The 72089-nt window shown below is 33.9% G+C and overlaps 3 protein-coding genes across 3 annotated transcripts; 1 reads left to right on the top strand and 2 right to left on the bottom strand.

The window, feature by feature from the left end:
* Positions 1–41054: 41054 nt before the first annotated feature.
* Positions 41055–43704, bottom strand: LOC141680080 (protein NRT1/ PTR FAMILY 4.5-like). Its single transcript, XM_074486401.1, has 4 exons — positions 43675–43704; positions 43013–43097; positions 42681–42898; positions 41055–42446 (listed from the first exon to the last, which is right to left on the bottom strand). Exons 1-4 carry the CDS (start codon positions 43702–43704, stop codon positions 41055–41057), a joined length of 1725 nt encoding a protein of 574 aa, XP_074342502.1.
* A 955-nt stretch (positions 43705–44659) lies between these two features.
* LOC141678247 (7-deoxyloganetic acid glucosyltransferase-like) lies at positions 44660–46562 on the top strand. The gene is made up of 2 exons (XM_074484512.1): positions 44660–45200; positions 45282–46562. The coding sequence occupies exons 1-2, from the start codon at positions 44672–44674 to the stop codon at positions 46241–46243; spliced, it is 1491 nt and encodes a 496-aa protein (XP_074340613.1). The 5' UTR covers positions 44660–44671; the 3' UTR covers positions 46244–46562.
* Positions 46563–48668, bottom strand: LOC141678248 (early nodulin-like protein 18). Its single transcript, XM_074484513.1, has 2 exons — positions 48369–48668; positions 46563–47248 (listed from the first exon to the last, which is right to left on the bottom strand). The coding sequence occupies exons 1-2, from the start codon at positions 48571–48573 to the stop codon at positions 46734–46736; spliced, it is 720 nt and encodes a 239-aa protein (XP_074340614.1). The 5' UTR covers positions 48574–48668; the 3' UTR covers positions 46563–46733.
* Between the last annotated feature and the right edge of the window lie 23421 nt (positions 48669–72089).

Raw genomic sequence — 72089 nt, 5'->3', positions numbered from 1 at the left:
GTCAGGGAACGGAGACAATTAAGAAGAACAGGAAGACAATACTCACTCAAGAGTATGAACACTTTGACTCAAAGATTAATGAGTCATTGAATGATTTATATGATAGATTTGTCAAACTTTTGAATGATTTGTCATTGGTTGATAAAGAGTATGATCTTGAAGATTCAAACCTTAAGCACTCTTCCTGAATGCTGGGATTTTAAGGCAACAACAATAAGAGACAACTACAATCTTGATGAAACAACTCTTGACGAAATATATGGAATGCTCAAGACTCATGAGCTTGAGATGGAACAAAGAAGCAAGAGGAAAGGAGGAAAGTCAAGGACAGTTGATCTTAAGGCTGAAGAAGAATCCCCCAAAGCAGCTTCCTCAAAGAAAGATAAGGGTAAAGCTCTTTTCATAAAGTCTGATACTGAGTCATCAAGTTCTGAGAGTAATGATGACTCAGATTCTGAAAGCTTTCCTGAGACTGATGCTGATGAGGAGATGATGAAGCTGTGTGCTCTTATGGTGAAAGGAATCACAAAGATTACATACAGGAAGTTCAGGAAGGGAAAGAAGTTTTCCAGGAAAGGCATAAGTTCTGATAAGAAGAATTTCAGAAGATCTGAAGGCAGAGGAGGAAAGTCTGACAGAGGAGATTACACAAATGTTAAATGCTATAACTGTGGTGAGAAAGGCCACATATCTCCTGATTGCAAGAAGGTAAAGGGTGACAAAGGCAAGGCTCTTGTCACAAAGCAGAAAAGCTGGACAGACACCTCAGACTCTGAAAGTGAGGAGAATTATGCATTGATGGCAAATGCTGATAAATCAAGTGCTGAGAGCAGTTCTGAAGCTGCTAAAACAAAGGTACCTCAGACTACTTATGCTTTTCATACTGATGATATTAATGAGTTGAGAAGATATCTTAAAACCATGTTTGTTAGTTATAGAGATCAAACTTTAACATGTGAGAGATTAACTTCTGAAAATCTTGCATTTAAGAAAAGAAATGATTTCTTAGAAAAAGAGTTAGTCATGTTCCATCAAACTCAGAAGGATAGAGATGATGCCTTTTATGTTAGGGATGAAGTGCTAAAAATGAATAAATCTCTAAAAACTGAGTTAGAAAAGGAAAGAGAGATTATCAGGACTTGGACTAACTCTGGCAAAACAACTCAAAATTTGCTAAGTAGTGGAAACTGGAAAGAGGGCTTAGGTTATGGAGAAGATAAGAATGATAAAGGAACTGAAGAAATTAAGCCTGTTGATAAGCAAAATCCAAAGTTAAAACCTGTTAAGTTTGTAACTGAAAAGTCTGAAAATGAGAAATCAGAAGTTATAAAGGAATTAACTTCTGACAAACTAAAACAGGAAAAGACAGCTGAAGTGAACATAGCCTTAATGACAAAGAAGCAGCTTAAACATAAGCTGAAAGATGTTAAGAATGCAAACAAGGTAAAATCTCCTAGGAAAAATAGGAATGGAAAGGAAGGTGTGAATAAAAACAATAATTACAAACCTGTTCCTAATGCTTCTAGGAAAACATGTCATAACTGTGGAAGTTCTAACCATCTGGCTTCTTTTTGCAGGAAGAATAAGAATATTAACTCCTTACATTCAAAATCAAGAGTTAAGAGTCAGTCTGTTAGATACAAACCACAAAATCCTTCTTTTCATTGTGGTAATTTATGGCATTCCATTTATACTTGTAAGGAATATCATAGCTTGTACTATGATTATTATCAAATAAAACCTTCTTTGAAGAAAGTTTCCATTGTTCCTTCTAGTGTAAATTCTGATTCAAAGACTGATAGTGTAAGTTCTGATAAGAAAAATGTTAACATAAACTCTGATGCTAAATCCGCTGCAAATGTTAACAAACTTAAAAAGGCCAAAGGATCCAAGCAAGTCTGGGTCCTTAAAACTAATAATTAGTGGTCTTTGTGATTGCAGGGCAACAGGAAAAATATTCTAGTTCTAGACAGTGGATGTTCAGGACATATGACTGGAAATAAGGCCCTGCTATCAGATTTTGTGGAGAAAGCTGGCCCAAGTGTTTCTTATGGAGATGGCAACATTGGAAAAACATTGGGATATGACAATATCAATCTTGGAAATGTCATAATCAAATATGTAGCTCTGGTCTCAGGACTTAAACATAATCTGCTGAGTATAAGTCAAATCTGTGACAGAGGTTATCATGTTGATTTCTTTGAAGAACACTGTGAAATTGTGAGTAAATCTAAAGGCAAAGTTGTTCTGAAAGGATACATGTGTGGTAACATTTATGAAGCTAAGATTTCAACAAGTACTGATGGTTCTGCAATATGTCTGATGAGTAGAGCATCAATTGAAGAAAGCTGGAATTGGCACAAGAAACTCTCTCATTTAAATTTCAACAATATAAATGAACTGGTCAAGAAAAATCTTGTGAGAGGACTGCCAAAGTCAGTATTTGCTCCTGATGGTCTTTGTGATTCCTGTCAGAAGGCCAAACAAAGAAAATCTTCATTCAAGAGCAAGACTGAATCATCAATTCTTGAGCCTTATCATCTACTACTTGTTGATCTATTTGGTCCAGTAAATGTCATGACTATTGCAAAGAAGAAGTATGCGTTGGTCATAGTGGATGAGTTCACCAGATATACATGGGTATATTTCTTGCACACAAAAAGTGAAACTGCATCTATCTTGATTGATCATGTCAAACATCTGGATAAAATGGTCAAAGATTCTGTGAAAATTTTAATGAATGATAATGGCACTGAATTCAAGAATTTAATAATGGGAGAGTTCTGCAAAAACCATGGAATAAAGCAGGAATTTTCTGCTCCTGGAACTCCACAGCAAAATGGAGTTGTTGAAAGGAAGAATAGATCTCATTGAAGCTGCACGTACAATGCTTGAAGAAGCAAAGCTTCCAACCTATTTCTGGGCTGAAGCTGTGCAGACTGCTTGTTTTACTCAAAATGCAACACTCATTAACAAGCATGGAAAAACACCATATGAGATGGTGAAGAAAAAGAAGCCAAATATGAAATATTTTCATGTATTTGGATGCAAGTGTTTTGTTCTCAAGACTCATCCTGAACAGCTATCAAAGTTTGATCTAAAAGCTGATGAAGAAATCTTTGTTGGATATCCACTTTCCACAAAAGCCTTTAAAGTCTATAATTTGAGAACAAAAGTGGTCATGGAATCTATCAATGTCTCTTTTGATGACAAGAAGATTACTGGTCTTGAAGATTTCATTGACCATGATCAGCTGAGATTTGAAAATGAAGACTCAAATTCTGATACTGCAAATCCTGACTGTCTAAGTTCTGATACTGTAAACTCTGATGGATTAAACTCTGATGTTATTGAAACTGTGGTAACTACGTCAAAGGAAGATGCACCTATGCAGGGGGAGCATACTCAAGATCCTACCTCATCTCAAGAAACATCAGAACATGCATCTGGCTCTTCAAGTTCTGTTTCATCAAGTTCTGATAAGCCAAGTCCTGACAGTGCTGAAAATCTAAATACTGAAGAATCCAACTCAGAGAGCATAGTTTCAGGGGGAGCATCAGAAAATGAACATGATGATAGCATGGATCATGGGGGAGCATCCAGTTCTAGAGACAACCTTCCATCTGCAAGAAAGTGGACAAAATCACATACACCTGATTTGATAATTGGAAATCCTGATGCAGGTGTCAGAACTAGAACAGGTACTTCAAATGAATGTCTCTACAATTCTTTTCTCTCTCAGACTGAGCCAAAGAAAGTTGAAGAAGCTCTTCAAGATGCTGATTAGGTGCAAGCAATGCAGGAAGAGTTAAATGAATTTGAAAGAAACAAAGTCTGGATCCTAGTGCCAAGACCAAAGAATAGATCTGTTGTTGGTACAAAATAGGTATTCAGAAACAAAACTGACAGTGATGGCATAATTACAAGGAATAAGGCAAGACTAGTCGCAAAAGGATATTCTCAACATGTGGGAATTGATTATGATGAAACATTTGCACCAGTTGCTAGGTTAGAAGCCATAAGGATATTTTTGGCTTATGCTGCTCACAAAAAGTTTACTGTCTTTCAAATGGATGTGAAAAGTGTTTTTCTCAATGGAAAATTGGAGGAGGAGGTATATGTTGAACAACCTCCAGGCTTTGTAGATACCAAACATCCAGATTATGTCTACAGGCTTGATAAAGCACTTTATGGACTTAAGCAAGCTCCTAGAGCATGGTATGAGACTTTAGCTCAGTTTCTTCTGGAAAGTGGATTCAACAGAGGAACAATAGACAAAACACTATTCTACCTCAACCATGGAAAGGACTTACTTCTTGTCCAGATTTATGTTGATGATATCATCTTTGGATCTACAAATGACAGACTTTGCAAGAAGTTTGCCAAACTGATGCAGTCAAGATATCAGATGAGTATGATGGGGGAACTTAGCTACTTTCTGGGCCTTCAAGTCAAGCAGAATGAAGAAGGCACTTTCATTTGTCAATCTAAGTACACCAGAAACTTGCTGAAGAAATTTGGAATGCAAGATTGTTCAAGTGCATCCACTCCCATGGCCACTGCAACAAAACTGGATAAGGATACTGGTAAATCAGTAGATATTACTGACTACAGAGGTATGATTGGCTCTCTACTCTATCTAACTGCTAGTAGACCTGATATCATGTATGCTACCTGTCTTTGTGCAAGATTTCAAGCAGATCCAAGAGAACCTCACTTAACAGCTGTGAAAAGAATCTTTAAGTATCTTAAAGGAACAGCAGATCTGGGATTGTGGTATCCTAGAGAATCAGACTTTAAACTAATAGGTTACTCAGATGCAGATTTTGCAGGCTGCAAAATTGACAGGAAAAGCACAAGTGGAAGCTGCCAATTTCTTGGAGGCAGATTGGTTTCTTGGTACATCAAGAAACAAAAGTCAATTTCCACATCAACTGCAGAAGCAGAGTATATTGTTGCAGGAAGCTGTTGTGCACAAATTCTTTGGATGAAGAATTAGTTACTGGATTATGGGTTAACATATTTCAAAATCCCTATTTACTGTGATAATCAAAGTGCTATTGCTATGACAGGTAATCCAGTTCAACACTCTATGACAAAGCACATCAGCATCAGGTACCACTTCATAAGGGAACATGTGGATGAAGGTACAGTGGAATTGCACTTTATTCCAACAGATCAACAACTAGCAGATATCTTCACAAAACCACTATGTGAAGCCACTTTTACAAGATTGGTAAATGAACTTGGAATAGTCTCAGGTTCTTTTTCTAAATCTGTCTAGTTTTGTTCTGATGCATCAGACTTTATGATCAGTATTTACAGAATGTAATCTCCTTGTTTATTCTGTGCTTAATTGAAATACACGTTTAAGTACTGATTGTTGCCTGATATATGTTTCTAAACTCTGATAAGTGATATGTCTGTTCAAGTAACTATTCAATCCTATGAGGATAACTGTGCTAGATACTGATCTAGTAGTCTTCAATAAACAAATGATCACATGCAAGAAGTAATTATTTCAGTGGAAATCTTATGACACTAGAAAATTCTGATAATTGAGCTTAGTTGAGTTTACTTTGTATATCTTATTACTAAGTCACAAATTAGAATAATGTTACTCATCTGTTAAGTTCTGATACTAGTAAAACTGCTGAATGTACTAAGTGCTGATAAACCTCACCTATCAAAAGAAAAAGCAAAAAGATCAAAGAATAAAATCAGGTACTCCTTTGAGATCTAGAGTAAAAATGTGGAAGGGACGACCCAAGTGCATTGCTGGTATTAAGTAAATATGCATTAGAAAAGCAAAATATTTTCTTGGTGACTTTTCACACTCTATGATTACTGGAGAAATACTCTGATAATGGCATAAATTCTGATAAGCAGTCGTGACTCACTTACACTGAGAAGCCACTGTAAAATAGAATTTCAAAAGATGCATAAAATTAGCACAAAACAGTTGAGGTGGACTCAAGCATGAACTCATTCATCAGTAGGTTTCAGGACAATGACAGCTCTTTAGCAAAATTTTAGTTATGCCTTATTTCTAAGATGTACTGAAGTGAATCAGACTTTACTCTTTGTCGGTTATTTAGCTTAATGCACACACTAATCACTCCATCTGAATGATGAAAATTTCTGTGGTGGTCTACGTTATTTTAGATAAACAATCATTGTGTCATTATTGCACAAATTCTGAGGACAAGTTCTAGTTACACGTTCTGATGATTAAGTTCTGAAGTCTATAACTCAGAACTTGAATGAGAATTTACTAAGATGGGAATTCCTTTTTCGAGTTAAGAAATTATGTTCTGATGACTGTTAAGTTCTGGTATAGGTCTAAGTTCTGATTTCTCAGTCTAATCCTTTACTTGGCTTATCTGTGAATAAAATTTGGTAACAGTCTCAGTTCAAACTAGAATATGTTGAAGTGGAAGATTAATAGTCACTATGATGGTGGTAAACATGACACTCCCAGTATTATTTTTGAAGTGGGTGATTCATCTTATGCAGTCACTCCTGGTACAATACGCAAAGCTCTACATCTCCCAGGCAATTGTACTTTTTCAACTCCAGAGGAATCAGCACTTCAGGAGTTAATGGCTGATTTGGGATATGAAAAGAGTTTGGCAAAGCTTGGGCAGTTAAAAAGGGCTAATATCAGAAGAGAATGGAGTTTCTTCTTTGACTGCATCACCAAAGCTTTTGGGAACAAATGTTCGAATTTTGATGATATCCCAATTCTGAGTCAGCACATAGGGTATGCTATTATCCATCAAACTCATTTTGATTTTGCAACTGGAATAATTGGTTCTATTGGGGATAGGATGACAGAGGATAGAAATGTTGTCTATTTTGCTAGATTCTGTCAACTTATATCTACTTTTTGTACTGATGAACCTCAATTCGTCAGTTCCTCAACCCCACCTTTTAGAGTTGCAAAACGATACTTTAATGATCTGGTAAATGCTGATACAAAGAAAATAGTGGTTAGACCATTACAGATTCCTCCGTCTGTAAAACAGATTCTAGTAAATGCTGATCCTGATACTTATAGATCTGTTTACTCTGATGTCCAACCAACCACAAACACCCAAAAACCATCATCTTCAGCACCTACCACTCATACTACTTAACCTACCCTCAGGACTTATCTCAAATCCTATCTCTCTTCTTCACAGACTGTTCAACCCTCATCCTCCAAGCCAAAGAGGACAAAAACTATTCCTCAAACACCTCAAAAGAGGAGGAGGACTGTACTGAGAGATGAATCTGATACTGAGGAACAGGTTCCTTCTTCAGAACCTGTTGTAGGTAAAGCTGAGAAAGTGACTTCTCAGAAGGATTCTGGAATTGGAGGATCTAGGCTTCTCAAACGGCTTAGAAAAATGACAGTTCCTGAAACTCCCAAGGAATCCAAATCAACAACAAGATACAAGAAACAAAGGGCAAAAAGGCCAGTTTCAGATGATGAAGAGGAAGCAGCTAAGGAAGGGGATCAGGAATCTTTGATCTCACAAGACAAGGAATTTGCTCCAGTCATTTCTTCTCCATCAACTCCATCTCAGGAAGCTGTTTCTGAAAAGGCTACCACACCCTCTGTGTCTTCTGTTGATCCAGGCACAAGTGCTGATATTGATGTTCAAAACTTGGTTGTGCCTGCTGTAATTCTCTTAGAAGCTCCAACAACAAAAATTCCTTCCACAACACCTGTTACTGATGCTGTTCAAACTCCAGAGTCATCAACAACACCTTCTCTGCATCAAGATGCTAATGATCAGAATTTAGGTGAGCATCAGGATATGGTTGTTGATCAGAACTTAGAACAAGATCAACAATTAGAGGATGCTGAAGCCTCCATTGCTACTCACACTGTTGTCTTATCAGAAGATACTGATTCTTTAAGTTCTGATGCTGCACATGCTGGAGATACTGGTGATGCTGCTCCAACTGCTCATGTTGTAGATACTGATGCAGCAGGTCCTTCCGGACAGACTCCTCAACAGACTATTCCTAAGTCTGAATTGGTTAAGCAGTTTATTACCGGGGAAGCACCAGTACCTTGGAGTGAAACTCCTGCAGGTCGGGAGTGGACTAAGGAATGGAACTCAGTTTCATGTGTTCCAACTGAAAAACATCTTGCTGAGCACTTGACTAAAGCTGATGCAATGTTAAATTCTGATGATTTTAAAACCCAGCTTAGGGTCACTGCATTGAGTATTAAACATTTACAAGGTCTTCATTCAACTACTCATGCAGAGCTACACAAGATTCAGGAGAACTTTATCAAACAAGAACAAGTTTGGAAAATTAATAAGAAAAAGTTCTTTCAACCTACCATTGACAGGATTGCTTATATTGAGAAGACTCAAGATCATCAACAAGCTCAGATTGATGAAATTCTGACAAATCAAGCTTCTCAGCAATTGCAACTTACTGAAATCCAATCCTCAGTGGAATTACTTATCTCTCTTCTACTACCTGCTGATGCCAAAAAGGGGGAGAAAATGATTAAGTCCAAATGCAAGACTGACAAGACACTGACAGGAAAGGATAATGAAAAAGATGATCAAGGAAGCTCTGGAATGGGTAGAGGTCATAGTCAAGGTAGAGGATTCACGGGTAGAGGTCATAGTCAAGGTAGAGGATTCACATCAAGACAAGCTAGTCACAGGGCAAGTTCTGATACTGGGAAAAGAATAAGTTCTGCTGCTGGTAAGAAGTTAAGTTCTGATGAACTTTTAGATCTTGATGAGGAAATGTCAAGACGGTTATTTCTTCAAGAAAATCCAGGAATGGACTTGGAAAGTTTAAAGGAAGAAGAAGCCAGACTTAAATCAGAGAAATTCACATCCAAATCTGAAGCTTCTAGTAAAAAGTCACTTCCAAAACTCAAGGGAATTGTGATCAAAGAAAGGACACATACTGAAGCAACATTGGCTAGATCATAACCACAGATAGATCCAAGATCCAAGGGTAAAGAAAAGGTTGGTGAACCTATCAAGGTTTATGTACCTCCTGAGGATGAAGAAATTATTGATGAAAAGGATGATCTTGCTCTGACTTCAAGAAAAGTTCTTAAAACAACCTCTGACATGGCTCAAGTTGTTCAGACTCAAGAAATTGTAAGTTCTGATATTCAAAAGAAGCAAGTAACCTCTAACACGGCTCAAGTTAACTTGATATCAGAAGATAGATCAAAGATACTCCTACCAGGATTCACTAAAGCAAAACAGACTCAATCTTTGAAGACTATTGCAAGTGGTTTTGAAGCAAGAATGGTTACTGGAAAGGAAGCAAGAGATAAAACTGGATTGGGAAGTGCTGATGAAAGAAGAGTACACAACACTACCAATGATCCAACTTCCTTGAGTGAACCAGGTATTGGAGTAACTCCTGAGAGATTGAATCAACTGGAATCTGTACAGATGGTTTACCATACCTACTTGAAAGAATACATCATGTTGTATTTCATGACAGATGGTAGGGTTTATCATATAAGACAAAATGCTGTTTCATTGAAGTATTTTGAAGAATTGGAGCATGTACTTTTCTTACTTCAAGTGGATGACAGAATAACAGGGACTGCTGCAAACTACTTAAAAGAACAGATTCAGAGACAGAAAAAGCTTTATTCTGTTAAGTCTGACAGCACATATGTTTCAAAGTACAGAGATCACAATGGTGATATTGTTGATATAAAGCCTAATACTGCACAGATCAGAACATATCTTGGTATTAAGGGACTTGAATTCAATCTGGAGTCTGACAAAGCTTATGTCATAAGACTAGATCAGGAGTTGAGAAAAGCAAAGATCAATGATCTCAGAGCTGCAATCTTTCAAACTGGTGAAGATACTGCAGAGCTTAAAGATGTCAAAAGGAGAATGATTGATGAACTCAGATATGCTGAGAAATGTTTGTTGAAGAACTATCTCAGAACAACTCCTGACATTAGAGATATCAGAAAATGATGAAGCCAAGTTGAAGATCTATAACTGCTTGAATTCTGATATTTGTACAGACTGAAGTTGTTATCAGAAGTTAAATATTGGTAAAGCTTTAAGGACTGTAAGTTGTAGTTATCTAGTCTAATTCTCATGCATTTGTACTTAATGTTTTTGACATCATCAAATATCTGTTAAACTTGTATATTATGCTAATTTACAAGTTGGGGGAGATTGTTAGATATATTTGATAATGTCATGGCTAATATATTTTATGTTTAGCTTTCAGATCTTACTTGAACAGGATAAATCAGTACTTAACTGTTGATTAGTACTTATACTGGAAGTCAGGACTTAAGGATATCAGTACTTATATTATCAGGAGATAATCATCAGAAGTTAGATATCAGAACTTAAGTGCTGAAGGATGATCAGATAAGGACAGTAGCTGATTAAAGGAAAGAAGATCGAGATAAACATAAAAAGAGATATGCATGAAGAAGGAATTCCGTGAAGAATGGAATACTTGGAAGAGAAGATATCTTATTGATATATTTTAGGAAGCAGAATTATATTCCATATCAATTAGCGATTATCTTGTAACTGTGTAGTATATAAACACAGACATAGGGTTTACACTATAAGTGTTATCATATATTCGAGAAGATTATTCATTGTAACCCTAGCAGCTCTCGTGATATTTGTTCATCACTGAGAGGTAACAGTTCCATACTGTAACAGAGTTTATTGTTTCAATAAAGTTTGTTTTCTGTTACTTAAGTTCTTAAGTTCGATTTGAGTGTACTATACACTGTATTCACCCCCTCTACAGTGTGTGTGTGACCTAACACGGGGTCAAGGGATTTGGTCGTCACTATGAAACCTCAATCCAAAATAACCTGTTTAATCAATAAATAAATGTCAGCGGAAGATATTTAGCATAAATGACCCCACACGAATCCAAGATCTTTTAAGTTTACAGTTCTAGAAATAAGAATCCCAAATTTCACAAATAAATTTTTCTCTTTCTTTTAAAACTTTTTTTTCAACAATTCTCAATCTCAACACTTAACCCGCTAGTATAACTTCGAAAAGAAGTATACTAGGCCCAATTATAAAATACACAACTATAATATAATATAATATAAACAACTTTATACAATAAAACTTACACTAGTCCGCAAACCCTGGACCAACCACCTTTCAAAAGCTTCTTATTTGCTTCCTCAAATTACGCGGCTAAACAACGCAAGTTAATCCTCACTGGAGGTTAAATTTGACAACAGGCAAGTATGAGCGAAAGAAATGGTCAGCAAGTTCATTATAACATATAGATGGTCGTTTTGATATAAAACCGACATCTGCATTAGAGCAGAACATTTAAGTCAGAATTGCTGAATCAGAAAATTTATTAAAGAATCGGATAACTGTTTCTCACTGTATTCAAAACTCTTTTTGATATTTTTGAGCGAAATGATTCAGCAATACTTTGAATCTCGACGAGAATAAAACTCGCAAAACAGTGTTTACGAAAATATCGTAAACAACAATAACCAGAAGCAATGATTATAGATTGAATCATAAACTTTATTCAAAACCGAACTCTTGATATTAATACGCATTTTGTTGTCATATCAAATTAGATATCAATATGAACTTTGATGCTCACAACATCCATACTGAAGTCAACATCAATCATCTATACTAATACCACATTTGATATTTAACAACAACCTAAATATCCACATCAAGCAGAAACTGAATCAAAACTGCATTTTACCTTTTATCCAGAACAGAAACAATTGATAAATCATTTATTCAATGAATATCAAAAATGATATGATAATTTAGATTGGGATCATTCTCCGACGGATGTACTATCACATGCTGATCAGCCCGTGTGATAGCACTGGTTCATGATTCGTAGAAACATGTCCCCAAAAACACGAGTACTCAAATAAAAAGGCAATATAAATGCCTGTGGTAAAAATTGTGTCATAATATTTCATATGACACTTAGAAATAGCCCTCCGCTGGACCGTCCGTCCCGGTCACTTACGCAATTTGATCCAATCTTAAAACCTTTTATTGAAAAGGGGTCATAATAATTGACACCCAAAATAATTTTATTCCCCCATTTACTTGGGTAGGAATATTCGCAACCAAATCATCTTTCTCAAAATCCAAAACATTTATAAATCCAGTAATTTGATAAATAAAATCATTTAGCTATTCTGAACATAGAATAACAGGAGAGTACTTGCATATACAGAATCATTTAATTCAGCGATATGTAAAATAATTATCTATTCCGAACTGAGAATAGGGAAAACAATACTTGCATAATGAGATTCAAAATAAATATCACTTGAACAATAAGTGATGATAGGGATACTTGCCTTTGGATTTTAGCAGTTAGTCACACTCGTAAAGACGCATCTATTCTGACATTCTGTCTCAAAACATCACCGTCTTTCTTTTCAACACTTTACTGATATGTTGCTCTCGCGATTGCTAGAAGTCAGATATCCAATACCATTTCATTCCATTCTTTATCCAATGTCTTGTCCTGATCAACTCGAATGATCCGCATCTATAATTAAAAGATATAACTTTAATCGTCTAAGCGATCATTACTTGACGAACTGCGACTCAAAACTCTACCGTCTACCCATACGATAACCCACACATAAAGAAAACAACCAAATACAAGACTTATGACCACGTACGCACGTAATTCACATAGTATGTACACACATAACTCACGTATCACATAATTCATATAACACATGACTTGGTTCGTCAAAATATTTGACTCGACACTTTTAAAACTGAAATCAGGTCAAAAATACGACTTATCGATCAATAATCGACTCAGAATGACTCGTAAAATAAGTGACCTTTCGAAAAAAGAATTTGGGTCTCGAATGTATTTTTAATGAAAGCAAAATATTTTTCTGAGGCTAGTCGTGTTCGTTTCGTATTAAACGGACAAACGGTCTATTTATTATAAATAAAATAAGAATAAATCAAAATAAATTATAAATAATTGAATCAAATTATGAGTTTTGAAAATACTAAAAGATAATAATTTGAAATCGAAATAAATATTTTAGAAAATTTTTCGAAATAACACTTTTATAAAACGGACTTTTCTCGGGATCATAACCCCTCGTAATCAATCCCAAACCAACACAATCCAACTGTACTATAATAAAATCAATAAATTTAAAACACACAATAATTCATATTTGCACGTATAAACACGCCAGAAACGAAAAATACGGCCAAAAGCGACTTCTACAAAAACTTCTAAAAATTATGAAATAAATATATAAACACTAACATGTTATAATATACACAAGTACGAAGACGGAATTTCGGAATTGTTACCCAAAATAAATTCTGATCACCCCGAAGAGAATATCTGATGTCCGGAAAATATCTCCAGAAAAATCCGAAATTAATAGCGATAGATATACACACACTGAGACGCCATGTGGAGTAATCAACACCGTCAAATTCTTTTTCTATGCCCCGGAAATAAATTAAAACGGAAAATATGCTCCGCAAATTTTCTTCTCAAAATCTCGAAATATATATATTTATGTGTAGGTATCGAAGCGCTGATCGTTTATATATACAATAATTGAAATTTGGACGGACGATTAAGAAAATATGAATTTTTGAAAATTAAAAATAAATAAAAATATATAACAGAGAGAAGATCTAGAGAGGAGAGGGAAGTATAGTGTTTGGTAAAGGAAACGAGGAAGGGGTGAAGAAATAAAAGGGGACGGCGCACGTTTTGTTTTTTTTTTTGTTTTTTTTTTATAAATTAAAATCAAAACAACATTTAAACAATTAGTTCAAAATTAATAAATAGCGGGGAATAATATTTAATCAAATAAATATAAAAATAATATCAAAATTTCCCAAAAATTATGAATATTTCAAAAATGCCAAAATATAAAATATTTGGAACTCCCACGATTTTATAAAAATAAAAGTCTGATTTTTGTGGGGTTTTACGTCCGATAGGGGCTAGTCCGATAATTTTAATGAAACCGAAATATTTCTAAAATTCTTGGAATATTTAAAAACTAATAAAATAAAATTTTTATAATTTTTAAAATATTTTTGGATCGCGTATCAGACCCTCATTTTACGATTTAAGGAATAAAAGTGCGGGTAAATATATTCCGAAAAATTTCCGAAATAATTTCAAAATTCTCAAAATATTCAAAACTTAAAAAAATATAAATTTCATGATTTTTGTAATATTCTGAAATTTAATGCTGAATTTAAACTTATATATCGGATCCAAAAATAGATTACTTAACCGCTAAGTAACTATAAAAACGATACAATTTAATACCAGATTTGGATAATTATCAAAATCGAACTTCTTATAAAACACCCTATGAGAAAATAATGTAAAATATCTCGTCTCTCGAGAATACGGGTTTTATTGATCTACCGAAATGATTATCGTATCGAAAATTTTGCGCCGGGACGCGCACAGGTCAAACCGTACTCCGGATTAAAAAAGTAAAAACACGGAAAATGTCCGGAATTACCAGATTAGGTTAAGAAGAAGTTTACAGAAGAGTTTCGGGTTCTAAAAACGTAAAAACAGTTGAAGTTGGACGATTCCCGACTTTATAAAATAATTTTGTAATTACTCGGAAAATAATTAATAAATCTATAAATCCTTATAAAATCATATAACAATCCAAAAATTACCAGAAAAATACCATAATTATCTATACTTTATTCTGGACATATTAAAAATAAAAAATACTTAAGTTTATCGCATATACACACCCAAATATAAATATCAATCATCAGATAATTCACTAAAATTTCTATAATATCACATAATAATTATTTATTGATAAAATTAATTACACAATATTTCCTGGATATTTCAAAACAATTTCAATTTACCGATATCAATAAGATCGGCATTCAAATAACTTTTGAAAATAGTACATTTAAGTAAATATCTTCAGAAATTAACAAGGATCCATATAACACTTAACAACTAGCACATTACCATTTAATAACACTGACTCGTCAAATAGGAATAAAATATCCACCACTTTATTCCTTTTATCCACCACTTTATTCCTTTTAAGTCAAAAAAGCACATATATATTCAAATAATAATTATAATTATTCTAAAAATACGAGATATTACACTTAAAATACGTGTCAAACTATCATCACCAAGTTAAACGTATTGGGGGACATATGGAGTACTATATAGAAAGATATGGACATATATCAAATTATTAAAATATTACAGACTGCCACCATGTTTTTATAATGCTACAAAAAAATTGACATAATACTAATAATCAAATCCGAACCTAACCTTAGTGACTAAAAAATATATAAACCTAACATTAATGAATATAAGAAAAAAAATTATAGTTGAATGGTAAGTTTCTAAAAATACAATAAGTTGGCGACGAAAAATTTTATTTTCCCTAACAAATAATATGTATTTATATTTTGGATAATATACTAGAAACGAACTATTACGCATATATAAATAGAATATCCTTTATTAATTTACATAATTAAGAGCATATTGGTGGCTGAGAATACAGACTTCATTAAATCATTCGTTTATCCTTTAAATACCATGCCATATCATTATGATCATATCATTATAATTATTGTTAATCTTATTCTCATATCATTTATTTTATTTTTATCAATCATTTAAAGGCTCCCACGTATATATATTTGCAATTCTGCATTTTATTTAACTAAGTAATAAAATTGTTTAAATCATATTAAACACATAGATTTGTTTTCTTTTAAAACAATATACTCGAGAAAAGTGATTTTTATTGCTCAATCGTAAAAACTACATTAAAATATAATCTTAAATTATGAGAGCTTTTTGAGCTTTTCTAAATAGAAAGCTTATTTTCTCTCAAAGGTAAATCATACTATATTTTTTGCGGATTTATTTTTAAAGATTATTATCACATGTACATATTATGATTTTAAAATAATATTTTCCAAAATATCTACTTTGATAAACAATAAAACAATTATTCCAACTTGAAGAATTAAAAGCATTATAAAAAGTACTATAGAGATCCGGGATTTTTTTTATTAAAGACTATCATGTGAGAGTTTTTTAAATTAGTGCGTGTTTGTTTAGCATATATTAGCATAAATTAGTGATTAAAAGTGTTATTATAGTAAGACATGATACTATCGATTATAAAAAACAGAAAGCAAATTAAATTAGTGAAATGAGCGGGTGAAAATGAGTTCAACAATTGAAAATGTGTATATCATTAGTTCAAGTATTTCAGTATAAATCAATGATAAAGAGTGTATTTTAAAAAGACGTGATACTATCATTAAATTGTTTTTGTCTGTTAGGTGTTCATATTTTATTAAATATATTAATTTAATATATATATATATACAATTAAAATTTTATATGAAAATTAAAGAATGCTAATTTTTAAAAGTTGAATATTTGTGATATTTTTTTATCATAAGAATCTGCAGCCATTATTATTCGGTGCGTACTGAGTAAACCTCATAAGCTCACGCAATAACCTACAGAATACATGAATAAACCACACTTAAGCGATATTCTCTGAAGTTCAGTAGATGTAATCATAAATTATACTCCCGTGGATTGGATTCGTGACCAAGATGATAATTATCCCTTTTTAATTAACTGAGATATTTTGATTTATTAAATTAATTTTAAGAAAAATTAATAAGCATTAATGAAATAAAAGAATACAGAGTAAGATTGAGAAATGATGATAAAAAAAGAATTAGTGAAAATTGTAATTGCAGGGAGTAAGAAAGAAATAGATGATAAATGAGAATGAGAAAGAATCAATGGGGAATGTAGTTAATAAGAAAAAAAAATAGTGTAATAATTTAGGGGAAAATGATGCCACAAATTGAAAGAGAAACTGATAGTATACTTGTCAATTGCTGATGGCGGCTGTTGTTTTAGTATTAACATAAATATTTGAAAAAAGAGTATACACAATAATAGCTTAAAAAAATTGACAAAAATATTACGCAACCACCTCCTCCTCTTATTTCTTTTAGTGAAAAATCGGTATTTTAATCTTTTTTCTCTGCATAATTGATCTTTTCTTTTTTATTTCAAACATGCTCATACTAAAAATAAATATATTAAATTTCAACTTGGTTGTTTTGTACTCGGAACAAAATTATTCCAATCACTTTGTTTAAACAAAAATAAAAAACTGCATACTTTAAATCCTCTCAATCCGCCGCCTTCCAGAGTTTAATGGGAGAATATAGTGACATGCACGGAAAGCCAATCTTAGATTTGGGTGGTGTCACTTCTAATATCGGAACTCGGCGCTTTTTCTAAATTATACGTCATCGTTTTTAAAAACGTTTTATATTTATGTTAGATACGTTTGCCAATGTATATTTTTTTTTAATTTTATAATAGTATTAAATATAAAAATTTCATTGTATTAAGATACTCATAAATACGAATTCAATGAGATCATTAATGACTATATTTGATTTTATAAATTAGACGTAAATTAATAATCAATCACTTAGCATAAATAGTGTCCGAAATCAATATAAAAAATGTATAAAAGGACGGAGAGAGTACTTAATAATTATTCGGGGTGTCTTGTTTTAACTGACATATTGTCAAATTTTTTAAATTTTGACCATAAATTATATTTAATATTAAATAAAATAAGATTTAAAATTTATATTATTAAAAAATATATTAAATTCTCTTCAAAATTTATTTTTTAATTTTTTATAATAATATATAAATTTGACTTAGTTATCGGTCAATATCTAATCAATTTAACTATATAATAGTAAAATAATAGGACACATAATATTGTAGAGCGAGTAAATTAGAGTATGTCATCTTATCCACTAATTAAAAGCTTTAGATTACAAGGAACAATTCCCCTGATTCCTTACTAATCAAATGCAGCTTGATACATAAATTGCAAAATCTAGATGTAGATTCAGTTATATTACAAATTTAACTTTAATTAAGGTACAGATTCATGGAATTCAACTTAAGGAATATCGCGATAACTAAGTACTATATTATATGCCTGGACTTATCACATATGATTAATATTCGTACCTTGTGCACAGGTGACATCATACAAATCTTAAACTTAATTAATGTTTGTTTATTATTCTCTCGCCTATTTTGTGATACCCATCCATACGTCAAGCTTTACACGTCCGTCTTACTGATATGATATATTGACGTGTACAAATCTTAGTGCATATATTATTAAAATGATGTCTGAATTTTCTCCGATGTTATAAAATTTATGCTACAATAAAATGAGGTTAAATAGAACTTTACAAATTTATTGGGCTAAATTCGATCAAATTCGGTTTAATATACGGTCAACTTGAATGTCTGACTGAGAACGACTAAATACAGCTGTCAGCAGTCGAATTTAAATCCGATTGAAATAGTACGGTTCAATTTAATAATAAATTTGACCGATATTTTATACCTGCGAATTTGACTTTACTAAATTCGCACAGTATTTTTGTACGGTTGAATTTGACCCTGTCAAAAAATGGAAAGAATTGTATTGTCACTATCGAATTTAGTGACAAAATTTGACCTGTACATATGTATGGTCAAGTTTAGCCTTGCGAAGGGAATTCCCCCCAAAAAATTTATTTTACACTCCTAATTTAATCAATGTAGGTCGAATTTAGCCTTTTGAAAATGGCTGGATATTTTTTCATTTTTCTTGTTATGTAACGAAAAAGATATACATGATGAAAGAATTTTGATTTTTTTGTATTTGATAATTTTCTAAAATTTAAATATTTATTTAATTAATTTAAAAATCACTACTAGAAATATGAAATCAGACATCGGTTCAGAATCGATGTTAAAAAAAATCTGAACCGATGTCTTCGCGTGTGATGTTAAATGTCATCAGCCTTTGACATCGGTTAACAGCCGATGTCTATTATAGTGCTATACATCGGTTTTAAGATTAAATGTGATGTCTTTGCAACAAATTTCAGCTTATATTACAGTATTTTTAGGTGAATATGAGTATATTATGAGGTATTTATCCATTAAAACATGAAATCTACAAGCTCTAAAAGCCATTTATTAAAATTCTTTTGAACAAACCGATGTGAAATGTTAGATCAGACATCGGTTGGATTAGTTGCCCGATGTGAAATGTTTGATCAGACATCAGTTATATTAGCCTCCGATGTGAAATGATGGATATGATACGGGTGTTCTTCACGAAACCGATGTTAAATCTTTTTGTTTAACATCAGCCAATTTCTCTAACCGATGTTATTTGACTTAAAATACATTGAGTTTCTTTTCGGAACCGATGTCAAATGACTATTTCACATCGTTTTTTAGTTCTTTTTCGTTTAATATTATTTTACCTGATGTCTTTTGTACATTTTTTACATCGATTTACATTAATCATTATGATGTTAATGTTCTGTAAATTGCATGTCATCCTGGTACTATTTACAACCACAAGGAACCAATTGCATCTACAACAAAAAACAACCAAACAATGCTAACATCCCAACAAAAAATATCCAAAAACATCCAACAGAAACATAAAAATAAATTGATAGCAGATTTCTTAACATTCACTACAACAAACTCAATTCGTACATATATTCAAGTCTAAAATAAACATCCCAACCAAAAATAATAAAATTCAAATTCCCTAGTTATTACATCCGATATTATAAACATCTCTAATGCTTGCAAGTACCACTAATTGCATCATGATGTTGCGTAATTGCCAAAATATCAGCCAAATTCCGTAGCCAATGTGGTAAAAGTTGGCTGCAACTTTATTACTTGACCCTGAAAATATATTGAATAATATATTTCCTTTTACCTTATATATAATGTAGGAAATATATGAAATGGAAAAGCAGTACTGAGGTTCATGAGGGTGAAACATACCCACTCAACCAGACTCTCGTCACCCAGTGGCTGAGATCCATCCACAGGTTTACGCCCAGTGATGAGCTCTAAAAGAACTACTCCGAATGAGAAAACATCATATTTTTCAGTCATCTTGCCACTTGATGCATACTCTGGAGCCATGTATCTGACAAATCACCAGCAAAAATTCATCGGATAAATTGTAAATAAAAAAAAATTGAAGGATAAAACCCTGATGATTGTAGCCACGGAATTATGTTGGACAAAAGAAGATTGAACACTTAAGTAAAACAAGGAAAACCAGGGTGTCATTGTTGCAACAATTTGAGTACCTTTAGGATTTGTCTATATGAAAAGTAAATATAAGGTGTCATGTTGTCCAAAGATTACACGAGTAGTGATGTCCTGCTTATTTGCCAAAATCAATAGTGATGATCCTGATAGCCTCTGTTATAAAGAAAGAAAGAAAAATTATGTATCAAAAAGATAAATAGATATACTTGACGAAACTCTTAAGCTACAGAAAAGATAGCAACAAGTTTACAATATATAGAAAGTTCAATGATACAGTGAATTTCACGTTTATTTAATATTAAAGCTAACCCGTCTTCCTGAAGAAGACTTTCCCAGATAGAATTACAAAAAGCATTGCTTAGAGTGCGAAATAAATCCAACATCGTAGGTTCCCAAACCTTGACATCTGGATTTATGGACCTGACCTGTCAGTAAATAATAGCTAGCACATATAAGATTCCCAACAGGCTCAGATCCAAGAACACTGCCACAGAGTAGAGTTTCTAAAGTTCATTTATAAGCTATGTAGCAGTAAATTCTAGAAAGGAGATAATTGACAGAACATGACCAGCTTAAAGATGTCTAACATACGCAGGAGATTAACACACAAAGATCAGGATTTCAGCGGTAATGGGAATACTACATTACCTATCTCGAAAAAAGGCAGAAAACAAGCACACAAAAAGTTTATAAATTATGCTTTAGTCAACACTTATTAATGACAATGTTATGTTTGCATCATGACTTTCGTAAGCACTCATTAACTCTTAATACAAGAAAAATCTAAGTGTTGGTTAATCTAGGTACTTCACAAATGAAAATACTTTACTCAGCGAAGAGAATACTAGAGGCGGATGTGGACTGGAGTACTGGACAACTATTTTTAATTTTGTAAACGCAAAATATTCAAGTCAAGAGCACAAATAGTTCATACACAAGTAGTTTAGGTAAGGCTGCCTAATAGGTCACTTAGTAACAAGAATCACTAACCCCAACCCAAAAATGATTAGCAAGTCAGAAACAATCTAACTATCCCAGACCAATTGCAAAGCGTAAAGGAACAAAAGACAAGTCAGACACAAGGTAGTTATGTTTTGGCACTTGTCTGTACCTTTGATCTATGAATTCCAAGGTTGCAATGAACACCGGAGCATTCAATGCACATCAGAACACCAAGATTTAAGGACGCCCAATCAGGCTCAAGAGCACCACATTCTGCACATATGTCATTTCCAGGAATTTCTCTAAGGATCCTAGACACATTATCTTCTCGATTCGAACTCTGGTCTGCGCTTTTATCATGTGATCCAGAAGAGGTATTGTTATACTCGTTACCCCCAGATTTCAGCTGCAGAAGATTCATGTTAGTCAGAAACGTAAATATTTAAATGCCAATCTGATTGCTTAATATGAAACAGGACATGCAAAAAATTTACAGAGTTTGACATGTCGCAACTGAGAGTTCAAAAGGGAAGCAATAACACCTTGTATTTTGTTTACCCAATCAATCCTATCTGCTTCTGTTTCAGCCTGCTCAAATCAGAAAACATGCTGTTATACCTCTATAGAAACGTAACTGCATTACAAAGAATACCACTGGATAATTATGTTAAAATAAATACATAGAATACATAGAATTCAAGATGAACCTTATCAAAAACCTCTTGTTTAAACTGCTTAGTACTGCAACATTGCAGGCGACACCGCCGCTTCAGGTTCCTCTTTACCCAATATCAAAACCTAAATATCAGCAAAACAAAGCATTATACCTTCAACTTCATATAATTATTTCCAATAACCATATCACACCCCTATCCCTATTAGACTAAATAAATAACAATTAAGCCCAAACAAATATAAATATACAGAAATAAAAAAACATAACACCTCATTTAGTACTCAATAAAACTAATCATTACCAATTGTCTATGAGAAGACACAAAGATTTTTAATTTCGATAAAATTAGCACCTCACATTCACCAAATTAGAGTAGAAAATATAAGCAGTAGGTAATCCCTAAATATATATAATAGAACTATACTAGCTAAGAATGTACTTTAACATAAATGAATAAACTAAAACACTAACAATAAAAGAGATCGGGAGAGAGACAGGGGAGAGAGAGGGGGGGGGTGGAGAGCGCGAGGGAGAGAGAGAGATGTACACAAGAACTCGATGATATTTTTGGAACGAAACCCATGGCCCTTTCCAAGCTCTAAAGCCACTATTTAGGTCTAACCTTACCAATTTGAAGCTCGATTTGGTTCCTAATCAGGTCCAATTTCAGTGTCGATTATGTACTAGTTTCTAATTAGGGTTTACGAAAGGGAGTGGCAAGAAAAGAAAGAAAGAAAAGAGAGATGAGGAAAAGTCGTGGTGTTTGAGATGAAGTTCAGGTTCGAGAGAGAGAGAGAGTTGCCATCAATGTTTGAGAGAGAGAGAGAGAGTCTGGCCTGCAGGCAAAGAGGGAAAGAGGGGAGATGGTTTTGGAAAGAGGGAAATGAAATGTGTAAAGGGAGAACAATAATTTTGTTAAAATTAAACGGGGGAAAAGTGTACTGGAAAGGGGGGGAAAAGACAAGTAAATTTTTATTTTTTTAAAAAAAGAGCATAGACAACGGTTAACAAAATTAACCGATGTCAAAGTTAAAAGCACATATTTGGCCTTTTTAATTTCTGAACATAGACAACGCCTACTATGTGAAACCGATGTCAGTATTCGTATTCAACATCGCTTTTTTCTAAACCGATGTTAAACATGATTTTAACATCGGGTGCATTACATGCCGATGTCTAAGCACCGATGTCGTATCTACTATTTCTAGTAGTGAATTACGAAAAAAAATCAAAAGTTACACGTCTACGTACTTCATTCACTGTAAGTCTTTCATAAAAGTTATCAATCTAATAATACACTTGTTCCTAAATGGGTACGCATATGTAGTTATAATAGGGTTAGAAATAGATGTTCTAGGGGTTATGTATAAAAGATATAGGATCAGGGTTATAGTTTATAATCTTTTTATAACCTTATTTTGGTCCAAAAGGGTGGGAAATTTATTTCAATTAAAATTGGTTGTATTTATCTAATAACCGTATTCAGTTATTATTAGTAATCAAGCCTAAATCCTAATAATAAATAAATCACATTGCATAATTGTTAGGAATATGTGTATTAGTTTGATGATAAGCAAAATACTTAAGTAGAAATCTAGTGTTTGTAGCCTCAACGGATAAGACCATCTTGGCTATCCGTTGAAGGAGTAGCTTTACTTAGCAATAAGTTTAGTATTGTAGCACATTTTACTCTCTGGTTTCAAGCTGTAATTCTTAGATGTTGTTAGGAAATAATCAGTCATGTTGACTACTAATGGATGTACAAATAGGAGAGCTAATTGTAAATATTTCATGCCTTGTAATTTTGTATAAGTGAAGAAGTGTCAACGGATATTGAAGACCTTCAACGGATAAGAAACAAAACTTCAACGGATGTCTCTATTGCTTCAACGGATAATATCCATCAACGGATAAGTGCTTCAACGGATAAAGACTTCAACTGATAATGCATCAACGGATAAAGCTTCAACGGATAAAGCCTCAACGGATAAGGCATCAACGGATGAAAGCTTCAACGGATGCTTAGTTCATTAGCAGTTGACAGTGACAATTCACAAGCTGACAGAGGCACATGGGTTGACAGAGACACACTGGAATGTGGAAGCCTCTAGGAGGAATCAAGAAAATGCAGCATTTCCATTCTGATGCAAACAAGGAAGTATTCAAAGATTTACAGATTATCCTAGATTGCATTGGATAGAGAAATGAAGAAGAAACATGTGAAGTATCTTTTCAATTGTATTTTACAGTTTGTCTTCACTTGTAAACTTGGTGATATATAAACCAAGTAGCAGCTAGTAATTAGATATGAATTTTCCTTGAGCTGTTTAGAAATATCAAAAGAGAAAATCATCTAGTTTGTACTAGGAAGCAGCTGTGATTTAATTCTTTGAATCACAGATTTTCTGAAATAACACATCTCTGGTGGAACAACAAATCCATCAGAAAAGTTTTTAAGTTCTTTGTGCTCATTACATTTGTGTTTGAATATATATCTGTCTGCATCAGCTTCAAGCAATTCACACACATTTGATCACTCAAACACTTAGCCTTAGAAACTGCTCAAAACTTGGAAAAGTTTTGAGATTTACATTCAACCCCCCTTCTGTAAATCTCATTGTTAGTCCACTGGGAATAACAATTGGTATCAGAGCAAGCTCTTAACATACAAAGAGTTTAAAGATCTATTCTGCTAACATCATGAGTGCACAGAAGAATCCTCCTACTAACATCATGAGTAGGAAGGATATTGGTGTAAAGATCCCAGTCCTGGAAAAAGATAATTATCATCACTGGAAAGTGAAGATGCATTTACATCTTCTTTCTCAAGATGAAAGCTACATCAACTGTATTGAAAATGGTCCTCACATCCCTCACAAAGTAGCCACAGCTGCTACTGCAACAGTTGCTGTTGGACAGTCCATTCCCAAGCCAAAAGCAGAATGGACTATTGAAGACATGGAAGAAATCCGCAAGGATAAGAGAGCCATGAACATTTTGTTTAATGGCTTAGATCAAGATATGTTTGACAATGTCATCAATAGCCAAACTGCAAAGGAAGTTTGGGATACTGTACAAATCATCTGTGAAGGTACTGAGCAGGTCAGAGAGAACAAGATGCAGCTTCTTATTCAACAGTATGAATATTTTCACTTTGAAGAAGGTGAATCATTAAATGATACCTTCAACAGGTTTCAGAAACTGTTGAATGGATTGAAGCTGTATGGTAGAGTGTACCAAGTCAAGGATTCCAACTTAAAATTTCTTAGGTCTCTGCCAAAGGAATGGAAGCCCATGACTGTCTCTTTGAGAAATTCTCAAGATTATAAGAACTTCACACTTGAAAGACTATATGGAATTCTGAAGACTTATGAACTTGAAATGGAGCAGGATGAGCTGTTGGAAAAGGGAAAGAGAAAAGGAGGAACAGTTGCTCTTGTAGCTGACAGTGAGAAGATGGAAGCCAGGAATGAGGAGAAGACAATGCCAAGTCTCAAAATTGGCACAAGCAAATCAGAATCAAGCAAGGGTAAAGAGCAAGTTGCTGAGGATGAAGACAATTCCAGTCAGGATGAATCTGATGATATTGAAGAACATTTGGCCTTTCTGTCCAGGAGGTTTGCAAAAATGAAGTTCAGGAAAAACACAAAGTTCACTAAGCCAAACAAAAACATGGTGGACAAATCAAAGTTCAAATGTTACAACTGTGGCATTAGTGGACACTTTGCAAGTGAGTGTAGGAAGCCAAATTCTGAGAAAAAGAAATTTGAGCAAGTTGATTACAAAAAGATGTATTTTGATTTGCTCAAACAAAAGGAAAGAGCTTTTCTCACTCAAGATGATTAGGCAGCAGATGGGGTAAATGAAGATGATAATGTGGAATATGTCAACCTAGCCCTGATGGCTAATTCTGATGAAAATGAAACTAGTTCATCAAGCAACCAGGTAATTACTACTGATCTCTCTCAGCTTTCTAAACATGAATGCAATAAAGCCATAAATGATATGATCAATGAATTATATCATTTACGTGTTTCCCTTAAATCACTAGCAAAAGAAAACACTAGGATCAAGGAGAATAATGTGTTTTTAAGTGATAGGAATGCTGTGTTAGAGGATCAGGTAATTGAGCTTGAAAAGATAAAACTTAAATGCTTGACTATTGAGAGTGAACTAGCAGAAGCTGTTGAGAAAGTAGAAATTCTTTCTACACAGTTAGAAAGTGAGCAAGAGGTAATCAAGGCCTGGAAAACATCTAGGGATGTTAGTGTTCAGATTGCAAAGGTTCAGGGAATTGAATCATTCTGTGAGGATGCCTGGAAGAAAAACAAAAAGGAGTTAGAATTAATTGATGGATTGTCAACGGATGTGGAATCAACGGATGATGAAAGTTATCCGTTGAAGGAAGAAAAGGAGCATCCGTTAAAGGCTCATCAATTAAAACAGGCAAGTTCTTTTAAAAATAAAAGTCTCAATAAAAAGAATGATTCAACTCTCAAGAACTTTGTCAAAGAAGGAGCTAGCACATCCAGAGATGTCAGTAAGGTGAATATAGGACACATGACTTTAGATCAGCTAAAAGATAGGCTTAAGTTGGTTGAGGATAAGAAGGAAACTAAAAGAAAATCATATAGGGTCTACAATCTAAGAACCAACATTGTCATGGAATCTGTACATGTTGTGTTTGATGATAAAAAGATTGATGGACTAACAGATGAGGGACATCATGAAGGACTCAAATTTGATAACATTGAGATATACTGTGATGATAGTGAAGATGAGAATGATAAAGAAGGCATCTCAAGAAGAATTCAGAATCTGCCTTTGGATAATGCACAGAATGCTGCATCCGTTGAAAGTCATAATTCAGCTTCCGTTGAAAGAAGCAATGCAGCATCTGTTGAAAGACAAAGTGCATCATCCGTTGAAGTTCATAATAAAGCATCCGTTGATCACAGTCTGTCAACGGATAATCAATTCACTTCATCAGTTGATAGAGCTCCCAATTCCTTTCAAAGGATCAGCAACTCAGGGGGAGTTTCAACAAATCAACATTCTATCTCACATCATGACAATACTGAGGAAACCTCATCTAGGGCTAATCTACCACCTCAAAGGAAATGGACCAAGAATCACCCTTTTGAACTGATCATTGGTGATGCTACATCAAAAGTGCAAACTAGAAGGGCTACTCAAGATGAATGTCTGTATAGTAGCTTTCTATCACAGGAGGAACCTAAGCGAGTGGAAGAAGCTCTATTGGATCCAGATTGGATTTTAGCAATGCAAGAGGAGCTAAACCAATTTGAGAGGAATAAAGTATGGAAGCTGGTACCCAAGCCAAAGAACAAGAGTTCTATTGACACAAAATGGGTATTCAGAAACAAGATGGATGAAAATGGCATTGTCATAAGGAATAAAGCCAGATTGGTTGCTAAAGGCTATTCTCAACAAGAGGGAATAGATTTTGATGAAACATTTGCTCCAGTTGCCAGACTTGAAGCCATCAGAATCTTTCTAGCCTATGCAGCTAATGCCAATTTCAAAGTCTATCAGATGGATGTCAAGAGTGCATTTCTAAATGGGGAATTGGAGGAAGAAGTTTATGTAAGCCAACCTCCAGGTTTTGAAGATCCAAATTTTCCAGACCATGTGTATTATCTGTTGAAAGCACTCTATGGACTAAAGCAAGCACCTAGAGCCTGGTATGAGACTTTGTCAAAGTTCCTTCTAGATAATCACTTCACAAGAGGTACTGTTGACAAAACTCTCTTCTTTAGAAATGTTAATGGCTCTAAGATACTTGTACAAATTTATGTAGATGATATTATATTTGGATCTACAGATGATAAGCTTTATAAAAAGTTTGCTAAATTAATGCAAAGTAAATATGAAATGAGCATGATGGGAGAGCTAACTTACTTTCTTGGTTTATAAGTTAAACAAGTTAGTGGTGGAATTTTTATTAGTCAAATTAAATATATTTATGATCTTTTAAAGAAGTTTGACTTAATGGATTGTTCACCTGCAAAAACTCCCATGGCCACTGCCACTAAGCTTGAATTAAACAAGGCTGAAAAGTCTGTGGATATTACAAGTTATAGAGGCATGGTTGGCTCACTTTTATATTTAACTGCTAGTAGACCTGATATAATGTTTTCTACATATCTCTGTGCTAGATTTCAAGCTGACCCTAAAGAATCTCACTTAGTGGCTATTAAAAGAATTTTCAGATATCTCAAGGGGACTCCAAATCTAGGAATTTGGTACCCTAGAGAGTCTGGTTTTGATCTAATTGGCTACTCAGATGCAGATTATGTAGGTTGCAAAATAGACAGGAAAAGCACAACAGGCACCTGTCAATTTCTAGGGAACAAGCTTGTATCATGGTTCATCAAGAAGCAGAATTCTGTTTCCACATCAACAGCTGAAGCTGAGTACATTGCTGCTGGTAGTTGCTGTGCACAGATACTATGGATGAGGAATCAACTATTTGACTATGGTCTGACTGTTGACAAAATTCCAATATTCTGTGACAACACAAGTGCCATTGCCATTACTGAAAATCCAGTGCAGCACTCAAGAACCAAGCACATTGATATCAAGTACCACTTCATTAGGGAACATGTGATGAAAGGTACAGTGGAACTTCATTTTGTTCCAAGTGAAAAGCAGATTGCAGACATATTTACCAAGCCACTTGATGAATCAACATTCACAAGATTAGTAAGTGAGTTAGGTATGCTTAATTATTCATAATCTATGTCATCTACATAATCTGTCTTGAAGCCTGAAATGAAATTTGCTGCAAGAACAAAGTTGGCTTTAATTAAGACTTATCCTATCAACGGATATTCTCTATCAGTTGAAAGCCAAAATTGTTCTATCAACGGATGTTCATTATCCGTTGAAAGACAAATACATTTCTGGTAATTTTATCCTTCAACGGATAAAATGGTGTTGTTCATCAACGGATAACTATTTCCCTTATCCGTTGAAGTGTCACGTCAGTTACTATAAGTGAGTCACAGCCGTTGATTCTTTTACTCAACCGTTGATACAGATATACAGTGTTGTATGTATTTGTATTTAAGGTAGTTTTCAGAATTTTTACAGTTTTATTTATTCTTGAACGGCTGTAACTTACTTAAAAGTATCATTTAATCATTTTATTTACGTTTTAATTCAAGAAAGTATAAAAGCCCAATTGAACTCTTATTCTCACTTTACGCTTTCTTGCAATTCTTATTCTTCTTCTCTCTAGGAGGGCTATCCGTTGGCTATCCGTTGAAGGAGTAGCTTTACTTAGCAATAAGTTTAGTATTGTAGCACATTTCACTCTCTGGTTTCAAGCTGTAATTCTTAGATGTTGTTAGGAAATAATCAGTCATGTTGACTACTAATGGATGTACAAATAGGAGAGCTAATTGTAAATATTTCATGCCTTGTAATTTTGTATAAGTGAAGAAGTGTCAACGGATATTGAAGACCTTCAACGGATAAGAAACAAAGCTTCAACGGATGTCTCTATTGCTTCAACGGATAATATCCATCAACGGATAAGTGCTTCAACGGATAAAGACTTCAACTGATAATGCATCAACGGATAAAGCTTCAACGGATAAAGCCTCAACGGATAAGACATCAACGGATGAAAGCTTCAACGGATGCTTAGTTCATTAGCAGTTGACAGTGACAATTCACAAGCTGACAGAGGCACATGGGTTGACAGAGATACACTGGAATGTGGAAGCCTCTAGGAGGAATCAAGAAAATGCAGCATTTCCATTCTGATGCAAACAAGGAAGTATTCAAAGATTTACAGATTATCCTAGATTGCATTGGATAGAGAAATGAAGAAGAAACATGTGAAGTATCTTTTCAATTGTATTTTACAGTTTGTCTTCACTTGTAAACTTGGTGATATATAAACCAAGTAGCAGCTAGTAATTAGATATGAATTTTCCTTGAGCTGTTTAGAAATATCAAAAGAGAAAATCATCTAGTTTGTACTAGGAAGCAGCTGTGATTTAATTCTTTGAATCACAGATTTTCTGAAATAACACATCTCTGGTGGAACAACAAATCCATCAGAAAAGTTTTTAAGTTCTTTGTGCTCATTACATTTGTGTTTGAATATATATCTGTCTGCATCAGCTTCAAGCAATTCACACACATTTGATCACTCAAACACTTAGCCTTAGAAACTGCTCAAAACTTGGAAAAGTTTTGAGATTTACATTCAACCCCCCTTCTGTAAATCTCATTGTTAGTCCACTGGGAATAACAATAATTATGTTAAGGCAACTTCTAGCCTTCAAAAGTTAGCCATCCTTAGGGATAACCATTGAAGGAGTAGTCCATCAACTGATGAGGTTGTAGCAACAGTTTCTATGGGAAGCCTGTAAACAGATAACAATGCAGTTATTCCTTCAGAAGTCATGTTGACTTAATGAATAATCTAGTGGGTATCTGAGTATAAACTTAATGCCATGTAATTAAGATTAAGTGAACTGATCTATCAATTGCTAAATAAAGGGAAAACATCAAATACTATCTATATCAGCCTATCAACTTCTAATCAAGTTGCATAATTATGTTAAGGCAACTTATAGCCTTCAACAGCTAGTCATCCTAAGGGATAGCCGTTGAAGGAGTAGTCCATCAACTGATGAGGTTAGAGTAACATTTTCTATGAGAAGCCTGTAAACAGATAACAATGCATTTATTCCTTCAGAAGTAATGTTGACTCAATGGATAATCTAGAATAGGGTGCCTAAGTCTAAATTTGATGCCATATAATTTAGATAAGTGAACTGAGCCATCAATTGCTAAATGAAGGGAATCATCAACTGCTATCTATATCAGCCTATCAACTTTTAATCAAGTGATTATTAATGGCTAAGGAAAGCAAGCTGTAGCAAAAGACTTCCAATGGCTAATGAGCTCTATAGCTAATGCATGTCAATGGCTAAGAAGATCTATAACTACTGATAGTGACGCGACAATGGTCAAAACCTAAGACTGTCATAACACATGGACTGATGGGAATCTCAGGAAAGAAAATGAGAAGATAAAATAAATTTTGCATGTGATCTTGGATTCTAAAGAAGAAGAAACATTTAATTTCCATGCATGACAAATTGGATGGATATTTAAAGAAATATATCAAGATACAATCTAGCCTCATTTCTCAAGCCTCACGGGAAAGATAATAAAGAAGCAAGTTTGCTGGACCTCGAAGACTGTATTACGTATTGTCTAGCAAGCATTGTAACTTGGTGGTTTATTAATCAAGTAGTAGCAGATGTTTTACCCAAGAAATAGGTTTTATATTTTCAGGGATCTTGAGAGAGATATCCTACTCTGAGTGGAACACTGTAAAATGTAGTTGTGAGATTACATTTGTAATTGTAACAGATTATTTATTCAAATAAACCTCAGGTGGCAAGTCGAAAATCAAACCACCTGAAAATTTAAAACATTTGTGTTCATGTTTCATCTCCCAAGTACAGATTAACTTGAAAATTTTAATGTGTATTCAACCCCCCTTCTACAAATTAACCTAAGTTGATTCAATCACTCATGGTGAAGAAGAAAGTAGAAGCCTAGATTCCATATTTTAACAAAGAATTTCTAGATATGACTCTCATGAAAAAAGATAATGATTCTGAGGTATCCTCAAGCAGCAGTCAGTTAATTACAATTGATCTCTCTAAGTTAAATAATGGTGAATGTCAAGAAACTGTCAATGACGTGTCTTATAAATTGTACAACTTGCATGTCACTTTGAAGTTTCTTAAAAAGGAAAATACTAGGATTAAAAATGATAATTCCTTGTTACTTAAGAGAGACAACTTATTAGAGACTCAGTTGCTTAAATATGAGAATGCTTAGAAAGGTTGCCTAGCTGCTAAAGATGATTTGTCGGGATATTAAAGAGAGGGGAAATTTAAAAAAGGCAATTAACTCTTGAAAAATAGGTAATTGCTAAATGGAAGAAATCTAGGGATGTAGCAAGTAAATTCACAGATCTTGAAAGTGTTGAGTCTTTCTGTGAAGATGCTTGGAAAAGGGATCCAAAGAAATTTGAACAAGATAGTTCTAATGATAACTATTCATCAGCAAATGTTAGGTCCCAATATATTTGTAGAAGGGGGGGTTGAATACAAACTCTACCGTTTAATAGAATTTAATGCGGAATAAAAATGTGAAACAAAATTCAAGTTAAATAAAACTATTATTAAACTTGAAAGGTGTTACAACAACGGTATCGTTTACAAGGGATTAATCTCAAATAAATTATCACAAATTTAGAATAAATTTGACATGAACTTTTTCTATTTTTGCAATAAAAAGATCAAATGCTAGAAGTAATTTGAGATTAAGTTCTAGGGATTTTGATCCGCTAGATAGTTACACAAGAACAAGAGAATGATTTCTAGTGATTTAGATTTAACTTTAATTGCTAGAAATTAAAGATATGAATATCAGCAGTGAGAGATGAAATGCTTATGCGGCTGCTGTTGTGTTTTTGTTCTTGAGTGTTTGAAATATGTTGAATGAATGATCTTCTGAATGTCTGCTGCTCTTTGTCTTTAATAATTCAATCAACAGAGATCAATTGAACTGGCAAGACAATCGGTGAGACAATCTGTTGAACTAGCAAGACAATCGGCATGACAATCTGCTGAACTAGTAAGACAATCGGCATGACAATCTATTGTACTAGCAAGACAATCGGCATGACAATCTGATTGAACTAGCATGACTTTCGGTATGACAATTGATTGTCATACCAATTCAATTAATTGTCATGCTGAATTAATATTGAATATAAATTCAAAATCAATTCTGAAAATTCATAATATTAATTCAGAATTAATTAATCAATTAATTTAATTAATCAATAAATTAATCTTTGCAGATATAAATTATTTTCTTAATTAAATTATATGACTTAATTAATTAATAGAGAATTAATACTACTCTTGAACAGCAACCATTCTTCTGAAAATCTTCTGAAAATTATGAATCAATTCCACCACTTCAATGTTGACACTTGATGTACTGTCTGGTTCATGAGTGACTAACTTCCATGATATTTCTTCATGTCTTGACTTTGATAACTTGATTTTCTTCATATTAAATCCCTGTAATTATCTGATACCCTGACAAGATCTCTGTCACTTGATTAAATCCACAATCTTGATTTATATCACCGAGACTTGATCAATTTCTTGAACTTCTTCTAGTGAATTAATTCCTCAAGTCTGTAGATGAACATTGTTTCTGAATCCTTTGACAAATGTTACTTTGTGAGATCTCTTTGACGATAGATCCACTATTTACTTGTTACATTCTTATTTGAGTTGAGTTAAATTCTCGAATAAACAAATAGGCTATGACATATGCCTTTCAATATCCCCCTATTTGTTTGTTAGACAATAACAACAAATACCTAGAGGATAACTCAACTAACAAATAAGAAAAAGATGTAAACAGAAATGCAAAGTAAATAGCAGAAAAGTTCTGGATTATATTTAACATTTTCCAGATTCCAAAAGAAATTGATGTTCCTCTAGACTGAACATATCTTCAAGTAGTTTCATCTTCATTTCCTTGGTTCTTCGAATCTCTGCCAGATAATACTTCTCAGTCTTGAAGTAATTATCAGCAGCTTCTTTTGTACAACCAGATTTCCTGTTGAGAAGCGCATATCTCTCTTGCTTCTCCCCTTATGAGAATCAACTGCTTAAAGGAGATCACCTTCGTTTACCACATCTCCCGTACAATAGGATCCGCAGATAAAAACCAATGGTACTCCCCTTTTGGAAAATAGCTTCTTCCCTTATGAAGAATAGTGATGAACCAAACCACTTCTTCTGATTACTAGGAAATCACCCTGTGTTTACCACCTCTCCCGCACAATAGGATCTGTAGTTATAAACAACAATGGTGTAGCGTAGTGTACATATGCTTTACCTTTTTCCTCCTCCCTGCTATTTCTCCCCCTTAGTTGAGGAATCCTCCAAACTATTACTTAAGCTTTTATCTCCTCCTTAGAGAAGGAATGTATGCCGTTGTCTGAAGGAGTTCTCATATTCCACTTGGTTGGAAAATAAATAACAAGTAGTTTCCCTTTCTTCCTCACCGTGAGTGTGTGATTCTGTTTAGTGTACCTCACATGTGTTTCAGTCTTCTCTCCACTCGTGTTTACACTCATTCTCACAAGTGTATCACTCCTCTCATAGCTCCAAAATTCAGTTGTACCTGCAAGGAAAATCACCTTAGCCATCCTTAAGGAGGTCACAGGTGGTGCAATGGGAGTTCGCAAATCCCCATCCTTGTTAAAATCGTCAGATGAATCTGAGTCATAATCTACAAGTTAATAGTTTCCCTTTTAGGGTTCCAGATTTGAACTCTGGGAAGGTAAACAATGATCCAACGAATTTAGCATAAAGATCAAAGTTCCCTCCTAATGTCTGTGAAGACATTTCTTTGTGACTCATCAGGTAATATCTGAATCATTGTCAACAAGTTACCGATCTGCACCTATGTCAGATCCATTATCCGCAGATGCATCCAGGGGATTTAAGCCTGGGGAGGTAGACACTGACCACTGACATATGGCTATTGGATCAGTATCCTCTCCTAACACCTGTAAAGGCAATTGTTCCATTAAAGAACCTTGAACATTCGAATTTGACCTTAAAATGGTCGAAACTCTTGTTTCCGTCAACTCCTCCTTTATGTGTGTAACCTTTCCTTGTGTATCAAGAATTGTTTATGTTTAAGGTGGTTACACTACATCGGATACCATGGCCAACAGACAAATTACAATAGACGCACCCTGTTGAGAGGATGAATCTAGTAACTGTTTTTGTGCCTTTTCAGCCATTACATATTTTTGAGAAGATGTATGGGGGCTAGCAGTTGTCTCGGTTTAAATACTACTCATCTTTGTAGGAGACAGAGCTGTTGGGTTGACTTCAGAACCTTCCTTAAGTGGTGCACTAAGGCACTATCTCCCTCACGCTCATTCATACTTCATTTTAGTGGTAAGAGAGTGTTGGTTGGTTCTGTTTCTGTATTTGTCTTTACAGTCTGGGATAGAAGTTGTGGGTTTTCAACCTCATGACTATCAATGAAAGAAGGCCATTAGAGGCTGAACCTATATCACAGAACATATGGCAATATAGAGATAAAATATACTTAAGATCTATAATGAATGACAATTATACATTTAATCTTTTGAGAGAAATGATGTACAATAGTGATTTCAAAAGATTTTAATGAAATAAGAAATCACTAATGTCGAAAGAAGTTTGATTTTCTCTTAAAACTGTTTGAGTGCACAAGTCTGTTTGTAGACCAACATATAACATTATCATTATATCACTGCACATATAAAATAATATGTTTGTGCCTAGTGATAAGAGACTTATTAATATGACGACTCTACTAGTTCATATTAAACTATAACTTCAGTTAGAGTGTCATACCATGTCCTTGACGATTGCTTGAGTAGTACACTAGTTCATACCAACTTGAAGTGAAATTGTGAAGAAGAGATTGCATAGTCCAATAGATATGTAACTGCAAAGTCCATGAACTGTGGTGCATTGACTTCCTCTTTTGACTCACCAACCAGGAGTGCACTTGTACACATCTACTAGAATCCAATTCCAAGTGTAATGTGCATCAGGTGCCTGATATGTAGTAATATCCTCAAGTCTCGTCACTGGTGCTATATATTAGATACTGCTTCCTGATAATAACCTAGCATCCAGTTTGGCCTTGTCCCTCGTAACAATGTCATTGTCATCCAGTTTGACTTCTGATTATCCTTGTACCAATTACAAAGTTGTCATTTAGTTTGGATACCGGCTTCCCGAGTTTAGGTCAGCTACGAACAGATTTCCTTTCCGGATTCCCATCAAGGAGGGTTTTTCATTTTTCTTATGCAGGACTTGACACTTCAGCTTGTCGAATAAAACATAGTAGCCCTTGTCACAGAACTGACTGATACTAAGCAGATTGTGTTCAAGTCCTTGCACAATATACACATTTTCAATGATAACATTTCCAGCTTGCAAACAACCATATCCCTCAGTTAAACCTTTGTTGTTATCTCCAAAGGTAACCACTGTGCCAACTTTCTCAACCACATTTGAATACAAACTCTACCGTTAGATAGAATTTAATGCGGAATAAAAAAGTGAAACAAAATTCAAGTTAAATAAAACTATTATTAAACTTGAAAGGTGTTACAACAACGGTATCGTTTACAAGGGATTAATCTCAAATAAATTATCACAAATTTAGAATAAATTTGACATGAACTTTTTCTATTTTTGCAATAAAAAGATCAAATGCTAGAAGCAATTTGAGATTAAGTTCTAGGGATTTTGATCCGCTAGAGAGTTGCACAAGAACAAAAGAATGATTTCTAGTGGTTTAGATTTAACTTTAATTGCTAGAAATTAATGATCTGAATATCAGCAGTGAGAGATGAAATGCTTCTGCGGCTGTTGTTGTGTTTTTGTTCTTGAGTGTTTGAAGTATGTTGAATGAATGATCTTCTGAATGTCTGCTGCTCCTTGTCTTTAATAATTCAATCAACATATATCAATTGAACTGGCAAGACAATCGGTGAGACAATCTGTTGAACTAGCAAGACAATCGGCATGACAATCTGTTGAACTAGTAAGACACTCGACATGACAATCTGTTGTACTAGCAAGACAATCGGCATGACAATCTGATTGAACTAGCATGACTTTCGGTATGACAATCATACCAGTTCAATTGATTGTCATGCTGAATTAATATTGAATATAAATTCAAAATCAATTCTGAAAATTCATAATATTAATTCAAAATTAATTAATCAATTAATTCAATTAATCAATAAATTAATCTTTACAGATATAATTTATTTTCTTAATTAAATTATATGACTTAATTAATTAATAGAGAATTAATACTACTCTTGTACAACAACCATTCTTCTGAAAATTATGAATCAATTCCACCACTTCAATGTTGACACTCGATGTACTGTCTGGTTCATGAGTGACTAACTTCCGTGACATTTCTTCATGTCTTGATTTTGATAACTTGATTTTCTTCAGATTAAATCCCTGTAATTATCTGATACCCTGACAAGATCTCTGTCACTTGATTAAATCCACAATCTTGATTTATATCACTGAGGCTTGATCAATTTTTTGAACTTCTTCCAGTAAATTAATTCCTCAAGTATGTAGATGAATATTGTTTCTGAATCCTTTGACAGATGTTACTTTGTGAGATCTCTTTGACGATATATCCACTATTTACTTGTTACATTCTTATTTGAGTTGAGTTAAATCCTCGAATAAACAAATAGGCTATGACATATGCCTTTCAGCAAATAATAATTATCCATTGAAAGAAGAGAAATCAAGGGATAAAAGTTATGTTTTGAAAGAAAGTATCAGTACTTGCAAACTAGACATGTTAATTAAAGATGATGAACCAGTGAGTAAGATCTCTTTGAAGAGAGAAAGCAGCAAAACCAAAAGAGTTGTGCAAAGCAACATAGAATACTTGTCCAACAATAAATTGAAGGATGAGCTTTAATCCAGAATGAGATTCAAGTAAAAAAACAACTGGAATGGAAAAGTAGGGATTAACAAGCACACCAACTACACTCTTAACAAATTTGCAGCACAAGAAAATCTTGTGTCAAGTGTGGTAGTGTTAATCATCTATCTACTAAGTGTAAAATTTCTTCTATACCTATCATGTTTGTTCTCTTTATGCCTATGTATGCCATGTCAAACCTGCCTAGAGTGTTTAGTCAGAATGATAGGAACATGCCAACCAATTCTAATCCTTATCACCCTGCACTTAATAAGTCACAAAGCATGCAAGGTAAAAATAGCATGTTCACATCTTCATTTAATAAGATGCATTCTCAAACTTGCTCATCTGACTTTAACACCAACACTTTTGCACAAAGATCAACACCTAGAGTAATAGTTCACATTAATCCTACTAGTCTAGGACATCATATGGTTTCATGGGAAAGAAGGAAGTCAACATGATTGGACCCAAGAAGATCTGGGTACCTATATCAGTTTGAAATGGTTTTGATGTGTGCAGGAAAGAAGGTGAAATGTCTGGTATGTAGACAGGGGTTGTTCATTTCACATGACTGGAGATTCAACTCTTCTCACTAAGTTTGAAGAAAAATTTGGCTCAAGTATTACCTTTCGAGATGACAGCAAAGGTCATATTATGGAATATGGCTTGATTTTAGTTGTAAATGTCATCATAGATGATGTAGCACTGGTGGAGGAACTCAAGCAGAATTTGCTATGTGTCAGCCAAATATGTGACAATGGCTCCAAAGTCATTTTTGTAAAATAAACATGTGTTGTCATTAACAAAAAATGATAACAAGGTCCTTTTATCTGGAAAGAGAAAAGAAAATGTGTATGTAGCTGATTTCACCTCAACAGATGCTGAACCAATGATTTTTCTGCTCAGCAAGACAAATAAGGATGAAAAATGGCTAGAACACAAGAAGTTGTCTCACTTTAATCTTTCAATCAACATAAATTATTTAGGAGAATTATAGGAATTGAAAGTGTCCAAGAATGGTCTTCATGATACTTATCAATCTAATAAGAAAAAAAGGATCCTATTTAAGAAGAAGACAAAGTCATTATTTAATAATCACCTTCAATTCCTACATGAGGATTCATTTGGATCAATTCATGTTCTGCATTTGAAGATATTCTATCATATAATCACATAAGATATTTCAAAATTTACTTGGAGATTTTTTTTGGTTCTCAAAATTGAAGCTATTGAAATCATCAGCAGTCACATCAAGGAAAAGGGAAGGAATAACTCATGAGTTCTCTGCTTCAAGGACTCCAATGCAAAATGGAGCAGTTGAAAGGAACAAGGGATTACTCATAGAAGCAGGAAGATCAATACTTGGAGAATCAAAGATATCTACTCGTTTATGGAATGAAGCCATCTACAACATAGGCTCTACTTAGAATATCTCTTTGATCAATCAAGAATCTGAAAAGAAAATAATCTGGAAATTTATTCATGACTTTGGCCGCAAATGCTTTATCTTAAATCAAGGAGAAATCATTGTCAAACTTGAAGCTAAAGCAGTGGGAAGAATCCCAGTTACATGCTCAGTAGGAAGGAATGACAAGATCTACAATCTGGAAGTCAAAAGGAATGTTATAGAATCTATCCATGATGCACCTGATGAGAAGAACACTCAAGAATTAAAGGATCAGATCATTGAAGATGGTCTCGAATCAAATTATAAGAAGAATGACTGGCTAGTTGACGATTATAATGTTTTCAGAGAATTCATCATGTCAACTACCAATCCAAAACATGTGGAAATAGTAGTTAAAAAGCAAAATGGAATAGCCATTGATTAATTTTAGGGCTATACTCTAATTAGGTTGTTTAAAATACTTCACTATATATATGATTATAATTGTTAATGTTTTATGATTTTTTTTTTAAAGTTGGTCGTTACCCTCTCTTTAATAACTAAGTCTTAATGTGTACAAAATTCGAGCAAATCACAAAGACTTCTCTAATAAAGCTTCGTTGAGACTTTCTAGGAATATGAGAGCAACTCCAAAATATGTCTTATTTGGTATCCCAAAGCAAAATTTAAGTGAAAGGAAAAAAAGATAACTCTAACAATGTTAGGACACATCTCAAATGCCCTATTTTGGCTATTGTAGTGAAAGTTGTCTTATTTCATTTTTATCACTTGTGATGCTACTTTTACAGTTTCAAATTAGGTTAAATGGCTTAATCATAACTAGACTCAGCTATCAACTAATTGAAGTAATAAAAACTTGCATTTAGATAACTACTGTTAACTTATAATATCAGAATGGACGAAAAACTTACATGGTGTGTCTATGTGTCACATATGAACAATTCGCCGGAAAATTTGCAAATTCCAGCGAGTTTCAAATTTTCCGATAGGCTTCGATTTAACTCATCACAATCTGTTTGCTTCGGATTTGAACTTTAAACAACTATAATTCCTTCCTACAGTTTATATAACATCACAATACCTACGAGCAACATCAAAATCATCTTCTCCGGCCAAAAAAGAAGAAAATTTCGGCAATATCGCGAGAATTTCCGGCAAGAACATGAACTCGATTCTCAACCAAAATTAACAATATATATATATATATATATATATATATATATATGAAAACGAAGCCTGAATTCAAACCAACATCATACTTATGTCTATATCATCATACCATGAACAATTAACTCTGAAAATTAAAAAATAAAAATAAATTAATCCTCTAAACTCGATTATAACAATCGGGTCAAAGCAAAAATTGATTGTACCAATTATGGTGAAACTTATTATAGCATTAAAGACATTAAAAAAATAACACAAATGAAATCTCCAAATGAAAACACAGAAGAATCATTCGATAGATATATATGGATATGTAAGTGTGTTTATATGTGTGTGTCTGTATATATGTATCTAATAAATATTTTAATTACACACATGAATGATTCTAATCAGAGATTATTAATCAAAAATTTGATTGAAGACAAAAATGGATGGTGAATTTTCTATGTTATACAATATCTACATGGCTTATTACGTGGCAATTATGGCCGACTAGACATCCGATCTGTCAGCTAACATGTGATAATCTAACGTATTCCTTCAAAAGTCAATGAAATTTAACAGCGGTGGAAGTTTTTATATATTAAGTGATTTAATTGCAAGTTTATGTTAGTTTAATGATCAAAGTGCAAGTTTTTTTAGTTGAATGGTCCACTTGCAAGTTTGAGCTGAGTTGAGTTATGATTTAGCCATTTAACCGGTTTCAAATTTGAAGGGAAAAAGGATTTTAAATGATGATCTCGCAGGAATAGTGGTAAAAGTTCCACAGGTATAGCAGCCTGTTTCCTAACAGAGATGGACATCAAAGTCGCCATTTGTTCAGCTTGATTAAACCAAAGCCTGTCCAACAGTACATGTATTACAAATTACAATGATATAGTACAAACATGAAGCAAAAAGAAAAAAAGAACTTAGTATCGATCCCATCTAATTTATTACAAACAGTACAGGGTGATAAACGAGCTCATTATCTCATAATTATTTACTTATAGATGGTTTCTGTCTTCAATTCCTGAGTTTTTCTTCTGTATCGGGCTCAGCTTCAGGCGTTTCTTCTTTGCATTTGTACCATTTAGCACAATAGATGTAAATTACGAAGTTAAGGGCACTGATAATAGCTAAAAACCAGTAGAACAGATTTAAATTGTTGTGGTTTATATCCTGGCCATGTAACCAGCCTTGTTTGCTTGGTGTAATTTTCTTGGTTACGGAGTTTATGATGCTGACGAATGCTGTACTTAAGAAGTAGCCAAAGGACAATGAAATGAGTGCAAACGAAGTAGAAAGCGATCTCATCCCAGACGGAGCTTCTTTGTAGAAGAACTCCATTAGTCCAACCATTGCAAACATATCCGCAATCCCAAACACACCGTACTGGAATGCTAGCCAAAAAAGACTGATGCGCTGTAATGGGTTTTCATAGAACTGATTTCTCCTCTTAACCTCAACAATGCCAGCTATAGCCATGGATATCACGGAGAGAACAAGGCCTACCCCAACGCGTTGCAGCTGTGTGATTCCGTTGGGGTGGCCAGTGAACCTTCTGGCAAACGGGACGATAATGAACTCATAGATTGGAAGGAGGATTGACATGAAAAGCAGAGGAATGACCGGAATAGAGGCAGTAGGAATTTCTAGAGAACCGAGAGTGGGATCAGTATAGATGCCTTGGATCACCGAAAATGTCTGCAATTGTGCTAAACATGTGTTCATGATAATTGTACTAGCTATTATTGGCAACATTCTGGTGAGAATCTTTACTTCTTCTACTTGAGTGACTGTACAGACTTTCCATGGCTCTGGTTTCATACCCTCGGGTATGATTGCCGCCTTGTCTAGCATGCTAAACTGGTTAGTATGTAAAATCTTGACATCAGAAATATCCCTTTCTGTATCCTCAATCTCATGTAGCTTCATATGGTCATCCGGTAATGTCAAGCTTCTGTTTTTAATTGCAACTGCTATTACTTGAAAAATCTTGATGATAGGGCTGCTGGCAAGGGGTTGGATGCGGTAGAAAGGCTTTCCCAGTGCAAGCACCACAAAACCCACAAAAGCTGCTACCAAGCCAATGAAAAATCCCCAATACCATTCTATGTTCATGCTGACGTGCACAACACCAGTCACACCGATGATGGATCCAAAGGTTACACTTAGCTGATACCAGCTGAAATAGCTTGCAAGGGATTGAGCTCCTTTGGGATCTTTAGCATCGAACTGATCTGCACCGAGTGCAGGAAGAGATCCTTTAAGTCCGCCCGCACCTAGTGCCATTAGGCATAGAGATACATAAAACATAAGAGCATCTACACCTTTGATGCAAGAAGAGTTTTCAGCGCCGCAAGCATCAGGTTGCAAGTCATCAGAATAAGCTTGTATAGTTAGCAGTGTTAGACCCTGTAACAGAAAGTTAATAAAAGATTATTAGTCTTTGACATACTTGCATGGCATATGCCTGACTGGAAAGGGCTTGACATGAATATGGACCGAAAAAAGAGAAGAGAGATAGATAGGTGAAAGCAAAAGATAAAAACATCTAAACATATGATGGCCAAGAAGAAGATAAAAATTTTGAATTAATAACTTGGAGACAAGAGGACTATTTCAACATATATTGCTAGGGAAACATACCATTAGCTCAAGGAGTCCGAAGAGTAAGCATGTGTATAGACGGTTCAAGTAAGTGTCTGAGATGAAACCTCCCACGATCGTGAGCAAGAAGGTTGAGCCTAAGAAGTTTGTAAGAGTATTGGCAGCAGTTGAGAGATCAAAGTGCATCTCCAGATGGAAGTAAAGAACCAATGTGGCCATGTTGGCAATGAAGCCAATGTTCTCTAAGGATCCCAGCACTAATTTAAAAATTAAAAATATAGATCATATAGTAAGATATCCGATCAGTATGGTAGATTAATTCATCTAAACGTTAATGATGAAATGTCCAAAACAATAAATCCCAATCCTACCATAGACAAACATGGTTGCTCGATATCCGCCTTTTCCATCCCTCCTAGTTGTGCTCTGTGAGAACAAATCATACTTTCCTTCCTCCTGTTCATGCCATAATGGTAAAAGAACTATTAGTAAATAAACAGAACAAAGTTGAACTAATTAAATTTTTTTCTTAATCTGTTGGAGCTAGATTTACCATTGTTTGAACTTAAAACGATTGGAGACAGGAGCGTTTTGTTTGTAGAAGCAGTTGATGCACTAGACTGCAGACCCCTCGCAAATTTATATATGAAGCTTTAGATATCGCTGTGTGTCGTCTTCTGCCCATTCAAATACTCAGACATTCTAAATTTTTTGCATTCTCTCTCCCTCTAGTTTCTTGCCATTTACTCCTCATTCCAAAACAAAGAATATAGGTGAACTTTCTAAATAGATTCTGATTTATAAACTACTTCTGACAAGTAAGTCAATATCAGGAACGACAGAAAAACTCATTTTCACTAATAATCTAACACTCTCGATTATTGACTAGGATGAATTTACCATACAGAAACTAGTAGTTCATGTCTCTCTGACTCAAAATTGACTCGTACATTATTTAACTTAAGTCTACATTCAGTTGTAACAAGACTTTCTGAATATGTTAAACTGAATAATGTGGCACTTCGCAACATACTGTTTTTACCACAGCAAGAGATTGAATCATCGTCGTTATGATTTGCAAAAAAAAACTACTGAAATAGAACAACAGGGTTCATCTTTCCAAATTGTAATAAAAATCAAACTTCAGAATGTATTTTTATTTCTAACAGCCTAATGGACAATAGTACTGTAGTGAAAGGCCACAAGTTACTGCCAAGATTATGCCTTATTTTGTAATTTTCAGTGAAGTTTGTTCTCTCCATACTGTCTTTGTCCTAGTCGTTGAGCACCTCTCCAATATATGATAGTTCCCAAAATTATCTCTCACTGTCTACTTTGAGAATATATATCTTTACATACTATCCATTTCCAATTGTTTTAAAATGTATATTTCTGTACTTTGTACACTTCCAGCAAAGGCAAAACAAAAAGAAGTATCAGATTAAGCATGGTACATCAAAATGTAGAATCATTTGGCTGCTTCAATGTAAATGATGCAAAGAGAGGATGGATCTCTCTCTCTCTCTCTCTCTCTCTCTCTCTCTCTCTCCCTTCATAAAATAATACCTGATTCTGAAGAACAATTGTACCTTAGAATCAGAAATGGCGTGAAAGATCATTTTATCACTTAAATATGCTTAGATAATTGAACAAATAAAGTAGTAAGAAACCTGCGCCTCCAGCTCAACATGCATATTGAGGATGTTAAGTCTGCAAATGAGTAATTAATCATTTGCTATCTGCAGTTTGCTATGCTAATGGTGGATCATGTCACCAGACAAACGAAATTTAGTGATAAACTAAACAGTCACAGACACACACACACAAGTGGGCTATTTGTAATTTTAAAAAATAAACTGGTACAGAACAGCATGAGTTAGTTTATCAGAAGGCGCCAAAATTATTATGTAAAGACATGGACAAGTTGCATTGCATAGCCTTAAAAAAATGTCAACTGGGTAAGTTTCAGTCCTTTATAGGATATTCATTCATCATGCCAAAGCCTGCATCTAGAAATATTTTGTGAAGTAATGGAACATGAAGCAGATCAAATCCTCTCACCCCATGTTCTAATCATGCCAATACCATTACAAAGCCCTGTCAATTGCATGCTAAAGCTAGCTGAGCTTCTTTGCATGGCTGATCTTCATGTCACATTTCTTAATATTGACCATTTCCACAGCCGTCTCCTGCGCCACACAGATGTTGAATCTCGTTTTTTGCAATATCCAAGGTTTCATTTCGAGACTATCTCTGATGGCCTTCCGGAAGATCACCCTCGCTGCGCTGATAAATTTTACGAGATGACGGATGCTATGGTAAATGTAGTACGGCCACTTCTTATGGAGAGGCTAAAATGTGGAAGCTTGAGTAGCAAATCTTCCGAGGCTGCTTTACCTGTTACATGTATTATTTCCGAAGCCATTATAGGATTTGCTGTTGAAATTGCACAGCAAATTGATGTTCCACTTCTTTACTTTGATACAACTGGTCCTTGTTCTGTTTGGACTTGTTTATGCCTTCCTAAACTCATTGAAACAGGGGAGGTTCCTTTTACAGGTTTGTCAAACTTGCTAACTACTCCTATGTCTTAGTGTCAATCTGAATAACTCATCATGCCCTTATGTTCTCATTTTTTAGATGATGACATGGACGCTAGTATAAGATGTGTACCAGGCATGGAAAGCTTTATCCGGCGTCGTGATCTCCCTCAATTTTGTCGAGTTACTGACATTTCAGATCCTTCCATTCAGTTGGTACTGACAGAAGTAAAGCAATTACGCAAAGCAGCAGGCGTCATACTCAACACGTTTGAACACCTAGACAAAGCTGTACTCTCTCGAATTGGAACTCTCTGTCCGAACCTCTATGCTGTTGGTCCTCTACATTCACTCTACAACACAAAACTTGCAGCATCCATAAAGTCTCCACGGCCTCATTCCACAAATAGTCTTTGGAAAGAAGACAGGAGCTGCTTAACCTGGCTCGATGCACAACTACCAAGAAGTGTAATATTTGTTAGCTTTGGGAGTCAGGTGGCCATCACAATAAACCAAAAGATGGAGTTATGGCATGGTTTAGTGAAAAGTGAAACACGATTCTTATGGATCATCCGCCAGGGATCTATTATTGGAGAAACAACTGAGGATGTGGAACTCTTGGAGAGGTGTACAAAAGAGAGGGGCTGTATTGTTAGTTGGGCACCGCAGGAAGAGGTGCTACGCCATGAAGCAATTGGGGGATTTTTCACGCATAGTGGATGGAATTCAACTCTAGAGAGTATTGTTGAGGGTGTGCCAATGATTTGTTGGCCACATTTTGTGGATCAGCAAGTGATTAGTAGGTACACTGATGCGGTATGGAAAATTGGACTTGACATGAAAGATGTGTTTGATAGAATCATAATCGAGAAGATGGTAAGGGAACTTATGATATTCAGGAGGATTGAGTTCCTAGAATCAGCTGACAAGATTGCAAAATTGGCAAAAGAGAGTGTAACTGAAGGTGGGAGTTCATGTCGTAATCTGGATAGGCTAATTGAGGACATAAGATCGATGAGCTTACCATCTCCGAAGCTATCTGGGAACTTACATATTCAATAAAATTTCTCAGATATATTTACACTTGCAAGTGTGTGCACAATCAAATAAAAGATTGCATTCCCTCATATTGCAGGCTCTTGCCCGTCCATGTTTAGTTGCTTCTGAGATTCATAATCATCAACTAACTATTGGTAACTCAAAGAATTATGAAGCTCTCATTGTTAACGAAAGATGTTCATTTAAAGTACGCATACAATCCCCAACAGAGCCAATAATCCATTTAGTACCCTACATCAAACCTTAAAAATGCTGCTGGTGACATAGATTCCGATGCTTTATTGAGTACATGGAAATTAGGAAATTGCAACAGAGAGCAGCATGAGCCAAAGACAAATTTATTACACTCAATTTACAGCATTGAATATGTTGTTGCTATATCAAAACAAACAAATACAATCACTCTGTGTTATGCATGATAATATAGATACTCTGCTTCCTCTCATCCTATATGATTACAAAGAATATCATGAAAAAATCTCTAACTTTAACATTAAAATATGTATAAAGTCCCCATCAAAACCAAGAATCCATTCAGTAGCCCACCATAGAGCTTCAAAAATGGTGCTAGTGACACTGAGTCCGATGATTTCTTGTCATCTTTGTCATCATCATCATCGCTACTTATGTCACGGGGATTATTAAAACTGGAAGGTACTGAAGTAGCAGGAGTAGGTTGGTCATCACCGGATTCTGGATCAGCGGGTCCTGGAGCTTCATCAGCAGGTTCTTTTAAACTCTTAGGCAATCCTTGACCGTATGTTACATTTATCTTAAAATGTTGGCCATTTTTGCATTGTTCACCGTCATAATCACTAGAGAAAAAATATGTCATTCCGACCTTGACAAGCGGAACAGGCAAGTAGACAGAATTTGGCGACGCTGCTGATGGATCAGTCGATGACCATTGAGTAGTATCATTACTCAAGGCATCATCAAAATCACAGAGCTTGTATGTGGTGAAGTTGTAGGTCTGAATAACAGAGTGGTTACTGTCTGTTTTAAAAACTGCATAAACATTACCAACATTACAAATTATAATTGGTCAAGTCCTGTATGCAACATTACAAACTAAACAACATGATAATTGAATAATGAAATAATGGAATATAGTAGTTGTCAGTAGGACAGTAGGTAAAAGTTGAAATGTTTAATGCATTATTAAGGGATTATCTTTGTCAGGTTGTGTCTTTTATTTTGTTTTCTAATCTTGCACTTGTTCTGTGACTGTCATGAGTTACATGGGAATCATAATGTGCATACATGATTTCTTTTACTGGAAAAATAGTGGGATACAGAGTATAGGAAACAAGGAGATGGTTAAGCTGTCACTTCATTCACCAAATCCAGCATTTGCTTTGAATTGTATATACAAGTATGAATATTTTGACTTTGCTAGGGAGGAAAAATTTATATATTAATTAAAGAAAATAACTTCTTGTAAGAAATATTAGGAAAAAGGTTTATATGTTAATTCTTTACCAAATATACCATGTCTGGATCTGTGACAAGAAAGCATTAACAAGTACTAACAGTATGAAGAGAATGGCATTAAAATTTGATTGATAAGCATCTGTTTCATGCATTTCTCAGTATTTGGCCTTTTGACATTTGTGAACAAAAAGTCGTTAGTTATCCATCTACTTCTATATGACAAACAGACCAAGAAAGTGTAAAGATAGAGCAAACTTTCACCCAAAACATCAAGATTGTGATTAGATGATTGATCCTAATATATATGTATATACATAGACTTGGACAAACTCATGCAGCACAGGAAATCATTGCATAGCTATTAGGTAATATAGTATGATCCCTCACTTGTAACTCAAGCAAGCAAGGAGTTTATATTGAAGAACACCTAAGATTAGGCAATGCATCCATAAATATGTGTAGTTACTGATCCATCATTAAGACATGCGTACATAGGCATGTGCTCAAACGAGAACCAAACCATATCACCAAATTCCACTACACAAATCACCAAATATTTATATATCATTTCGAGATTTCGGTGATCTGCTTTGGTTGTCACAGTTCACACTTACTGGATTCTTATTGAAGCATGATCTTGTAAACATATATGATGTCTAAAATAGTTAGAGAGGAGGAGGGATAGAGAGAGTACTAAGGAAATCTCCAAGACTGAAAGTCTTGCCAGCAACCCATTTCTGATAATTGACATTTGGCTTCTCAAGAGTATCATACCATCCCAGAGAATCACCAACTGTGTAGTTCTTGTAAGCTTCAACAGATCCTATATACACAGATACAAGAGCCAAAAGAGTACCGTAAATTACCATTAGGCCTAATGATTTGCTACTTTGTTCCATTTTTTTGGAGTTTGTGGAAAAATGTGTAGATGACTGATTGTCTCTTTTATTTCAGAAGATAAAGGTACTGAGAGATGTAGACCATCAAAATACATCTCCTCTTCAAGCATAGTATATAGTAGCTTTTTGCATGTAATTACCATAATGGTCACATCTTTTCTATTTTTATATTCTCGTTGATACTATATTATCTCAGTGCACTTATAAACCAATAATGTCAATGAGAAGTACTAATCATCTAATAAGCTGGTTCTGTTATTTGAAGAAACAATGATTAGTCTGTGATGATTAAAAAAAAAGCCATAAAAGAGGTGGCATTATTGAAAATCATGTGTATAGTCAGTAGAAAATATTTGGATTTTTTTTTTCACAAACCTAACATTTTTCTATAATGAATTTAAACTTCAAAGTCATTAATGATTGTCATTAGTATTGTAAATATTGCTGATTAAATTTATAAGCAAGATAATTTTGTAATAGGTAATTTGGTATTAATTGAAATAATAAAATAATATTTTGGAATACTAATTAAAATTGCAATGGCTAAATAATTGCTAAATTTTGATTTGATAAATCAATTTTAAGAATTAATAGATGACGAAAAAGAGGAAATTAAACTATTCTTACAAAACTTTTTAACTTATATTTTTACATGGGGGCAATATTGTACAGTGTTCAAAGAGAATGTGACAGGAGACTTGGAGCATAAATGCCCCCGTACAGTTGAAGAAACATCCTCATGTGATCATATATTTATTCTATTAATAATACTCTTATCCTTATTCCATAATATTACCCCTATTACCTAGTGTCTAATCAATTTGAAGTACTACAATTACTTATAAAATGCCATATAATTGTACATATTTGAAGTATTAAACTTATCTATTTTTTTAGGAAGTATATATTGGGGTGACTAGTGGAGTCATGAATTTACACTTCTTTAAAATATCATTTTATAAATTATTTCTTTTATTTAACGCTAAAGATTTAATAAATAAAATTAAAAAAAATCGTAAAACTACCCTCATGCCCAATATTAAAAAAATGTTGTATAAAATTGAATGAAACAAAGGATTACATACATACTTTTGTTTTTGGCCTTAACACAAATATCTTAAGTGGCAATTATTATATATAATTTATATAAATTTAGACATTAAAGTCATCTAAAACCTTTAGATAAAACTATTGGTAATTGACTAAATTTGTCGAATGTCTCTAGAACTGTAAGCTGTGAGTATAAATTTTTATATTATAGTCAGTCTCATTCAAGCACATTATTTTAAAGTTCAACAAATTTTACATAATCATTAATTTATATTATTTTACACAATCATTTTATCTAATAGATGTTGTTAACTTGTCGTGGAATTTGAACCTGAATAAATTATAATATAATAAAATTTGACGGAATTTAAATCTGAAAATATTATAAATATAATTTTTTAAATTTTTAGTTGTAATAGTTTTAATTATTTTATTAAAAAGATCGTAATTAATTTCTGCCCTTGATGTTTTTACTTCTGACTTTTAATTTATTTAAAAATATCATGTGGCACCGTATATTTGATGATCGAATCTATATGATAAGTTAAGCTGTCGGTTAAGTACAATTAAAGGTTTGTGTCGGTGGTAGGAAAGCTACGGAGGGGCATGTGATCTGGAGTCTTATCTTCTGATTAATCATTAGTCTTTTGCAGCTGCTCCATGTAGCTCCGCTCATTTCCATACATCCTTTCTGGGCCAAGTGTCATTCAGACATCAGTTTCGTTAAATTACCTATATAATTAGTGCAAGGGAGTAAAAATGGTACGGTTACATGGTTTGACGACGATTAATAAAATCATTATTGAAAGTACCTTAAAAAAATCTACTCAGTCTTTTTATATATAAAATATTCCATAAATATCAAAAAGCTATAGAACCAAATGAACAAATAAAAAATAAATACATAAACAGAGAAACCTAAAAAATATATAAATAAATTACATTAATTTTTTAATAAATCAGATATTAACATCAAATAAATATTCAATTAAAAATTTAAAAAAGCAAAAAACAAATTAAAAAAATCATAATAGGTGTCAAATCACTATAACAATGTTCTATATTATTTACATACATACGCGGTATTTCAAACAAAAACACAATAGTTATTTCATTTATTCTATTATTCTTCTATAATATCTAATAATTTATAACAAACACAATAGTTAATTAATTAAGAAATTAAACTATAATTATATATTCTTAAATGATATAAATAATAATAAAACTATTATATTCTTAATAAAATAAATATAAGTACCAATTATCAAATCATTTATAATTGGGTTAAAATAGTATCATTTTTTAAAAAAAATATTGAAATGGATACGTTTGATTTAAAATATTTTAAATAGATAATTTAAAATTTTTTTATCGTAGGGAACCCGCAGCCATTATCTTATTAAATAAGGAAAACATTTAGATTATATTTAGGTATAAATATATCATTTTTTTGTTTTGTTTTATAAAAAGGGAAATTACAAATTTTCTTTTAAAAAAATTAGAGTACATGAATATTATAAAATATAAAAATGAGGAATAAATAATAATAAAAAATCTATTAAAATTCAAAATTGAAATACAAATCTAATAAAATACATTATTGATTATATTTATTTTATTTTTCTTAAAAAATGGATTTGGTAGGTTTGATTCTAAATATTTTTGAATAGATAATTTAAATTTTTATATTATAAATTGAGGAACACATTTAGATTGTATTTAAGTATAAATATTGAATATATTTTGTTTCATTCTGTAAATAAGAAAATTACGTACTGTCTTTCAAAAAATTGGAGTACATGAATTTTATAAAATATACAAATTAGGAAGAAATATAATAATATTAATAATAATAATACAAAATATTATAATTCAAAATTGAAATATAAATCAAATAAAATATATTTAAATGTACTATGAAAATTAAATGTAAAGTATTTTTTTCAAAATCATTACAAGAATAAAAAAAATTATAAAATATTGTTATAAACAAGCAAGATGCAAATCCCAAACAAATTTTCAATTTTTGATCAAACTCGAGAAAATATATATATATAAATTAAAGAAAAATAATTATCTAAAGATATTATGTGGCATGATTAAAGTATTCTCTTTAAAAATTTATAATGTAAAAATAAAACAAACAAGAAAAAAAGAAATAAATTATAACACATATGTTATATTTAGGTTATTAAAGTGAAATATAAAAATACAATAATAACTAAATATAAAAGTGCAAAAAGTACATTTTTTGAAAAATATATTATTTATGAAAGACATAAAATTTATTTGGGGAAGGAATTATTATATAAAATTTTATTTAATAAAAAAAATATTCAAAAAATATGTAAAAAATGATAATCATCCCATGCATGGCACCCGTCCAAAGTATAACAAAGATAACTAATTAAGAAACTGAACTATAAATATATATTTTTAAATGGTATAAAATAAAAATCAAAATATTATATTATATATATACGTGAATAATACAAGAAACAATTATCTTAATAAAAATAAATATAAGTAACAACTAAGAAATCATTTCTTAATCGGGTTAATGTAGATCAGTTTTTTAACAAATAAAATGAAATGTGTAAGTTTGATTTAAAACATTTTTAAATAGATAATTTTATTTTTATATTATAAAAAAAGAAAGACATTTAGATTATATTGAGGTATAAATATTACATGTGTTTTGGTTCTTTTAAAAAATTTAGAGTATATCAATCCTATGAAAAATAAAAATAAGGAAGAAATATAATAATAATAATAATAATAATAATAATAATTATTATTATTATTATTATTATTAGAGTACATCAATCCTATAAAACATAAAAATGAGGAAGAAATATAATAATAATAATAATAATAATAATAATAACAATTATTATTATTATTATTATTATTATTATTATGTAAATAATAACAATAATAATAATGAAACTATTACAATTTCAAAATGAATGCAAATCTAATAAAATACACTCTATACTATATTTATTTTATTTATTCTAATATTCCATTATAATACTTAATAATATGTATAACAAACAAAGTAGGTAACTAATTAATAAATTAAACAATGATTACACATTCTTAAATGATATAAAATAATATTAAAATAATTACATATATATAATACAAGTAACAATTATCTTAATAAAAAAATATCTAAGTAAAAATTAAAAAAATTATTTGTTAATTGGGTTAATTTTTAAAAAGATAATTTTAATTTTTATCATATAAAATAAGACATTTAGATCATACATATGTATAAATATTACAGGCGTTTTGTTGTATTTTGCAAAAGAAAAAAATTACGAATTTCCTTTTAAACATTTTAGAGTACATGAATTTTATAAAATTTAAAAAATAGGTAGAAATATATCAATAATCATAAACTATTACAATTTAAAATTGAAAAGTAAACTAACAATTAAATTTAAAATTATTATCACAAAAAATGTAAAGAAATTTTCTTCAAAATCATTACTAGAACCGAAAAATTATGAAATATTGTCACAAACACAACAAGATGCAAATTCCGACGGATTGTATTTTAAAAAATTAGAGTACATCATTCCTATAAAACATAAAACGAGTAAGAAATATAATAATAATAATAATAATAGTAATAATCATAATAATAATAATAATAATAATAATAATAATAAAATTATTACAATTTAAAATTGAAATACAAATCTAATAAAATATAATATATACTATATTTATTTCAATTAATAATATGTATAACAAATACAATAGGTAATTTAATAAAAAATTAAAGTATAATTACACATTTTTAATTGATATAAAATAATATTAAAAATATTTATATATATTACAAGTAAAAGTGCAATTATAATTTATATATGTGTTACTAATATTAAAATTAAGTTATTAAATCATAAAGTTAACTTAATAAACATAAAAAAATAAAAAAAGTTTAAATTTTCAAGAAAAAAATTATATATATAAATTTTATAAACTAGCCTGTGCATTACACGGGTATAAAACTAGTAAAATTAATAGTAAAATGTAAAATGTGTACCTGTCATGGTTTCAGGGTTCCGTGATGTATGTACCTGTACTTGGAGAAGTAATAACGGCAGGCAGAGGCGAATCCTCTAAAGGGTAAGAAGGTGATCCTTCTTTAAATTTTTAGTTTAGTTAAATATATGCATTTAAATTATATAAAAATTAAAAATGATCCCTTAATTTTTGAGAAAAAAAAAAGATTGCCGTCTACTTAAAGTTTTTTGATGTCAAAAGTCTTTTTATTGGGGCAATATTTATAAGTGAAAGTTATACATTTTTTGTTTTAAAAAATTATGGATTTCAAATGAAAGTAGAAGTTATGAATAGATGACAAAAATGATAGTGATATATATTAAACAAGCATTTCTAGTTAAACCAATTTAACACCATTAATTTTGATTTTGAGAGAATTATAATGCAGTTAATATGAAGTTGATTTCTTACTTATCATGCATTAATCCACAGAATTCTTTATCAACTTTTGATTAAAATTCTATTCTTCATAATTCGATCAAATACGTCTTCTAATCACTTGAAGATCAGTTTTTTAACTATATAGTTGACATAAGAACCAAAGTTTGATTTTCAAAATTTGAATGATATACTTACCTCGTTCAAAAGATGGTTGAAAAACACAAAGAGCCGGGTTTCGAGCTAAATGTAATTTGAGCCGGGTTTTGAGTTGAATCGAGTCGGCTTGTTTAGTTAAACAAGCCTCAACCTCTGTCCGAACCCGAATCGTTAATTTTCACGAGTCGAGTCGGCTCGTTTAGCTAAAACGAGTCGGTTTTAACAAGCCAGGCGAGCCGACTCATTCAATTTTACACTAAATTGAGATTAAAATGTTACCCGAATTCGGCTCGTTTAATTTCACGTATTGAGTTGAGCCAACTCGTTTAATTAAATGAGTCGAAACCTTTACCCGGACTCGGTACAGTCTTACACAAAAATATTGAATATTCTTGGGTTTATATGTTGATAAAATTGTCGATGATTCTAACGGCTACAACTGCAACAATGAATAGAGGATATTCAGCCGAAAATATTCTCAATAATCTAATATATAAGATCGTAATTTTGATTTTTTTCGAGGCGAGCTCGAACTTATTTCAAGTCGAACTCGAGCAAAACATGCCAAATGCTCGGCTCGAGCTTGTTAAAAAAAATTCCGACACCCTATATTCGAAGCTGGATCTGCCACTGACGGCAGGGGCTTTCTTGTCTTTTCAATACTTGCAAATCAGGCGCCATTAACACACCAACCTCCCGCCAATTCAGTTAGTATCTTAACCTAGGTGTCATCTTTTCTCTCACTCACATACTACTCATTGCAATGTCTTAAACTTGACATACTTAACTGATCCTGATCTTATTTAACAGGATGCCTTAGTTGTTGAGAGATTTTGCAAACGACCTTGAATATTTACCGAATAAATGTCCAGATTATAGTCGTAAGTTGGTCTTCCTTATTCATGCATACCTAGTGTCCAATTATGAATATTTTTGGTTGTGTTTAGATGTTAAAGTGTATGTTCTTGGTATATGTTTTTATTTTACTGTATTTTTTTCCAATTGATTCCATGTTTCTTGACCTAGAATTACAGTGATGTTCTATTTATGTGTTTGGTTATGTTAATATGCATGAAAAAGGTTTGTTTACATGCAAATCACTTTAAGGGCATTGATTATGCAGGTGCCCCTGATTATTTTACCAGTAAGCTACATATTAATGAGCACTTTCAAACAAATCCTAAAGCTTATGTGGATGGACAAGTAAGATATGTTGATAACTGTGATGTAGATCAGGTGAGCATAGTAGAAATTTGTAGCATGCTTAATGAGGCTGGAGAACTTAGTCTAGGTCAGATGTTCTACAAAAAGCCCTGTTCTGAAATGGATGTAGCTTTATTCCCTCTTGTATGTGATTCCGACGCAGTGGCAATGTGTGGCCATATTGATAGTAGTAGGATTATGTATGTGTATTGTGATAGTAAGCCCACAGAGAGCCAAGAGAGTGTTGACTATGTTCCCAATTTAAATTGGTTCAATTTTGATTTCTTGGATCCTAAAAGTGCAGAATTTGAAAAGGACGAACTAAAAAAATTATTAGAGTTTGATGGAATCAATGTGGAGCATACTGAACACCTAGTGGTTGTAGAGGCTGATGATGAGGCAGAAAATAATGTTAATGAAGAGAATGAACATAGTGAAATAGGGAGTTTCCATGATGATAGCTCAAATGTAGATAGCACTGATAAGGAAGTTTGTGCTCTAAAAGAGAGAAGAAGGTTAGCCAAGGAGAAAGTAACTGATGTTGGTGGGGAGAAATTTTGGAATTGTGCTGCTGACTAGACAAATTGGATAAATTAGGGAGATGGTAATGATCAAGTGATGTCTAACTTAAGTGACTGTGATGATAGTGATGTGTTAGGAATATATGTGCATTAGTTTGATGATATCTTTAACAAAACACTTAAGTAGAAGTTTAGTGTTTGCAGCCTCAACGGATAAGACCACTTTGGCTGTCCGTTGATGGTGCAGCTTTACTTAGAAATAAGTCTAGTATTGTAGCACATTTCAGTCTCTGTATTTAAGATATAATTCTTAGAAGTTGAGAGAAAATATAAGTCATGTTGACTACTAGAAGATATGCAAATAGGAAGGCCAATTGTAAATATTTCATGCCTTGTAATTTTGTATAAATGAAGTGGTATCAACGGATGTCTTAAAGACCTTCAACGGATGAGAAACAAAGCTTCAACGGATGTCTCTAAAGCTTCAACGGATAGAGCTTCAACTGCTAACACATCAACGGATAAAGCCATCAACGGATGAAGGCTTCAACGGATGTTCTGTTAAATAGCAGTTGATAAGTGGTAGTTGTAACAGCAGACAGAGGCACATGAGTTGACAGAGATAACTGAAATGTGGAAGCCTAATTTTAGGAACATCAGAAAAAGCAGCCGTTCTACTCTAGTACAAAGAGGCAATAGTCAACAAAGTACTTGAGTGATATGGAGAAGAAACAAGTGGAGAACTTATTTTATTATTGTATTTTTATCTTTGTCTTCACTTGTACACTTGGTGATATATAAACCAAGTAGCAGCTAGTAATAAGACAAGAATTTTTTCCAGTGCTGTTTAGAAAAATCTTGAGAGAAAAATCATCTAGTTTGTACTAGGACGCAGCTGTGATCAACATCTTGAATCACAGATTTTCTGAAATACCATCTCTGGTGGAACAACAAATCCACCAGAAAAGTTTTTAAGGTCTGTTGTGTTCTTTACATTAGTGCTTGAATATATATCTGTCTGTATTAGCTTAAAGCAATTCACACACTTGTTTATCTTGAACACAAAACCTTTAAAATTGCTCAAAACTTGAAAAAGTTTTGAGATTTACATTCAACCCCCCCCTTCTGTAAATCTCATTGTTAGTCCACTAGGAATAACAATTGGTATCAGAGCAAGCTCTTAACACACAAAGAGTTTAAAGATCTTGGAAACTAACAAAGATGAGTAAGAAGGATATTGGAGTAAAAATCCCAGTTCTTGACAAAGACAGTTATCACCATTGGAAGGTGAAAATGCACCTTCATCTACTCTCCCAAGATGAAGGTTATGTAAACTGCATTGAGAATGGTCCTCACATTCCCCACAAAGTAGCCACAGTTGCTACGGCCACAATTGCTGTTGGTCAATCCATTCCAAAACCTAGAGCAGAATGGACAATGGAAGACACAGAAGAAGTCCACAAGGATAAGAAGGCTATGAACATTTTGTTTAATGGTCTTGACAAGGATATGTTTGATAATGTGATAAATTGCACAACTGCCAAAGAGGTTTGGGACACAGTTCAGCTACTGTGTGAAGGTACAGAACAAGTAAAAGAAAACAAAATGCAGCTTCTCATTCAACAGTATGAGTATTTTCATTTTGAAGAAAATGAATCTTTAAATGACACATTCAATAGATTCCAAAAGCTGTTGAATGGACTGAAGCTGTATGGTAGAGTGTACCAGTGAAGGATTCAAATCTTAAATTTTTAAGATCCTTGCCAAAGGAATGGAAACCCATGACTGTCTCCTTGAGAAACTCTCTAGATTATAAGGACTTCACTCTTGAAAGATTATATGGAATCTTGAAGACTTATGAACTAGAGCTGGAACAGGATGAGGTATTAGAGAAGGGAAGAAAGAAAGGAGGTTCAGTTGCCTTGGTAGCTGAAAATGAGAAAGAATGCAGACAAGAAACTGTGAGATCTACATCAAACTCCAAAGATGGCACAAGCAAATCAGAATCAAGCAAGGGTAAGGAGCAAGTTGCTGAGAATGAAGACAACTCCAGCCAAGATGACTCTGATGGTATTGATGAGCATCTTGCATTTCTGTCCAGGAGATTTGCAAAGATGAAATTTAGGAAAAACACTAGAGACACTAAACCTCATAAGAACATGGTGGACACATCCAAGTTCAAGTGTTTCAATTGTGGTATAAGTGGACACTTTGCAAGTAAGTGCAGAAAGCCAACTTCTGAAAAGAAGAAATTTGACCAAGTAGATTACAAAAAGAAATATTTTGATCTGCTCAATCAAAAGGAGAGGGCTTTCATTACTCAAGAAAAAGACTGGGCAGCTGATGGAGAAGAAGAGGATGAAGATGTGGAATATGTCAACTTGGCTCTCATGGCTGATTCTGAGGAAAATGAAGTTAGTTCATCAAGCAACCAGGTAATCACTACTGATTTAACACAACTTACTAAAGAAGAGTGCAATGATGCTTTTAATGACATGTCTACTGAATTGTATCATTTGCGTGTATCTCTTAAATCTCTTGCTAAAGAAAATAGTAGGATTAAAGAGAACAATCTATTTTTAAGTAATAGAAATGCTGTGTTAGAAGATAACTTGATTGACCTAGAGAAAACTAAGCTACATTGTATATCTGTTGAAAATGAACTAGCTGAATCTGTTAAGAAAGTAGAAATACTTTCCAATCAATTAGAGAGAGAGCAAGAGGTGATTAAAGCCTGGAAGACATCTAGGGATGTTAGTGCTCAAATTTCCAAGGTCTAAGGAATTGAATCATTCTGTGAGACTGCCTGGGATAAAAACAAAAAGAAACTGGAATTAATTGATGGGCTGTCAACGGATGTGAAATCGGCGGATGATGAAAGTTATCCGTTGAAAGAAGAAAAGGAGCATCCGTTGAAGGTTCCTCAATTAAAACAGGCAGATGTTTCTAAAAGTGAAAATCTAAAGAAACTCAACAAAATATTTGGTTCAACTTCCAAGAACTTTGTCAAAGGAGAAGCAAGCACATCCAAAGATTTCAGTAAGGTGAATATAGGGTACATGACCTTAGAACAGTTAAAGAATAGGCTCAAAGTGATTGAGGATAAAAAGGAAACTAAAAAGAAATCTAATAGAAATGGGAAGGTAGAGGTTAACAAACATAACAATTACACACCTGATAAGTATGCTCCTAGAAAAAGCTGTGTGCATTGTAGTAGTGTTAATCATCTATCTGCTAATTGCAAATCTATTAAGAAAACTCCCATACCTGTACCCTCTTCCATGCCTAATATGTCTGCATCACCTCTGCATGCTATGCCTGTTATGTCTCAACAGAATCCTTATGCACATTTTGCAAACATGCCATATTTTAACAATCCTTATCTTGCTGCATTTAGTATGCCTCAAATGCCATACAATATGCCAATGTGGAATAACATGCTTGCACAATCCATGCCTTATCAAATTCCAAATGTGCTAAATGATTCTGTGACTAACCCTACACCTCAACCAACTACATCTAAGATCAAGGTTGACTCAAAGTTACCTAAGTCTAAAGATGCAGGAGGAATGAAGTCTAGGAGAAAGGCTAACAGGAATGGACCCAAGGAAACTTGGGTACCAAAATCAACTTGATTGATTTTATGGTGTGCAGGGAAAAAGAAGAAATCTATGGTACTTGGACAGTGGCTATTCAAGACACATGACAGGAGATTTCTCCCTACTCACTGAGTTTAAGGAGAGAGCTGGCCCTAGCATAACCTTTGGAGATGACAGCAAAGGGTTTACTATGGGATATGGCTTGATTTCAACAAGGAATGTCATCATTGACGAAGTTGCATTAGTTGATGGTCTCAAGCACAACTTACTGAGTATCAGTCAACTATGTGATAGAGGGAATACAATTTCCTTCAATTCAGAAGCCTGTGTTGTCACCAGCAAGAAAGACAACAAAGTGGTTCTAACTGGAGTTAGAAAAGGGAATGTGTACTTAGCTGACTTCAACTCTACAGATGCAGAATCTATTACTTGTCTCTTCAGCAAAGCAAGTTCAGTTGAGAGTTGGCTATGGCACAAGAAGCTATCCCATTTGAATTTCAAGACAATGAATGATCTAGTCAAAAAGGACTTAGTTAGAGGAATTCCTCTAGTTGAATTCTCAAGGGATGGTTTGTGTGATGCTTGTCAGAAAGGCAAACAAAGGAAAGCATCATTCAAAAAGAAGCTTGAAACAACAATTGATGAACCATTACAGCTGCTACATATGGATTTGTTTGGACCAGTCAATGTATTGTCAATTGCAAGAAAAAGATATTGCTTAGTGATTGTAGATGATTTCTCAAAGTTTTCATGGGTCTATTTTCTTGGATCAAAGGATGAAGCAAGTGAAATCATTATCAATCACATCAGGCAAGTCAATAATCATCCTGACTTGAAGGTTAGGAATATCAGGAGTGACAATGGAACTGAGTTCAAGAATTTGTCAATAAGGCTGTTCTGTGAAGAAAATGGAATCATGCATGAGTTCTCAGCTCCAAGAACACCTCAGCAAAATGGGGTAGTTGAAAGAAAGAACAGATCTTTGATTGAGGCTGCCAGAACAATGCTTGAAGAATCAAAGTTACCAACATATTTCTGGGCTGAAGCTGTTAATTGTGCCTGCTACACTCAGAATATTTCTTTGATCAATCAAGCTAAAGGCATGACTCCTTATCAGTTGTTCAAGAGAAGAAAACCAACTCTAAACTTTCTTCATGTCTTTGGATGTAAATGCTTTATACTGAGGAATCAATCTGACCATAAAGGGAAGTTTGATGCAAAGGCTGATGAAGGGATATTTGTTGGTTACTCAGCTGGAAAATCTTATAGGGTCTACAATCTAAGAACCAACATTGTTATGGAATCTGTGCATGTTGTGTTTGATGATAAAAAGATTGATGGACTAACATATGAGGGACACAATGAGAGACTCAAATTTGACAACATTGAGATATATTGTGATGATAGTGAAGAGGAGATTGATGGAGATGACACTTCAAAAGGGATTCAAAATATGCCCTTGGATAATGCACAAAATTCTGCACCCGTTGATAGAGGCAATGCAGTATCCGTTGAAAGACATAGTGCATCATCCGTTGAAGTACAAAATGAAGCATCCGTTGATCATAGTTCATCAACGGATAATCGATTTACATCATCAGTTGATAGAACTCCAAATTCCCTGCAAAGAACCAACAACTCAGGGGGAGTTTCAACTAATCAACACTCTGTCTCACATCATGACAATACTGAGGCCACCTCATCTAGAGCACATCTTCCATCTCAAAGGAAATGGACCAAGAATCATCCCTTTGAACTGATCATTGGTGATGCATCATCTAAAGTGCAAACAAGAAAAGCTACTCAAGATGAATGTCTGTATAGTAGTTTTCTATCTCAGGAGGAACCTAAGAAAGTGGAAGAAGCTTTATTGGATCCAGATTGGATATTAGCTATGCAGGAAGAGCTGAACCAATTTGAGAGAAACAAAGTTTGGAAGCTGGTACCCAAACCAAAGAACAAGAGTCTCATTGACACAAAATGGGTATTCAGAAACAAGATGGATGAAAATGGCATTGTCATAAGGAATAAAGCCAGATTGGTTGCTAAAGGCTATTCTCAACAAGAGGGAATAGATTTTGATGAAACATATGCTCCTGTTGCAAGACTTGAAGCCATCAGAATTTTTCTAGCCTATGCAGCCCATGCCAATTTCAAAGTCTATCAAATGGATGTCAAGAGTGCATTTCTAAATGGGAAATTGGAGGAAGAAGTCTATGTAAGTCAACCTCCAGGGTTTGAAGATCCAAATTTTCCAGACTATGTGTATTATCTGTTGAAAGCACTCTATGGACTGAAGCAAGCACCTAGAGCCTGGTATGAAACCCTATCAAAATTCCTTTTGGAGAATCACTTCACTAGAGGTACTGTTGATAAAACTCTCTTCTTTAGGAATGTTAATGGCTCTAGTATACTTGTTCAAATTTATGTAGATGACATAATATTTGGTTCTAAAGATAATAAACTTTGCAAAAAGTTTGCTAAGCTAATGCAAAGTAATTATGAAATGAGCCTGATGGGAGAACTAACCTATTTTCTTGGTTTACAAGTTAAACAAGTTAGTGATGGAATTTTCATTAGTCAAACTAAATATATTCATGATCTTTTAAAGAAGTTTGACTTAATGGAATGTTCATCTGCAAAAACTCCCATGGCCACTGTCACCAAACTTGAATTAAATAAGACTGAAAGGTCTGTGGACATTACAAGTTATAGAGGCATGGTTGGTTCACTTTTATATTTAACTGCTAGCAGACCAGATATAATGTTTGCTACATGTCTGTGTGCTAGATTTCAAGCTGATCCTAGGGAGTCTCACTTAATTGCTATCAAGAGGATTTTCAGATATCTCAAGGGTATACCAAATTTAGGTATTTGGTATCCTAGAGAATCTGGCTTTGATCTAATTGGTTATTCAGATGCAGACTATGCAGGTTGCAAAATAGACAGGAAAAGTACAACAGGCTCCTGCCAATTCCTGGGAAACAAGCTTGTATCATGGTTTAGCAAAAAGCAAAATTCAGTCTCTACTTCTACAGCTGAGGCTGAATACATTGCTGCTGGAAGTTGCTGCTCTCAAGTGTTATGGATGAGGAATCAACTCCTTGATTATGGACTTCATGTTGACAAAATTCCTATCTTTTGTGACAACACAAGTGCCATGGCCATAACAGAGAATCCTGTGCAGCACTTAAGGACCAAGCACATTGATATCAAGTACCACTTCATCAGGGAGCATGTCATGAATGGTACAGTGGAACTACATTTTGTTCCAAGTGAACAACAAATTGCAGACATATTTACCAATCCACTTGATGAATCAACATTCACAAGATTGGTAAGTGAGCTAGGTATGCTTAATTACTCATAAAATTTATGTCCTTATTGCAATTTGAATTGAAGCCTGAAATGTATTAGTTGCTAGAACAAATTTGACTTCTTAACAAAGATTATTCCATCAACGGATATTTCCTATCCGTTGAAAGTCAAAATTGTTCTGTCAACGGATGTTCATTATCCGTTGAAAGACATATACATTTCTGGAATTTTTATCCGTCAACGGATAAAACTGAAGTACCTTTCAACGGATGACAGTTTACTTTATCCGTTGAAATGTCACATCAGTCGATTCAGGTGTTTCACAGCCGTTGATTCTATTTTCTTAACCGTTGATACTCATACATACAGCTGTATGTATTTATTTTAAAGGTAGTTTTTAGAATACTTACAGTTTATTCTTAAACGGCTGAAATTCACTAACATATATTTATTGTTTAATCTTTTATTTATACTTTTTAATTTGAGAAAGTATATAAGCCCTTCTGATTTTTCATTTTTACTTTACGCTTTCTTGAAATTTCAAAGCTTTTACCATTTTCTCTCTGCAAATCCTTCAAGTTATTCTCTGCAACTTCTACTTACAACAATGGCACCTGTAGTAAAAATTATGTCTCAATCTGGGTTCATCTATGAGAAGAACAATTTCATAGCTTTGGTAGCAAAGAATGAAGCCCACTCAGATTATCACAAAATGATGGACTTCATCAAAAACTGTAAACTTAGCTATGCAATGCTGGAAGCCCCAACGATTTACTGTGAAGTAGTTGAGGAGATTTGGACAACTGCTGAGTTCAACTCCATAGATATGACCATCTCTTTCACTCTCAAAGGTAAAAATCACTATGTTAACTGTGATGATTTACTAGCATGTTTTAAATTGCCTGAGAACAATGCCATGACACCACACACTGATAATGATGTATCCAGCATGTTAGATTCCATAGGTTATTCTCTTAACTCTGCTAGTTTAGGGAGTATTAAAAGAAAAGGCCTTAGGAAAGAATGGAGTTTTCTTGGGGATGCCTTTATCAAGGTTTTCTCTGGGAAAATTAGTAATTTTGATGCCATAACTTCATCTCTTGTTAATATGCTCTATATGCTTGTTTCTGATAGGTATTTTAACTTTAACAATTATGTTATGCTAGAATTGGGTACTAGATTAGGTAACAAAGCTAATAGACCTAATAACATCTATTATGCTAGATTCTTTATGTTATTGGCTAACCATGTTGCTGAAGGTTTGGTCATAACCAATGAGAATAATAAACTCAAGTGCTGGGCACAAGAGAAAAGAGTTCTTGCAGATTTATTGAGAATGGATCTCAACAGCAGTGTACCATTGGTATATTTACCAATCATGGATGCACCTCAGGTAAATGAGGTAATTTTTTCTACAACTCCTACTTCTTCCAACCCCTCTATGTCTTTATCTTCTAGTGTGCCCATGGAATCTGTGACAATGCCCCAACAGATTCCTACCAAGGTCACCAAAACTAAAATTTCAAAATCAAAGACAAAGAAAACCACCTCTGTTGTTTCTCAAAAGACAACAGTTGTAACACCTACCCTTAACCCTGAGGGGAGTGAACAGGGTGTGAGTGGTGAGGGGAGGGGTGAACATCAAAGAAACCCCCAGGATAAGGAAGGAGAGATAAGTGCTTCCCAAGCTAGCCAAGCCACAGTTTCTCAAAAAGCTGTGGTGGTTGAAAAGGTCTCTAGCATATCCCTAGCTGCATCCTCCCAAAAGGATGTAACTATTGAAAATAGTTCCCAACCAGGAACACAGAACAAACGAGGGAGGGACACTGAAGCCAAACACTCGCCAACAAAAGCTTTTATTAGAAGAAAGAGGGCTAGAACCCAATCTTCTACACAGGGTGCACACACTGCACAGATACATCCATCTGTATCTATGCCTTCTCAAACTCAGTTTGATGTGGCTCCAACAAATATGGAGTCACAGCCCCATTCTCTCACAATTCACACACTTCATCACCATCTCTGGATGTGGATATGTTATTCCCATCAATTCCTGATTCTCCCTCTTTACAACTCAGGGAGGAGCCCCACTCAAATACAGGTGATCATCATCTTTTAGATGATTTGTTGGATCACCCGCAAATTCTTTCAGATGTAATTGAAGGATCTGTGACACCAAAACTCAAATCAATCCACACAGGTTCAACAGTTATATCACTTTCAATTTCTACTTCTTTTCCTTCTTCAACGGATATCACTCATCCGTTGACAAGTGGTTGTTCTTCAACGGATAAGCTTAATAGCAGTTATCCGTTGATACCATCAGTGTCACCTTCAACGGCTATTCCATATCCGTTGATAGTCTCTACACACTCAACTGAAACAATTCCAAGTGTAGAAGACATGATAACTGTACAATCACTTTTAGGACTGAGGGAAGGGAGTGACAATTTGAGTGAGAGGCTGGGTTGCTCCCAGGCAAAAGGAGAGATTGAGAGCTCAAATAAGCATGCTATTTCTTCCAGCATGGCAAAAGTAAGTGAGAGGAGTACCACCTTAGTAGGTGAAGGTGAGGGTGTGAGGAGTGTGAGCCAGGGGGAGCCCCTGATGCAAGAATATAGAGAAAAAGAGAGAAAGGCAGGTACAGCAGATATAAGGGTGGATCCAGCCATTGCTAGTGAGTCAATAATTGTGGATGATGCTGAAAAGGAAAGACAATTTCAGCAACATTACAAAGCTGTAATTGATAACATTTCCTTGGATGCTGACACTTTTACTCATCCTGTGTCAGCCTATCAGTTGTTGGCTGCTCAGGGCAATGAGGAGGCAGAAAAGACACTACATCTAGTACATACGACAGAATCTCTTCAAAGGGATAAAGCTGCTATTAACAAGATGCCTTCTACAGCTGGTGAGTCATCTGAGGAATTTGGAGTAAATTCTGATGATGATGACTCTGTTTCTTTTGATGGAAGCGTGAACTTAGGGGGAGATGAAGGCCCTAGTTCTATTCCAAATTTACCTGAATGGGCCTTGACAAAGGAGTCTACATCAGGGCAATTCAATGTCTCCTTAGTCAAACAAATCAGTAATATCCAACAGGCCATTCAGAAAACTTCACATGCTGGTACCAAGGCAATCCTTACAGCTCACCTGGACTCACTGCATCTCATGAAGTTGCAGCAAGTAAGACAGAATCTGAGTATGGATGAACTCAAGAAGGATATTGCTGACTTGAAATCCTACAATTCTGAAAAACTGGATTCAGTCATGCCCTATGGTACAATGAAGGACTTATTGTTGAGATTGAAAAAGGATTCAAATACTGAAAAGAGGCTGGCTAAGTTAGAAGACAGAGTCCAAGTTATTGAAAATTCTGTGGCCAGCATTCTTCACAACCAACAATCTCAAACAAGTCTACTTATGCAGCTGGAAAAGGCACAAGGCTTGACCCCTCTCCTTGATGATAACAAAAAGGGGGAGAGAAAAAGGGAAGGGGAAGGAGAGCCATCTACAAAAATCCAGATATCTAAAGTGCTAGTTCCTGCCATCACTACTTCTCCAATTATGCAAATCAAAGGAAAGCCTGATGGAATTGACCTAATCCAGCTAGCATCAGCTGAAATTCAAGTGAAAGAGCAAAGGAGGAGAATTGATGAAAGGGTGCAACAAGTGTTTGGCTCAACACAAGATAAATCAATATCTGTGAAACATAGCACAAAGGTTGAACCAATCATTATGGAGCACAAGCCAGAAAGGAGGAATAAGGTTGGAGAGACTTCTTTCAAGAATCTAAAACCTATGGTTCTCAAGCCCAACACTAGATCCAGCAAGGACTCCACAAAGAACCCCCTAGACTTTGCTCAGATGAAAGAAGTGGACTTTCCTCTTCCAAAGCCGGATGAAGACAAAGTTTTGGGTGCTAACATCATAAAGTACAAGGAGACCAAGGACATAGTTGAAAGAATGAAAATGGCCATTATCTTTAGAGAGGGAAAGAGTATCTGTGTGATGCAAGGACATCCCAAATTTCCAAAGGCCAAGAGGGAAGAAACCAAAAGGTTGAAGAAAGAAGCTGAAAAACTCAAGGCTGACAAAAGAGCACAAGCAAAGCTTGAACAACAACTAAAGTCAAGTCAAGTTGAAGGAGAGAAAGGAATTGAAGTCAGGGGTGAAGACAAGATTGCAAACCTAGATGAGGTTTTTGGGAGTATATTTGGTGAGAGTATGGAGGAAAGAGAGGAATGGCAGAAGGGAAACAGAAGAAAGGCCAAGGCACATAGAAGGAGTGAAGATAACACTGAAGAAACTAAATCAATATCTAAACCACTACCTTCCATACCTGAACCTTGTGTTGCTGATCCCACTATAAACATCCATGGTGAACTAATCATCCCAAAAGAGGAACCTATTGATTGGGACACCATCAAATTGCCTACCTTTTTAACCACTCTTCCACTACCAAAGAAACAGAAAAGAAAATCCAAATCTACACCTCCCCTAACCTCTAAGAAATTCACTCAAAAATAAAAACCTAAGCCTAAGCCACCCATTTCTAAAGATGATTATGTTCACATCTGTGACATAAAAGAAATTTCAGACATTGAACTCTATCTGGATGAGCTGGAGGATGTAAGGGGAATAGCTGCCTACAGACAGCTACCAGAGAGATTGGTGTTCAGATACAAAGGAGCTGGAGAAAGAACATGGCCTCTCTACAGGATTCTGAATGAAGGCTACTCTACCTTGATCAGAGTCTTTTCAGCCATACAAAAGGATTCTGGCTTTACCAGGACTGCCAAGACTGAAATTCTCAACAAGATTGCCAACATAAGGAAAACTTGGAGGGAGCCCAATGCTTTGCCCAGAACTTTACTTATTCAAGAAAGGGGAATTACAATCCACAAATCACCTCATTGGTTGATGGAATTTAGAGATGATAAAGGAGTCAGAAGATTTTTCAGACTTGAAGACCAACTCAAGATTGCCAGCAATGAAACTCTCAAGGAAATGCAATCTAAGTTGGATATCAGTGATGAAGATGAAGCTGAATTCTACAGACAACTCCAACTCCAAATTGAGGAAAATGACAAAGGGCTAGGAAGGAAAACAAGGGAACAAAGAAGAAAAAGATGATTTGCTCAGACTAAAGGAGCACCCTTGGAAATTCTGTAAATCTTCAATTACCTCCTAGTACATACACTTTTGCAGCACTTTTAAATTTCTACTTAGTTTCAATTCATATATTTGTTAAGTGTTTTGTTATCATCAAGTTAACCCTGAATTTATGTCTACAATTCTTATAGACATAAATAGGGGGAGATTGTTAGGAATATATATGCATTAGTTTGATGATATGTTTAACAAAACACTTAAGTAGAAGTTTAGTGTTTGCAGCCTCAACGGATAAGACCACTTTGGCTATCCGTTGATGGTGCAGCTTTACTTAGAAATAAGTCTAGTGTTGTAGCACATTTCAGTCTCTGTATTTAAGATATAATTCTTAGAAGTTGAGAGAAAATATAAGTCATGTTGACTACTAGAAGATATGCAAATAGGAAGGCCAATTGTAAATATTTCATGCCTTGTAATTTTGTATAAATGAAGTGGTATCAACGGATGTCTTAAAGACCTTCAACGGATGAGAAACAAAGCTTCAACGGATGTCTCTAAAGCTTCAACGGATAGAGTTTCAACTGCTAACACATCAACGGATAAAGCCATCAACGGATGAAGGCTTCAACGGATGTTCTGTTAAATAGCAGTTGATAAGTGGTAGTTGTAACAGCAGACAGAGGCACATGGGTTAACAGAGATAACTGAAATGTGGAAGCCTAATTTCAGGAACATCAGAAAAAGCAGCCGTTCTACTCTAGTACAAAGAGGCAATAGTCAACAAAGTACTTGAGTGATATGGAGAAGAAACAAGTGGAGAACTTATTTTATTATTGTATTTTTATCTTTGTCTTCACTTGTACACTTGGTGATATATAAACCAAGTAGCAGCTAGTAATAAGACAAGAATTTTTTCCAGTGCTGTTTAGAAAAATCTTGAGAGAAAAATTATCTAGTTTGTACTAGGACGCAGATGTGATCAACATCTTGAATCACAGATTTTCTGAAATACCATTTCTGGTGGAACAACAAATCCACCAGAAAAGTTTTTAAGGTCTGTTGTATTCTTTACATTAGTGCTTGAATATATATCTGTCTGTATTAGCTTAAAGAAATTCACACACTTGTTTATCTTGAACACAAAACCTTTAAAACTGCTCAAAACTTGAAAAAGTTTTGAGATTTACATTCAACCCCCCCTTCTGTAAATCTCATTGTTAGTCCACTAGGATTAACATGATGTTGAAAGGTGGGTTGCTAATAGCACTGATGATGAGGATGAAGAACTAATTTACCCTGCATTCAATGATCAGACAAATATGGTTGATCCAAAATTTGATGTTGGCCTTGTGTTTAGTAGTGCGGCTTCATTTACAAATACAGTGAGAACTCAGACCATTATACATAGAAGGCCTGTGAATCAACTTAGAAATTTTGGTACGAGGGTAAAGTTTTTAGGTGGAGGAAATAGATGCAAGTGGTGCATATATGCATCCCCAATACCAAGATCATCTTCTTATCAAGTGAAGACATACCAAAGGAATCATACATGTTTTGAAACTTTTAAACAAGCTAACATAACTGCAAGGTGGATTGCACAATATTATGAAAATGATATTAGGATGAATCCCAACTTGCCTAAACCTGCTCTGCAAAAAAATGTAGTTAATGATTGGAGGTGTGATGTTAATGTACATGTTGTTGGTAGAGCAAAAAAAATGGCACTAGGTCATATCAAGGGTGAACATAAATTACATTATGGCCTATTGTGGGACTACATTAATCAGTTGCAAAATGTGATGCCTGAAAGTATAGTTGAGATGGTGCTTGAAGATGCTGCACCTATAAAGGGAAGAAGAAGGTTCAAAAGTATATATTTGTCTTGGACGTATGTAAATCAGGGTGTAGGCCTATCATTGGTCTTGATGGTTGTCACCTAAAGGGTACACATGGTGGCCAATTGTTAGCTGTGGTAGGGAAAAATTCTAATGATGGCATGTATCCAATTTCTAGGGTAGTAGTAGAAGCTGAAAACACTAATTCATGGAACTTGTTCTTAACATTACTAGCTAATGATGTTGATATCCAAAATAGTGGTGCTTGGACATTTATATCAGATAGATAGAAGTTAATATCAACATTTACATTGATAATCCATTATAGAGTTCAAAATGTTATTATCTCATATTCAAACTTCCATGCAGGGTTTAATCAATGCACTCAGGAATGTGGTTCCAAATGCAGAACATGGGTTCTGTGTAATGCATTTGTATAATAACATGAAAAAGGTGCATAAAGGAAGGGGATTAATGTCTCATTTTGGTTGGCAGCCAAGGCCACAACTGAATACTCTTCCAACAAATACATGGATGCACTGAAGAAGGTAATAACATATTACTTGTTTCTTGAAATGCTTTCACTATATTGGAACTTATGCAATTCATGTTTAATGATTTAATAATAGTTGTCAAAAAAAGCGTATGATTGGTTAGTGGAGAAACCAAGATCACAGTGGACTAGATCAGCATTTCCTAATACTTGCTTGTCAGACATGTTTGTAAATAATCACTGTGAGGTGTTCAACAATAGCATTACAAATTTTAGAGATTTACCTATCATTGGACTACTACAAGGAATACATAAGGCTGTCATGAGAAGAAATCAGGTTAGGAGGGACAAAACGTTGCACACCTATCAACTAAATCCTGTATGTCCTAATGCAATCAGGAAAGTTATCAAGTAAACACCAATTTATATTTTTTACAAGTCTTATTTTTTATTGCATTTTATTGAAATTTTATTGCACATTTCAGGGTTGTTAAGTACAGTGGTGGTGTAATGGTACAATGGTCGTGTGCTAGTAAATATTTACACATTATGACTGATGGTGGTCAAAAGATTATAGTAGACTTGGATAATAAGACGTGTACTTGCAGAAAGTATGACCTAACTGGTTTACCTTGTTATCATGCTTGTACTTGTATAAAGTGGAAAAACCTTCCTATGGTGAGTTATATTCATAAGATATATGAGAAGGACACGTTTTTAAAAACATATGCATTCACTATAGAACCAATCAATAGTGAGCAGTATTGAGAGAAGATGCCATTTCCTGGCCCCCTACATCCTTGGTTAAAAATTCAACCACGTATGCCAAAGAAAAAAAGAAACAAAAAAATGATGTGGTTCCAAGGGACATGGCACCAGAACAAACTAAGCTAAAAAGACAACACACAACTTTAGTTTGTAGTTATTGTGGAGAGGCCAAATATAATGCTAGGACTGAAAGGCATATGGCATAGCCTATTTGTATATTCGAGGATTTAACTCAACTCAAATAAGAATGTAATAAGTAAATAGTGGATCTATCGTCAGAGAGATCTCATATAGTAACATCTGTCAAAGGGTTAAGAAACATTATTCATCTACAGACTTGAAGACTTAATTCACTGGAAGAAGCTCAAGAAATTGATCAAGCCTCAGTGATATAAATCAGGATTGTGGATTTAATCAAGTGACAGAGATCTCGTCAGGGTATCAATTAATTACAAGGATTTAGTCTGAAGAAAATCAAGAGTATCAAGGTCAAGACTTGAAGAAACGTCACGGAAGTTAGTCACTCATGAACCAGACAGTACATCGAGTGTCAACATTGAAGTGGTGGAATTGATTCATACTTGACAGTAATTTTCAGAAGATTTTCAGAAGAATGGTTGCTGCTCAAGATTAATATTAATTTTCTATTAATTAATTAAGTCATATAATTTAATTAAGAAAATAAATTATATCTGCAAAGATTAATTTATTGATTAATTGAATTAATTGATTAATTAATTCAGAATTAATTTTAAGGATTTTCAGAATTATTATTAGATTAAAATCTATTAATAATTCAGTAAGACAATTTTAATTTGAACTACTATGACAATCGGTATGACAATTGATAGTCATACCGAAAGTCTTGCTAGTTCATTCTGATTGTCTTGCTAGCTATTGGGATTGTCTTGCTAGTTCAAAAGGATAGTCTCACCGAAAGTCCTACCAGTTCAAATGGATTGTCATACCAGTTCATTTGATTGTCTTGCCGAAA

Source organism: Apium graveolens, chromosome 8, assembly GCF_009905375.1.
Source record: "Apium graveolens cultivar Ventura chromosome 8, ASM990537v1, whole genome shotgun sequence".
NCBI lineage: Eukaryota > Viridiplantae > Streptophyta > Magnoliopsida > Apiales > Apiaceae > Apium > Apium graveolens.
This window is presented reverse-complemented; position numbering and strand designations above follow the sequence as displayed.

Bases quoted from the DNA above. Each gene is read 5' to 3' on its own strand.
- LOC141680080 (XM_074486401.1), bottom strand. From the start codon at position 43,704: ATGATTCAATCTCTTGCTGTGGTAAAAACA. The intron at 43,098-43,674 runs GTATGTTGCGAA...TGGCATGAACAG, and splicing joins CTCTTGCTGTGGTAAAAACA to GAGGAAGGAAAGTATGATTT. The intron at 42,447-42,680 runs GTATGTTTCCCT...TTTCTGTTACAG, and splicing joins TCGGACTCCTTGAGCTAATG to GGTCTAACACTGCTAACTAT.
- LOC141678247 (XM_074484512.1), top strand. From the start codon at position 44,672: ATGGAACATGAAGCAGATCAAATCCTCTCACCCCATGTTCTAATCATG. The intron at 45,201-45,281 runs GTTTGTCAAACT...CTCATTTTTTAG, and splicing joins AGGGGAGGTTCCTTTTACAG to ATGATGACATGGACGCTAGT.
- LOC141678248 (XM_074484513.1), bottom strand. From the start codon at position 48,573: ATGGAACAAAGTAGCAAATCATTAGGCCTAATGGTAATTTACGGTACT. The intron at 47,249-48,368 runs GTACTCTCTCTA...ATGTTTATGCAG, and splicing joins CAGTCTTGGAGATTTCCTTA to TTTTTAAAACAGACAGTAAC.